This window comes from Triticum aestivum, chromosome 1D, assembly GCF_018294505.1.
Source record: "Triticum aestivum cultivar Chinese Spring chromosome 1D, IWGSC CS RefSeq v2.1, whole genome shotgun sequence".
In the NCBI taxonomy this organism is placed as follows: domain Eukaryota; kingdom Viridiplantae; phylum Streptophyta; class Magnoliopsida; order Poales; family Poaceae; genus Triticum; species Triticum aestivum.
Genome location: NC_057796.1, coordinates 205,507,496 through 205,579,584, shown reverse-complemented (window position 1 = coordinate 205,579,584; position 72,089 = coordinate 205,507,496).

Sequence of the window (72,089 nt, the reverse complement as noted above, 5' to 3'; positions counted from 1 at the left end):
TGTGATGGCAAAATAATAAAAGCGACAGACTGCATAATAAAGGTTACTATCATAAGGGGCAATATAACGTGACGTTCTTTTGCACTAAGAGATTGAGCATGCAAACCAAAAAGCGCATGACAACCTTTGCTTCCCTCCGCGAAGGGCCTATCATTTACTTTTATGTATTTACTTTTTATGCAAGAGTCAAAGTATTCTTCCCTATTCCCTTTTATTTTCTCTTTTTGTAAGCATCATGTGGTGAGGAAAGATCTAGGCACATATATCTAGTTGGATATGAGTGAGCATGAATTATTATTGTTGACATCATCCTTGAGGTGAATGCGTTGGGAGGCGAAACTATAAACCCCTATCTTTCTATGTGTCCGATTGAAATTTTTTGCTCATGTGTATGCGGTGAGTGTTAGAAATCATTGAATATTATATGATGGTTGAGTATGTGGACTTACCTAAAGGCTCCGATACGAGACCCTTCCTGAAAATATGATGAATTGTAGTTGCAAAGTTGACTGAGAACATAGTTTGTTGGTTTTCAATAGAGTTTATGCTTCTACTTCAATGTTGGGATGAATTGTTACTTGTTCATGAGAAGTTATATGATAAAGTTTGTTGCTTTTATAATAATATGCATGATGCTTCTATGTCCGTATTTTGTTTCTATCAACACCTCTCTCTCTCTCTAAGCATGTGGAAATGTTTTTCGATTTCGGTTTTTGCTTGAGGACAAGCGAGGTCTAAGCTTGGGGGAGTTGATATGTCCATTTTGCATCATGTTTTCCTACTGTTATTTATAATGTTTTTATGCATAATAATGCTTTATGGAGTAATTCTAATGCCTTTTCTCTCATAATATGCAAGGTTTACACAAAGAGGGAGAATGCCGGTAGCTGGAATTTTGGACCTGAAAAAGCTACGTCAGAGCTACCTATTTTGAACAACTACAAATGAGCTGAAAATTTATGTAGAATTGTCTTGGAATATATGAAAAATATTGGAGCAAATAACTACCGGAGGGGGCCACCCTGGTGAGCACAAGACACCCGGGCGCGCCTGTGCCCCCAGGCGCGCCCTTGTGGGTTGTGCCCACCTCTCGTGCCCATCTTCTGGTATATAAGTCATTTTGACCTAGGAAAAAATGAGAGGACTTTCGGGACAGAGCACCGCCGTCTCGAGGCGGAACTTGGGCAGGAGCACTTTTGCCCTCACGCGGAGCGACTCCGCTGGGGAAACTTCCTTCCCGGAGGGGGAAATCGAAGCCATCGTCATCACCAACAACCCTCTCATCTTTAGTAGGCCAATCTTCATCAACATCTTCAACAACACCATCTCCTCTCAAACCCTAGTTCATCTCTTGTGTTCAATCTTTATACCAGAACCTCAGATTGGTACCTGTGGGTGACTAGTAGTGTTGATTACATCTTGTAGTTGATTACTATATGGTTATTTGGTGGAAGATTATATGTTCAGATCCATTATGCTATTTAATACCCCTCTGATGTTGAGCATGATTATCATTTGTGAGTAGTTACTTTTGTTATGGAGGTCACGTGAGAAATCTTGTTGCAAGTAATCATGTGAACTTGATATGTGTTTGATATTTTGATGATATGTATGTCGTGTTCCCTTAGTGGTGTCATGTGAACGTCGACTACATGACACTTCACCATATTTGGCCTAAGGGAATGCATCGTGGAGTAGTTATCAGATGATGGGTTGCTAGAGTGACATAAGCTTAAACCCTAGTTTATGCGCTATTTCGTAAGGGACTGATTTGGATCCAAAAGTTTAATGATATGGTTAGATTTTATCTTAATACTTTTATCGTAGTTGCGGATGCTTGCGAGGGGGTTAATCATAAGTAGGAGGTTTGTTCAAGTAAGAACAACACCTAAGCACCGGTCCACCCACATATGAAATTATGAAAGTAGCGAACACAAATCGAATCAACATGATGCAAGTGACTAGATGAAATTCCCATGTACCCTCAAGAACGCTTTGCCTATTATAAGAAACCGTTTTGGCCTGTCCTTTGCCACAAAAGGATTGGGATACCTTGCTGCACTTTACTTACCGTTACCATTACTTGCTCGTTACCAATTATCTTGCTCTGAAACTACCTGTTACCGACAATTTCAGTGCTTGCAGAAATTACCTTGCTGAAAACCACTTGTCATTTCCTTCTGCTCCTCGTTGGGTTCGACACTCTTACTTATCGAAGGACTAGATGGACCCCCTATACTTGTGGGTCATCAATATGATCATATGCTACGTTTATAGTTTGGGTCGTGTCCATCACATCATTCTCCTAATGATGTGATCCTGTTATCAAACGACGACTCATGTCCATGACTAGGAAACCATAGCCATCTTTGATCAACGAGCTAGTCTGGTAGAGGCTTACTAGGGACATGTTGTTGTCTATGTATCCGCACATGTATTTGAGTTTCCAATCAATACAATTATAGCACGGATAATAAATGATTATAATGAATAAGGAAATATAATAATAACCACTTTATTATTGCCTCTAGGGCATATTTCTAACAGAGGAGCCCCGCAGGCCGTACAGTGGAGGCCAAAAACCTTTCCCTTATGAGGTCAAGACGGTGAACATGATCTACGCCACCCATATACCAAGGAAGGAGAGGAAGCGAGCGCTACAGGACGTGTATGCCGTCGAGCCCGTAGCACCAAAGTTCAACCCGTGGTCGGCTTGCCCGGTCACCTTTGATTGCAGGACCATCCGACCAGTATCCGTCATGGAGGATCGGCCGCCCTGGTACTTGACCCCATTGTCGATGGGTACCACCTCACGAGAGTCCTAATGGACGGAGGCAGTAGCCTCAATCTGATTTATGCGGACACGGTGAGGAAAAATGGGGATCGATCCGTCAAGGATCAAACCCAGTAACACCACCTTCAAGGGGGTTATTCCGGGCGTAGAGGCCCACTGTTCAGCCACGGTGACTCTGGAAGTGGTATTCGGCTCACCGAACAACTTCCAAAATGAAGACTTGATCTTCGATATCGCCCCATTCAGTAGTGGCTACCATGCCCTCCTCGGCCGAATGGCTTTCGCCAAATTCAACGCCGTCCCGCATTACGCATACCTCAAGTTGAATATGCCTGGTCCCTCAGGCGTCAAAACGATCAACGGCAACACGGAGCGCTCACTCCAGACCGAGGAACACACTGCGGTCCTAGCAGCCGAAGACCAAGCCGTCGCCAACGGGCCGAAGTATCAGCCCGCCGTAATGGCCAGAGATACAATTAAACGGGCTCGAGCCCGATCCCCGTCATGGGAGCCCGCCTGCATCCGCCGCTAATAGGGATACGCTCCCCACGGCATGCCCGCCTTCATCGCTCTCTACGTGCCTCGTCAGCACAACTTCGCGCTCAAGATACCATGGGCGGCCGTGGTGGCTCATATTAAACACATAACACCATGTGTTCAGCTCAACCAAACTATGGCATCACCACGTCCTCGCAAGACAATGGGTATGACTCCGGACCCGCTCAGCGTCAAGCTATGATGGCAAGCCCACATTTCAAGGCCCCTATTGAAGGCACCCCTTGCTAGCATGCGGTATTCTACACGGACATCCAATTCACCCCCTCGCAAAAGCAAAGGCGCAGACATGTAGCAGGGCACAGTTGAGGCTTCGACCCACGCATCAATACCCTGTATAAACCTTTCTGTGTAAAAAAATTCTCTGTAAAATTCTCTTTTTTTACTTACCATAAAATGCCTCAGCAATTTGAATTGTATGGATACGTCCAAAGCTTATGGAAAATAAAAACATCTTTTACGGTGTTCGGGTATCCGCATTGTGTGGCCCTCTCCTCTCTTTTTCTTTTTCCTACTCTTCGAACAGCTAGCATGCACACAATGTGTAGCAAATACAAATCGATTAACTGACCAAAGGCTTGATTTCCCATCAGCTTTGTGTACTAAGTGCGGCACCACTTTTCGCTGTGTTTTCGGTGTCTCGGATATTGCACTATATGAATCAGTTCCGAACTATGTCTTGGGTCAATAGTTGGTTGCCCGGCTCCTATGCTTGCCCTCTTATGTTCCGCAAGTTCGGCTAAGAAGGTAAAGGGAGAACCCCTACGATTGTACTTCTGGCTTGTCTAGCTAAGCACCTCAGGGGAGAAAGCCAAAAACTGGCCGTCATAGTCAGCGTGAACTGGTCAGCGATACAATGACAAGTGTTAAACTAAGAAATCATTGGCGATTTATACATGTCATACGCAGGGTTCATCCTAGCACAAACCAAGTGATTACAAAGGCATGCCTCGGCTCCCACGTATCTCACAAAACACTGGGGGCTAGTCATTAGCTCCCGCCGTCAAGCTCCTATGGCTAAGTGAAAGCAATAAAGCCGCATAGTTCGATTGCCTGGTCTCTCTCTTGCGCTACCACCTTCGGGCACCGAGACGTCGGCTAAGGGTAACAGTGCAGAGACAAAACACCCCTCGTACCACTCACTTGGGGGCTGAAGCCGATGACTGGTAACTTTCAGAATAATAAACGGCCGCACAGGAGTCAAAATAGAAACACCATAGAATCTACACGAGCCGCATTATGAAGCTAAAGGTTAAGTTGAAAACTTCATACAATCACTCAATGATTACATTTTTGGAACACTAGCCCTCTATCGCCCGAGCACCATCCATAACTTGTGTGAAATACAGCTCAGGACGGCGATGCTCCTTTCCAACTGGCGGGGGACCAGTGGCCATGTCCATCGGCTTGATCTTAGGCCAATGAACCATGGTTTCGCAAAGGCCAGCCTAGCCCCTTCAAGGCACGCAGAACGCTTCATGGTATCAGTCCGCGGCAACGCATCACGCAGCCTCTGCACCAGGCCGAAGTAGCTGTCTGGAATGGGCTTTGTGGGCCACAACCGGACACAAAGATCCTTCAGGGCTGACTCATCCATCCGATGCAGCTCCATTTGGTTGCTGAGGAGGGGAGGGTGCTCGGGCGCCTGGAACTGCGACCAGAAAAGCCGCCGTTCGGAGTCTCCTCCCGCGTAGCGTAGTGCTCCACCGCAGTCGCCGCACTCTTCGGAAGCTCAGCGAAAATGCCCGCGAAGCGCTAGACCCGCGTCAGCAAGGCGAACCTATTGCCGCCAAAAACACTTTGCAGTAAGTACTTCTTACCATCTGCGATTTGCCCTACTTGGTGGAGCTCCTCTCGGATACCCCGCACCTTCGTTCTAGCCTCCTAGAGCTCTTTGCCATCTTGGATAGCTTGGAGGACTGCTCTTTCTGCTTCTGCTCAAGGGCCTCACATTTCGTGATGGCTTCCTTGAGCTCCACCTGCACTTCGGCCACTCGAGCCTCCTTTTTCGTCCGCGGTCTTCGGCTTCTCAAGTTCGGCCACCGCCTTTTCGGCAGCCGCATTCTTTTCGGCCGCCTCGGCCTCGGCCTTTTCAACACCGCTTTGAGGCTCCCAACCTCTGCGGCGGCAGCTGCAGTCACCAAACATCACGTACTCATCATATAATCCGGAACATAAGTGTCCGGCGGTGTTAACTATGCACTTTGATAGAAGCTTACCTTGTGCCTCATGAAGCCGTTTGTTGACGAGGTCGAGCTCTTCATCGGAGCGTTTGAGCTTCCGATCCATCTCCTTTATGGCAGCAGCATTAGCAGCCGCGGCCAAGGATGATGCCTGCGATATCAAATGAATCTTTATACTCTAAAAACTGGCCTATGGATATTTGACCCTCTGTAAGGTTTTCACAATCTTTACAGAGTCTCGGGGGAAGTTACATATATACGACCTGCTCAAACTTTGGCTAAGAAGATAAAAACTGTTTTGCAGGGAAAGAATATTACTTGACTCACCTCAAAGCCTGTCAGAAGGCCCTGGACGACATCATTCAGTACGGTGTGGACGGACCGAACACCCTGCAGAACCGCACCCATAAGGGCCCGGTGCCCGTCGACGATGGAGAAGTTGTTCACCAACTCCTCCATCGCGTCCGGCCAGCTTGTCGCCGCCTGGTTGTTGGTGTTTGGTGCGGGCAGCGGGACCTCAACCCCTTCCCCATCTGAGGGCGGGACCGACACCTGTGAGGGCCTTGGGGGCTCAGGTACGGCCGGCTGGGAGGGTCCGGGCGGCGCGGACTCTCCTCCCGCATTGGCCAGGTGAGATGCACCCTCCTGGTCTTCGGTGACCGAGGCGTCAACCTCGGCCATGACTGTGTCGCCCCCCTCTCCCGTGTTCGGACAGGGAGGGGTCCTTCGGGACAACACCTCCCCGACCTCTTCGGGGACCAGGGGAGGCGCGGAGCCCGACGTGGACCCATTATCCGCCAACTCGGCAGGTGGAGAGGTCCCCTTCGAGGTCTGCTCAGAGCATCTCCAGCCGCGCCCCAACAAGGCCCCCCAGGAGACTTTTTGGCCGCCGGCGCCAAAAAATCGGCCCAGTCGCGCCCCAAGGGCCCAATTTTCGCTGGCTCGGGCCGAAATTGGCGCCGGCGGACCCAACCCGAACCCGGCGTGCTGGGGGGCGCTCGGGGGCGCCAGGCGAATCGTTTTTGGCGCGAAAGAGCCACGGGCCCTCCTTGCCAGCGACTCGTCTCGCTTCTCGCCGCTTCGTCGTCCTCATCGCCTCGTTTCCCGCGGCGAATCAATGCCAAAGCTGCCGCGCGCTGCCGCGCCGGTAAGGCTCCGCCATTGATGCCTCACGGGCGGCGCAGTGAAGGCGTGACGACGCGCGTCCCCGCGCATGCCACGCGTAGACACGGCGGCCACGCGTGCTCGCGGCGCCTCCGCCATTGATGCCTCACGGGCGGCGCAGTGAAGGCGTGACGACGCGCGTCCCCGCGCATGCCACGCGTAGACGCGGCGGCCACGCGTGCTCGCGGCGCCTCCGCCTATATAAGCCGACCCCAGCGCGCCGGTGGCACGCATAGAGTCTCCCCTCGCCGTCCTAGTTCAAAGAAATGGCCAAACGATTCCCAGGCGACGGCGGGGTCCCGGTGCCACCACCACCCACCGGGGCGGCACGGGTGCAGAGATCGCGCGTATCCGCGCTTCCCTGCCGCGGGCGGCGAGGGAGGGGCCGTGCTACGTCCCCGACAGCCCGCTCTGGGAGCCGTACTTCCGCCGCCGTCAAGCCGAGCAGCTCGAGGCCACCAACGGCGTCGTGCCCTTCGGCTGGCTCAACTCCGAAGGGCGGCGCCGATGGTGGGGCGTGCCCGGCCGCACGCTGGAGGCCGTCCTCGAGTACATCGAGGGCGGCAACACGCCAAGGCTGGAGTACCCCGAGCCCCCGTCCTTCTCTCGCCGCCGTGGGAGCTCGTGGACGCCGAGGCGCATGGACCCCGGGGCGTCCTCCTCCTCGTCCGGTCGGTCGACTGGCTCTCCCTGCCTCCGCCCCGTCAAGCTGGAGCCCCAGGACACGCCTGTCAGCTGGCGCACCCGAAGCTCCGGTGTCCGCATCGCCGACGCCACCCCCGCCTCTGGCCGCCTCGTCCTTGTCGCGCCCAAACCGGAGCCCAATCTGCCCCCGGAGTACGAGGAGCTAGCCCGGCGCGGCTTCTCCGACGAGGACGCCCTACGGTGGGCGCGCGGCGACTACCTCCGCGACGAGATGGTCCAGCAGCGCCGGGCCCTGGAGGAGATCGCCGGGCGCAAGCGTGGCGCGAGGACGAGCACGGCGTCGTGATCCCCGACAGCGACGACGACGAGGACGCCGCCAGATCGTCCAACCCGCCGCGCTAACCGGGGAAGGGTTGCAGCAGGGATGGCGGCCGCGGCAGAGGTGACGACGAAGACGGCGGCGGCGACTACACGCGGTTCTACAGCCTCCTCGGCATGTAGAACGGCAACGAGCGGCGAGGCGAGGGAGACGGCGGGCCTAGTAGTGTTTTTTTCTTTTTTGTAAAATATTTTAAATATGTATGAACTCTCGCCGTGTTTGGTTGAATTTGGTTTGAACTTGCCGAAATATGTATGAACTCGCCGAAAATGGTTGAATTTGCGCCATGTTTGTGCCGCACTTTAATTTTCACAAAAATCCGTGGGCGCCGCGACTGGGTGGCATCACGCCCCCAGCGCGCGTTTTGCGCCGGTGCGCCCCCAGGGGGCGATTTTTAGCGCCTCCTGGGGGGCCAACGGCTGGAGATGCTCTCAGCAGGATGGCCGCGTGGGGGGCTGTGATAACACACAATCGGTGCCCATCAGTATAGAGACTGGTAAAATAAAGTAAGCAAGAAGTTTCTAGGATCGCACCTCATGGCGGGGGGCTTGACCCTGGGTTCCCTCTCTGGAATCTTTCCAGATACCGCGGACTCCTCTTCGAAGTCCAAATTGTCGGGCAGGACCAGCTTGGGCATGCACGACCTTTTATGGGGCCGAGAAGGCTGCTCCTCCTCGACGTCCCCAGATGTCTCCCTCTTCTTTGAGTGAGAGGAGGCGCTCTCCTCCTCGTCCCCATCTTGGGCAGACGGGGCAGCAATGTCTCCGGACTTGGTGTTCGGGCGACCTCTTCGGCGGAGGCCTTCCCTGGCCTCCCGTAAATCGTTCTTCTTCTTCCCCTTCTTTTCTGGCACCTTGTAAGGCGCCACAACCAACAACTCCTCAAGTTGAGCCAATCGGGGCCCTTCGGGCAGTGGAGACGGACTGCTGATCTTCTTGGCCTTCTCGAGCCAACCCTGTAAAGGCCACAAGATGAGGCTTAGATCGAATTTTGAGTAGTATGACCACCCAAATACATACCGGGTAAGAGATCAATTACCTCCCTCGGGGGGTTTGTGGCTTCGAGGTCAATGTCTTCATTCTCGGCCGGCCAGTCCTCCTGGGGCTTGAACAACAGACCCCACACCTTGTCATGGGTTGTCCCAAAGAGGTATTGCACAATGGCTGGGTCGTCAGACTTGTAAGCCCACATCAGACTGGCCCTCAGCTGGCAAGGAAGGAGCCGGCATCTGAGCATTATCTGGACCACATCGGTCAGCTTGGCGCCGGTCTCCATCACGCTGATGACGCGCTTCTGCAGGATCTTCGCTTCACCGACGGACCCCCAGTTAGGTCCCTTTTTGGTCCACAAGGTCAATCTCGTTGGGGGCGGATCTGAATTCAGGAGTAGCCGTCCAGGCCACATCCCTTGGTTCTGTGATGTAGAACCACTCCTTCTGGCACACCTTGCCGGTGTCTATAAACCTGCCCTCCGGCCATTGGACTTGGGTCAGCTGGCTGACCATCGCTCCACCGCACTCCGCCTGGGCGCCGCTTACGACCTTCGGCTTGACATTGATCACTTTCAGCCATAGGCTGAAGTTTGGCTGAACTCGCAGAAAGGCCTCACAAACGATGATAATGGCCAAAATGTGGAGGAGGGAGTTGGGGGCTAGATCATGGAAATCTAGCTCGTAAAAGAACATCAACCCCCTCACAAAGGGGTGCAAAGGAAACCCTAGCCCCTGGATAAAGTGGGGGAGGAATACCACCCTCTCGCCCGGCTTGGGTGTGGGGATGATCTGGCCCTCCTCGGGGGCCCGATGGGCGATGTCTACCGATAAATAGCCGGCCCGGTTCAACTCCTTGATGTCCTTGTTGGTGACGATGGAGGCGTCCCACTTGCCAGTTGCGCCAGATCTGGCCATGGCTGAAGCTTGGAAACAGCTGGAAGGGATTTGCCTCGGAGGGACGAACTAGGGTGCTAGAGCTCTAGAGATTGGAAAGGCAATAGCGGGAGGTGGAAGAAGGCGTAAGATGGTAACTGTAGTTGTTCCCCTTTTATAGAGACCGCGGAGGGGCCAAGGTTTCCCCTTTTCATGCTGCAGGCTTCTCCACTTCCCGATACACTCGTGACGTTATGCGCGGGTGGGGGAATCAAAATCATTGATCATATCCCCTAAAAATGGGGCATGATCTCTGCCTTGATGAAACACGCCAATGGGGGGGCGGCCTCGAGCCGCGTATCGTGGACTTCTAGCCGTTCGGTGTTATGACCGGATGCGACCCTTCGCTAAAAGCTGTCAGACGTGGGCACTGTTTACACTCAAGCACTTTTGCCTTCGAGGCTAGGTAAGACAGATATTCCAGATTCCGAACACCACCCAAATCTGAGCACACAAAGGACAGGACGGAGAACTCGCCTCGCAAAGACGAAGACCGTGGAATATGCGGATGCCGAACACAAGCCCTGGCATTGGAGGCTAGTTTGGGGGCTACTGAGGGAGTCCTGGATTAAGGGGTCGTTGGGCCACCGGCCCATTGAATACGGGCTGGACTGATGGGCCACTATGGGGCCAAGCTAGAGTGTGGATCTGTGGCCAAATAGAAGATCTTCGGAGCCGTGGTGTGCCCTCCAAGTCAAGGGTTAGCGTGATCTTTACTTCATTTAACCGACCGTCTATAACTCTAACCCTACTGGTGTCTATATAAACCAGGGTTTTTTAATCTTTAGGTCTAGGGCAACATCCATCACCCCATCAACCTAGGGTTTAGCTCGCCTGATCTTGAGGTAGATCGACTCTGTAACCATATCATACACATCAAATACAATCAAGCAGGATGTAGGGTTTTACCACTTCGAGAGGGCCCGAACATGGGTAAACACCGTATTCTTCGTCCCTTGTTCCCCATCGATCCTAGATCCACACCTCGGGACACTACAAAAAAATACACTTCCATGATGATACATGTTTGTCACAGTAGGTCACGTTTTCTATCATGCATGTACATCCATGACGATTTTATGACAGAATCAAGAGTCATACCTATGCTGTCGTAGAAGTGTTCCATGACAATACCAAAATTATCATCACGGAAGTGTTCACTTCCATGACGATAAATGAGGCGTCATGGAAGTGCTTTTGTTAAGGGTAACCGACACGTGGCATCCATCATAACGGGTCGCCATTAAGTTATCGGGTCCAGTTTTGGATCCGATAACCCGTTAACAGCAACGACCAATGGGGATTTTCCACATGTAAAATTCTCATTTGCCGGCGGATCCACCTGTCGGCTCAGCGTTTGGACAGATGTCATCCAGCGATTGGACGGGATGCGCCTATGATACGTCGACACGTGGCTCGGTCCAACAGTGGCCCATTCAGGTCAAAAGGCCGGCCCGTTTGACCTGGTCGAAAGGTAACGGCCCAGCCCACTGAAAGCCTGTTAACGGCCTGTTCGCTTATAGCCCATTTACAGCCCGCTAACACACGACCCATTATGGCCTACCCGAATTAGGCCCAGTAGCATCATCTGGGCTATTCAATATGATTTCAGTCCGTTGTAACTTTCAACCCATGTATGGCCCATGACGTCTTTCGGCCCATATGTGGCCCTATGTAACTCTTGGCCCACTAATGACCCGTAGTGAAACTGGCCCATAATGAACAGTATATCACTTTATGCCCATTAAAGGCCCATTATCCGTTGGGCCGTTTCCAGCCCGTGTTATCTTTCGGCCTTCTAAGGGCCCATTTATTCTTGGGGCTGATTTACAGCAATCGATTACTTACGGCCCGTCACTGGCCTGTTCCGGTTGTGGGCCAAATTCAGCCCCTGGTTAAAGTCGGCTCGCTTGTGGCCCGTTAATCTTTTGGGACGTTTTCATAGCGTCATCAAATACTGCTCATTAACGCCCTGTTATGCCTGTCGATAGAATTAAGCCCGTTATACTCATCGGCCTATGAACGGTCCATTATGGTCGGCCCATGCACAGACGATTCTCTAGCCCTTTTCGGCCCACAATGTGGTCCGTTATTGGCCCACGTTTGGCCAATCGATCATACAGACCATGGAAGGCCCATTGATTCTACGGCCGGTAGAAGGCCCATAGGAGGCGCATGGTCACTACAGCAGATAGCAGGACCATGGAGGAAATGGTCCGTATGTTTCCCATGATTATTGTGGCCAAGTTTTAAAATATTGGTTATTGCGACCACTAGCAAAGCGCGGAAAAAGAATTGCACTGACTACAAATAAACAAGACAACAAGGAAATTAATAAGCAAGCAACTTACGCTAGGCTATTACGGCTATTACACATATTACATCCACTGGGCATCAAAGTTCGCCACCAGTGCAAATATGGGGAACAAAGCAGCATATTACATACGCTGGTTGCCAAAGTTGGAGACCAGTGCAAATAAACGCCGCAGCAAAACAAGTCCAGAACTGGAACCACTGCACAAGAGCTCAAGAAACAATATCCTGGGTACCCACCATGCTGGCAAGACGCTTAGCAAGCTTATTAGCTTTCTCTTGTTTGGCGCTTAAATCCTCCAACACTTGTTGTTGCACCAAAAAATATGCATCGGAATTCTGCAGGGACTTCCTTAGTCCTTCGGCTTCCTGTCGCAGCACATCTGATCAATGTCTTTCAACTTAAAGTTGACACTCAAGAAGCCGAAGTGATTCAGGCAGCGAGTTCGAAGAGCTTGTGCCAGCAGTAGTGGCCAGTAACTTGAACACTACATCAAGACAGGACTTTGCGGTGGTCTCACTGTCTTCAAGATAGTTTTTAGCAGCTTTCTTGGAGACCAAAAGGGATGTCTCAATATCTTGAACCTTATCTACATTACTTCCTTTAACATTGCATAATGGAGTACTCTTCTCCAATATTTTGTCCGCATTCTAGGAGAGAAACAAGCAGACGCATCACAGGTTTACCATGTTGTATATGAAACTCATTTTGGTAAACTAGTTCAGTAGAAAGGTGGACATGATAACAGCATGAAACAAACATATATCTATGCACTATGGTCACTGTATGGTCTATATCATTCTAGTGTATTTTGCCAAATCAAGATAGAGACAGTTCAAATCATATCTGTTTTAGACAAAGCAGCATAGACAGAATATAAGTGCGAGAAACCACACAACATGACATGAGAACATAACTGTTTATTCAATTGAAACTGAAATCAACATAGAGCAAGTTACAACAGCAAACCAGTTAAAGAAACAGGTTTAAAACGTACCAGTTGCGCCTTTGGAGTTTCAATTGCATCCTTCAAATTTGAAATTAGTTGGTACGAGTAAATACAGTAATGCAAGAGCAAAGGAGTATGAACCATAGCTACAGAACCTGACCTGAGAACAAATCTTCTTCTCCTGTAAGCGTTGAGTTGGGATTCGGAGTGGTGGTCCTCGTGCTTTGGGCACTGCAGTTCCCTTACTAACTGCTCGTGTTTGGGTGCTCTGTGGTGGAGACGGTGTTGTGTCAACTAGAACTGGGTTACTATCTGCCGGGGTTGGGGTTAGAAGGGGTGTAGCTGGTTCTCTGTCCAACTGGGTAGGGGTACAATCTGCGAGAGTCTGGGTTATGTGTGGTGGATCTGGTCCTTGGGCAAGTACAACCGTGGTTCTATCTGCATCAACTGGTAGCACTATCTTTTCTGAAGACCGTGTTGTTACTCCCTTAGATACTGCCATCACGCTCTCCAATTCAAATGGCTGATAAACAAGAAAAGTAATTGAAAGTATAGACATTGTATGATAGACAGGTGCAATGGATAGTGGGGAATAAAAGAGGGCATGAAATAATTCACATTTATGTTGTCTAATCAAACAGCATAGCACGACACAATTTCAAATATATAATATAGCTAACTAAATAGGATAGCATGACACAATTTCACATATATGATGGCTAACTAAACAGGATAGGATGACATAATTCAAAATATGATGACTAGGTAAACATGATGACATGATATAACTATATGATGTGTCTATTAAAGCGGTTGGCATGCTATAGTTCACATACATGCCGTCTATGGAAACCATATGGCATGATATAATTCACGGATAGAAAGACAAAATTCAAAATATGATGACTATGTAAACAGGATGAGATGATATAACTAATAAGATATCTTTATTAAATGGGATGTCATGGCATAATACAGATACATGTTGCCTATTAAACATGATAGCATGATATAATTGAAATATATGATTTATGTACTAAGCAAGTAAGCAGATAGCAATCGCATATATGATGTCTAAACTAAGCAAATGGCATTCAATATTTTGTATATGATGTAAAAACTAAGCCATGCAAAACAACATACGCATGGTATGAGTAATATAACCCTGCCAAGTTTGAGCATACACCTTAGGGGAAAATAGGACTGGTCATCTGTCTCTGAATCCTCCTCTGAGGAGCTATCTGTAACCGCAAGATATCTGCTTCAGCAGGTAGCATTGTCTGCTCTGAAGACCTTGTTTTCACTCCAGATTTTTCCATCACCAATTCAAATGGCTGATGCACAAGAAGAGTAGTTGAATATACAAACATTGTCGACAAATGGAATACATAATACAAAAAAAGGATGGCATGATATAATTCACATATATGATGCTTGGCTAAACAGCATGTCATTGCATAATTCACATATATAATGCCTTGCAACAAGATAGCATTGCATAATTCACATATATAATTTCTTGCAACAAGATGACATTGCATAATTCACATATATGGTAATTAGACACTACAGGTGGCATTCACACAAAGCATGTCTAAACTAAGCAAATGACATAGCAATTCAAGACACCATATGCACGATATGAGCAATATAACCCTGCCAAGTTAGAGCACGCACCTCGGGGGGGGGGGATAGGACTGGTCATTTGTCTCTGAATCCTCCTCTGAGGAGCTATCCGTAACCAGCAACACATGCGTTTCGTCAGATAGCATTGTCTGCTCTGAAGACCTTGTTTTCACTCTAGATTTTTCCATGACCATGTTGAATGGCTGATGCACAGGAAGAGTAATTGAATTTACTAACATTGTTGACAAATTTAATACGTTATAAAAAAGGATGACATGATATAATTCACATATAAGATGACTGGCTAACCAGGATGGCATTGCAAAATTCACATATATGATGCCTAGCTAAACAAGATGGCATTGCATGATTCACATATATGATATAGAAAGTAAATAGATGGCATTCACACAAAGCATGTCTAAACTAAGCAGATGACATGTTTTATGTGTAAAGTAAGCAATGCAAGGCAACATATGCATGGTATGATCAACATCAGCATGCCAAGTTAGAGCAAAAGACCTTAGGGGGTAAATAGGAGTGGTCTGCTCCCTCTGAATCCCCATGTGAACAGTTATCTTCCTCTTGATTAAGGTCTGGAATGGGGGGGAGGGGGATGCTTTTGCGCCCACCATGGAGCGATGTATGCATGAAATTTTATTGCCACACAAGGCTCGTCTAGCATTGTGTACAATAACTGACATGCATAGGAATAAAACATAATGAGATTATGTAAGGAGTGCATGCAGAAATCAAGAGTGATGCTAGAAACCTGTGGATAGATCAAAAAACCAATGATAGCAGGCAGATACTAGCTTCAGGTAAAAAATACAGAGAATGGATTCTTTAATGTTTGTTTCCCACCCAATATGAAATTCATAGTAGACACCCGAGATTAAGCAGATAGTAGAGATATACTATTGATTGCTGCCTCAATATGTACCCCACAACCATTTAAAAACTCAAGTTTGAGCATTAGTTTGGACCTGACTTGGAGTCTAATCGGTGAGCAGGACAATAAATTAGCATGCCATATTAAGCGATGCATAACGTAAGCAGACACGAAAGAGTGTGACCTCTCTTGTGGACACGTGTAGTCCTCAAGGTCATCTGCTCAGTTGATGATGGTAATGCACTTGTCGTGGCTGCCGGCGCTAGGGAAGAAGATCCGACGCGGCGAAAGATAGTCTGGAGGGCGGATCCCTGCTGTGGTGAACCCTTCTTTCGTTGGAGTAGCTGAGCTGGGGTGGAAGACATCGCAGCAGGAGTGGCACAAACCACACAAGGTTTTCTTTGACACATATCTGTAACAGAAGTAATTTTGTAAGGGCTTGTTTGAATTGGAGGATTCTAACAATGCAGGGATAGGAAATACACAGGAATAGGATAGGAATGCACGTGCAAAACAGAGAATTTAAAAACACAGGATTTCTGTCTATCTGGGTGTTTGGTTCTCAAGAATTGGAAGATCACAAGAATGCAAAGCATGGTGAAATTAAGTCAAACCACAAGAAAATGTACAGTTATAATGCTATTATGCTACTGATGTCGCTTGAAGCTACGTCGGTATTTCCCCAAAGAGGAAGGGATGATGCAGCACAGCGGCGGTAGGTATTTCCCTTAGATATGAAACCAAGGTTATCGAACCAGTAGGAGAAACAAACAACACAACGTAAACAGCCCCTGCACACAAATAACAACACCTCGCAACCCGACGTGTTAAAGGGGTTGTCAATCCCTTTCGGGGTACGGCGCCAGAAATTGCGTGTTGACTGGGTAAAATTGTAATAGATTGAAATAATAGATCGCAAATAAAATAAAGTGCAGCAAAGTATTTTTGTATTTTTGGTTTAGTAGATCTGAATAAAAAGTGCAAATAAAATAGATCGCAAAGCAAATATATGAGGAAGAAGACCCGGGGGCCGTAGGTTTCACTAGTGGCCTCTCTCGAGAAAGATAGCAAACGGTGGGTAAACAAATTACCGTTGGGCAATTGATAGAACTTCAAATAATTATGACGATATCCAGGCAATGATCATTACATAGGCATCATGTCCAAGATTAGTAGACCGACTCCTGCCTGCATGCATCTAGTGTATTAAGTTCATGGAAAAACGGACTAATGCAATAAGAACGATGACATGATGTAGACAAGATCCGTTTATCTATGGTGGTAGATATAGATCTCGTCTTTTTATCCTTAGTAGCAACAATACATACATGTCGGTTCCCTTTCTGTCACTGGGATCAAGCACCGTAAGATCGAACCCACTACCGGGCACCTCTTCCCATTGCAAGATAAATAGATCAAGTTGGCCAAACAAAATCCAAATATCGGAGAAGAAATACGAGGCTATAAGAGATCATGCATATAAGAGATCAAAGAAACTCAAATAACTTTCATGGATAAAAAGATATAATTGATCATAAATTCGAAGTTCATCAGATCCCAACAAACACACCGCAAAAGAGTTACATCATATGGATCTCAAAGAGACCATTGTATTGAGAATTCAGCGAGAGAGAGAAAGCCATCTAGCTACTAACTACGGAACCGAAGGTCTACAAAGAACTACTCACGCATCATCGGAGAGGCACCAATGGAAGTGGTGAACCCCTCCGTGATGGTATCTAGATTGGATCTGGTGGTTCTGGACTCTGCGGCGGCTGGATGAATATTTTGTCGATGCTTCTAGGGTTCTGGTATTTTTGGGCTACTTATAGAGCAAAGAGGCGGTCCGGGGGGGGGGGGCACCCGAGGTGGGCACAACCCACCAGGGCGCGCCTGGGCCTCCTGGCGTGCCCTGGTGGGTTGTGACCCCCTTGGGGCACCCCCCAGGTGCAACTAGGGCCCATTGCCTTCCTTCTGGCCCATAAAAATCATTGTGGAGTTTCATGGCATTTGGACTTCATCTGATATTGATTTCCTGCGATGTAAAAAACATGGAAAAAACAACAATTGGCACTTGGCACTATGTCAATAGGTTAGTACCAAAAAAATGACTATAAAATGATTATAAAACATCCAAGATGGATAATAAAACAGCATGGAACAATCAAAATTATAGATACGTTGGAGACGTATCAGCTACTATCTCTTAGTCTTGTGCTTCATGAATAGGAATTTGAAAAGGAGGCCAAGTGGATATTAAAATTCCTACGGTTTTTCTTTGAAGGAGACACTAAAGGAACAATTCAAACAGTTTTCCTTTGCTCCATTCCTTTGAACTAAATGCATGAATAGTAGTACCATAGGAAACTTTCTAAATCCTATGTTTTTCCTTCTCTTTTCCTTTCAAGCAGTGGTGATTCTATAGGCAGGCTTGAACAGGAAAATGCCTACACTCCATAAATGTTTTTGTGCTACTTCTACTACTTTGGACCCATGCCACTGCCCTACTAGCTGAACTCCCAGGCCCATCTACAAATGCACAGCTCAAATGTGAATAAATAAATAATGATGGCTTTCGAGAGAGTCCATCACGGATAGCTAAGTTTCCTGGTACCTCACTGCTTGTCATATAGTAGGAGAAACTAATCATATTTCATGTTACTACGCGAGCTCAGTGAACAATATATATAACATGTATAACATGTAGAGTAAAAAAGTGATGCAACAAGTGTACAACCTCTTTGGCAAAGCCATGTAGATCTCAGCATCATTGGGTTGGTCGCTGAGGATGATGCGGCTGTCGGAGGAGGGGAAGATCTTAGGCGTCTGTTGATGGAGCCGAGGGTACTGCTCCACTGTGATGGAGGGTTGCGTCGTTGGAGCAGCTCCGGTGAGTTGTACGACGACGAGGCTGAAGCGGGACAAGAGAGACCACGTAAACCTGAGTGGAATTCTAATACCATCTCCAATAGATGATGTAAAATACATAACCACAAAGTGCTAGATGTAAAATACATCAGCCGCTCATCTCTGAACTTAACTGTCAAAACTGAATTTAACTGTCCAAACTGAATTTTACTGTCGAAACTGAATTTTGCTATCGAAACTGAATTTGACTGTCGAAACTGAATGCACCAGTAGCAAAAAAGCAATGCACTAATAGTTTTCCCCCCTCGAGCACTAGTGCCAGAGTAGCAGTGATCTAAATCGGTAGCCGCTCCGGCAGGGAACGTAGTGCCATTGAGCAGCAGGGGCACCTGGTTGTGCAGCAGCAGCAGCGCCCAGAGCAGCAGCGCGTGCGGGAGCCGGGGCAGCTGGTCATGTAGCAGCATCTTTGGTAGCAGCAGCAGGAGCTCGACCGACAGCCGGAGCTGCTGCTCGTGCAGCAACAGCACGAGCAAGAGTAGAGCAGCAGTGCAAGTAAGAGCAAGAGCAACATCGCGAGCAAGAGCAAAATCAGAGCAGTAGCGCGAGCGAGAGCCGAAGTAGCAGCAGCAGTGCCAGCGAGAGCCGGAGCAGCAGTAGCAGCTCCTACTGATGTCGACATCGCCGCCGAGGGAGAGACGCCATGGAGGAAGTGGCCGGCGACGCCGCTGTAGATGGAGCCGCGCCATGGCGGCTCGGGACCGAGCGCCGGCAGCACCGTGAGATTGAATCAAGAAGAAAATGCAGCGACTAGTGTAGAACCTCTTTGGTGGCACCGATTAGGCCTCAGCTTCATCCGAGGAATTGGTGATGGTGCTGCTCTTCTAGTGTTGTGGGTGAATACGGTGGTGTGGGAATGGAGGTGGCGTGATAGACGAGGCGAACATCGGGGCAGCTCCTTGGAGGTGGAGGACGAGGAGGCTGAACCGGCGGGATGACGAGATCGACGATGGATCCTCATCCAGTGTGGTGGATGAGGGACGTCGAGCTGTTGCGCTGGACGATGTCGTCGGGGAAGAGGCTCCGGCAGGGTGGCCGACGGAGGAGGGTGTGGGGCTTCGCGGGTTTCCGCGGCCTCGGTGTACGAATGGGGGCGGAGGGGATGGGAGGGGGACCATGGCTTAGGGATGCGCTTGTCTGAAATGTGGGGTAAGTTACAAAAGTAGCCCGTCGATTTGAACTAATGGTTCTTTCGGTTCAGGGGTATCACGGGAATTTTGCTTGTCGAGATTTCGCAGGAGGTGGGAGTTTTCGCGCGCGTTGTAATTTTGGGATAGCAAGGCATGGGTTGAGATGGAGGGAATTTTAGGAGCACAACGAGATAGAGAGATATCTTAAAATTTCGGGATAACAAGGCGCGGGTTGAAATTTTTGGACAAGCCTAACGTGTATACTATATCAAATCAATTCGCACTTCCCTCGACGAAAAAACCAAAAAGAAATCAATTCACACCACACAAGAGAGTCTAGTCCCGTGTACTGTACCAAATCAATTCACACTACAAATGCCATTCAAAACTTTGAATCCATGTTATGTTCAATTAAAATATTTTGCTACGTGTATAATGCATGCAACCTGCTACTCAAATGAACATTTTAGTGCATTCCAAACATATATACTATGCTTCAATATGAACTAAATTTGAATTTGTTTCTCTATTTGAGTAACATCTACAATCATGAGTGTTGTCAAGTTAAACCATTTGAATTTGTTTCCCTATTTTAGTAAGATCTACAATCATCATTATTATCAAGTTAAACCATTGGTTGTATATTATCTTCACAACACACCACATGATTATTGTCGAGTTAGATATGAACTATGTGTACTATATGAACTCGAACTCGATTTTTTTGAATCCACTTTATGTTGATTTCAAATCATAATACATTTCAAGCTCTAGCTAGATCTTCATAATCTAAACCATGTCTCATATGTATAATGTGTTTATCACATAATGTATGGTGCCCCGCCCCCTACGCCTACAAGTATTTAGTTGTGAGTTGCAAACGCCACACATTATCAAAAATTCAAATAAAATATGAGATTGTTCGATATATAGTATGGTTTAGATTGTTCGATATTTAGTTGTGAGCTGCAAACGCCACATATTATCACAAATTCAAATAAAATGTGAGATTGATCGATATATAGTATGGTTTAGATTGTTCGATATTTAGTTGTGAGCTGCAAACGCCACGCATTATCACATCATAGTATAACATGTCCAAAACCACACCACGCGTATCACCGCTATATTCATGCATGCATAGGTTTATAACACTATGATATCTTATTCAAATATATGAATCCACTTTCATATCGAATTATGATCTTTCTTAGTCTCTTACACCCTCACAATCCTCTAACCTTTGTAGCTAACACTAACTTTCTCTTGTGCATGCACACGCCCTCCCCCTCCCTCAGCATTCTATCCATCGCGCACATTCTTTTTTTTTTCTTTAGGTCGTTCTCCCACGGTCTCCACAACTCCTTTCCGACACACACCGATCGATAAACCTCTCTAGTGATGTCTACCTACCACATGCACACACACTTTCCATCTCCTCCTTTCTCTGTCCATGCCTCGTGTCTCTCATATGGTCCCACACACGTGTAAACTCTTGCCCTTCTTCTCATCGATCTCACAATCGCACACTCCTCCTCCTATCTAGCTAGTAGGCCTCTCGCACCACCTCCTAGCTCCATCTCTCTCTATCTCTCTCTCTCTATCCGTCTCTCTGGGCCTTATTTGGCTCTAACAAATGGATGTACACCGACCGGTCTCCCACTATACATATAGCTAGCTAGGTCGTTTATAACTCGTTTTCCCCACGCGTCCGTCGGTCTACCTCATTAGTTATGTCTCTCCCTTCCTCCGACACACAACAATTGATCTACCGATCTAGTTAGGTCATCTTACCAAATACATGGTCCCCCTTCATCATCCATTCATGCCTCCCGACACATCTATCATGCAGACGCACACACAGAAACACATCCCCACTCTTCTTGATATTGCAGTTGTACCCTCAGTTTGTCTAGTTGCTCCAGAACACTTAGGCTGGCCGGCATTTGTCCTTCTTCGTTCCTGTGTCTGTCCCTTCGGGGAAATGTCACACGTTGTTCCTTTAAGTTCTTGTAGCTTGCTACTACTTGGGTTCATATGTTGTTGATCGACACGTTCGGTGCTGGGTCATGTATGCTTGTCCCTGTAAGTTAGCACTGAGGGAGTCCTGGACTAAGGGGTCCTCGGGCGTCCGGCCTGTTAGACATGGGCCGGACTGATGGGTTGTGAAGATACAAGACCGAAGACTCTCACCCGTGTCCGGATGGGACTCTCCTTGGCATGGAAGGCAAGCTTGGCGTCCAGATATGAAGATTCCTTTCTCTGTAACCAACTTTGTACAACCCTAGTCCCCTCCGGTGTCTATATAAACCAGAGGGCTTAGTCAGTAGGGATAATCATATAGGCTAGACTTCTAGGGTTTTAGCCATTACGATCTTGTGGTAGATCAACTCTTGTAATACTCATATTCATCAAGATCAATCAAGCAGGAAGTAGGGTATTACCTCCATAGAGAGGGCCCGAACCTGGGTAAACATCGTGTCCCCTGTCTCCTGTTACCATCGACCTTAGACGCATTGTTTGCGCCCCCCTACCCGAGATCCGCCGGTTTTGACACCGACATTGGTGCTTTCATTGAGAGTTCCACTGCGTCGTCTCCAAAAGGTTCGATGGCCCCGTGAATCATCCACAACAATGCTGTCCAGGGGGAAGTCTTCCTCCCTGGACAGATATTCGTATTCGGTGGCTTCGCACTGCGGGCCAACTCGCTTGGCCATCTAGAGTAGATCGACAGCTACGTCCCTGGCCATCAGGTCAGATTTGGAAGCTTGAACTACGTTGCTGATATCCGCGGAGACTTGATCTTTGATGGATTCATGCCCACGGCAGCCGCTCCCTGCCATCGCGATGAACATGACTTAAATCTATCATCAGACCACACCCAGGAGATAGTGCCTGTAACCGCTCTGGCCCTAGATCTGGAGCAGATCGCGCCATCCGAGGACGGGAAGCTATATCCCGCCACGGAAGCCGCAGACTCAGCGGCGTTGGAGCCGCACACAGACCCAACCTCGAGTGGAATCTGCGCCATCAGAACCTCGGACTCGTTTCCGGCTATAGGTTCTGAACCACGTGCGACCGCATACGTCGAGCTTGATCAGACATCGATCGTCGAATTCAGCTCCGCGGACATCTTTCGGCACTCACCTTTAGGTGATGTGCTAAACTCATTAAAAACCCTCTCCTTAGCTGGGGACTCACAGCCGAATTATATCCGGTTTGAGCTGGGGGCTGACGACGGGGAATTTTGCTTCCCACCCACCTCCCACTTAATAGCCACTGTCGAAGATTTAACCGACATGCTTGATTACGGCTCAGAAGACATCGACGGTATGGACGACAATGTTGGAGAGGAGCAGGCTGAAAACCCGCCGTTTACCGGACGTTGGACGGCCACCTCCTCATACGACGTATACATGGTGGATGCACCCAAAGAGAATAGCGGCGATGACAAGGAAGATCCAGTTGAGGATGAACCTCCTGAGATACAACCAAAGCGCCGACGTCAACGGCGCCGCTCTAAATCACGCCACAGAAAAGACAGCAACACCGGCACAGGAAACGGTAACACTCCGGACGGTGCTGAAGACAAAGAAGACCCTGACGAGCAAACTGCCGAACATGACGATCGGGAAGATGGGCAAGTTAGCCCTGATGAACATGCCATACACGAAGACTCAGAGGATAGTAACTATCTTCCGCTCTCCGAGGATGAGGTGAGCCTTGGCAACGAGGATTTTATCGTGCCTGAGGAACCTCTCGAGCAGGAGCGCTTTAAGCGCCGGCTAATAGCCGTTGCAAGGAGCCTGAAAAAGAAGCAGCAGCAGCTTCAAGCTGATCAAGATCTGCTCAACGATAGATGGACTGATGTCTTGGCAGCCGAGGAATATGGCCTCAAGCGCCCAGCTAAAAGTTACCCGAAGCGCAAATTGCTACCTCAGTTCGATGACGAGGCGTTGGAGTCCGTACCATCATCGCGCAATGCGGCTGACCGACCACGACGTGGTTGGGACAAAGTGGCAACTCAAGTCGAACACCAGCCCACCCTACCTCACCGTAAGGGCAGATATAAAACAGCTCGGGGACATACATATGACCTACGGTAGGACTTGGACAGTAGCGCAGGTCAGAACAGATCGATCTATGGATCACGGGGACGTGCCCTGACATGCGACAATGGCTACCTAGCCGGACGCAGCAATCATACTCATGCCCGGGCCGAGAACCGCAGACGGACTCCATCCGAGCTACGTCGCGACGTGGCCCGATATAGAGGCGTCGCACACCCCCTTTGCTTCACTGACGAGGTAATGGAGCATGAATTTATGATGGGACAACAGACCCCGCGGTATGGATCGAGGATTTTCTTCTTCACATTCATATGGCCTGCGGCGACGATCTCCATGCCATCAAATACCTCCCGCTAAAACTCAAAGAACCAGCCCGGCACTGGTTGAACAGTCTGCCCAAAAAGTCCATTGGCAGCTGGGAGGACTTGGAAGGTACATATGTTCAACCTCCGGATGCCGACGACTTAAGTCACATAATTCAACAGCCCGGAGAGTCAGCCAGGAAATTCTGGACCAGGTTCCTAACCAAAAAGAACCAGATCATCGACTATCCGGATGCCGAAGCCCTGGCGGCCTTTAAACACAGCATCCGGGACGAATGGCTCACCCGACCCCTCGGCCAAGAAAAGCCAAAGTCCATGGCAGCCCTTACGACACTTATGACCCGCTTTTGCGCGGGCGAAGATAGCTGGCTAGCCCGTAGCAATAACAATGCAAGCGAACCTGGCACTGCGGAAGCCAGAAATAGCAACGGCAAGCCCTGACGCAATAGACACAAGTGTCGAAAGAACGGTGATAATACCGACGACACGGCGGTCAACGCCGGATTCAGTGGCTCCAAGTCCGACCAGCGGAAGAAGCCGTTCAAAAGGAACAATTCGGGCTCATCCAGCTTGGATCGCATACTCGATTGCCCGTGCCAGATACACGGCACCCCCGACAAACCAGCCAATCATACCAACAGAGACAGTTGGGTTTTTAAACAGGCCGACAAGTTAAATGCCGAGAACAAGGAGAAGGGGTCACAAAGCGAGGACGATGACGAGGAGCCCCATCCACCGAACATAGGGGGACAGAAGAAGTTTCCCCTCAGGTTAGAATGGTGAACATGATATACGCTACCCACATCCCCAAGAGGGAGTGCAAGCGCGCGCTCAGGGACATCTATGCGATAGAGCCAGTCGCCCCAAAATTTAATCCATGGTCGTCATGCCCGATCACCTTCGATCGTAGGGATCATCCGACTAGTATCCGTCATGGCGGTTCAGCCACACTGGTCCTCGACCCAATAATTGATGGATTCCACCTGACGCGAGTCCTCATGGACGGGGGCAGCAGCCTCAACCTGCTCTATCAGGATACAATGTGCAAAATGGGCATTAATCCATCACGGATCAAGCCCACAAAGACTACCTTTAAAGGAGTCATACCAGGTGTGGAGGCCCGCTGCACGGGCTCAATCACAATAGAGGTTGTCTTTGGATCTCCGGACAACTTCCGAAGCGAAGAGTTTATCTTCGATATCGTCCCCTTTCGCAATGGCTATCACGCACTGCTTGGACGAACCGCATTTGCTCGATTCAACGCGGTGCCACAATACGCCTATCTCAAGCTCAAGATGCCCGGACCATGCGGCGTCATAACAGTCAATAGAAACACGAAACGCTCCCTCCATACCGAGGAGCACACTGCGGCTTTAGCAGCAGAAGTACAAAGCGGCCTTTTCAAGCAGAACCTTAATTCGGCGGCCGAGCTCCTGGACACTGTCAAACGAGTCTGGACTACTCTGCAGCAGGACAGCCCATCTCGTCAAGAGCTCAACTAGCAATTTGGCCTCCGTCCCAGTCCTGACCAAGTGGCAGCGTTCGTACCGCGCGTACATAACTACGCACTCAAAATACCATGGGCATAGACGGAGGCATGACTAGATGGTGGTCCATAATATGGCTCGACCTCTCCTGGACACACATACTTTCACTTTTTCCTTTTTCTCCTTTTTTAGGTTTCTTTTCCACAGGCCTTCTCTCACGGCCTGATCACCGGTCCTTTCGAAGGATAGATACGCCAAGATGACAAGAAGCACGAACGTATAGGGGAATTTCTAGGTGGTCTCTTTAAACGATCACTCTACCTGTTTTCAGGACCCGCACCCAGCTCTCCCTTGGTCGTGGCATATTAAATAGCCATGCTTCTTATTGCACTACTTGTACAAATACGCTTTGACGTATCAATCAAACTATAATGGAAACAGTTTGCGGCCCAACTTCTGTGGCACTAGCTTTCTAGCCTTCTTTTTGATAATCTTATTGCACCCGTACACTTTGGTACGCTCTAATCCGCTAGGGGCTTCATTGCGCCCCACAATGCGGCAACAAAGTCCGAACACTTTTTTACAGTATAGTTTGGCACCCCGAATTTAGTATTATATGCATTGGCTCCGAATCATGTCTTTGGTCAATAATTGGGTTGCCCGGCTCCTGTGTTTACTACCTTATGTTCCGCTATATCAGCTAGGGTAGTAAAGGGAGAACTACTACGATTGTGTCCTGGTTTATCCGGATGAGCACCTCAGTAGAGAAAGCCGAAAACTGACTGTCATGATGCGGCGAGATACGGTCAGCTCTTCGGAGGTTTCAAATCTTTAGCGATTTTTTTCGCATTATGTGATGGATCGGTTCTTACCTAATCAGGTGTTTTACAGCACCCCAGTTCGGATACTAGGGGTTGCGCCTAAATTTTTATTGTCAAACTCCCATGGCTAAGTGAGAGTGATAAAGCCACATAGTCTGATTGCATGGTTCGTTGCGCTAAACACCTCCTTCAAGGACCAAACAATTGGATCAAGAGTGTTTAGATTACATCATGAGCACCCCGTACTAACTATGTGGGGGCTGAAGCCGACGACTGGCCAACTCTCAGATTTCATAAAAACGACCGCACAGGAGGTAAAATTCTAACAAGCATTATACTACATAATCGACTTTGTTTCATAATACAGGGCGAGATAACATGAATGTATTCATTCAAATATTACATCTTTCGCACATTGCTCCTCTACAATGCGGGATCCCTCAATACAGACCGACCGCTTGAGGGCGTCAAGCCGGGGGCAGGCATTGACCAGCCGCTTCACGAGACCGAAGTAGCTGTTGGGTATGGCTTCGGCAGGCCACAGCCGGATTATTAAGTCCTTCATGGCCAGTTCGGCCACCCTATGCAGTTCGACCAACTGTTTCAGCTGATCGCTAAAGGGCACCGGATGTTCTGGCGCAAGATATTGCGACTAGAGCAACTGCTCCGTTGAGCTCCCCTCTTCGGCTCAAAAGAACTACGCGGCGTCAGAAACACTGCGTGGCAGATCTGCAAACGCCCTGGAGAACTCCAAATCCGGGTTAGTAAGAGATACCTCTTCTTCACATACTTGCTTTGCATAATAAAAGCCTTACCCACCGCGATTTTCTTGGCCTCCTGGATTTCCTAGAGGGCGCCCTGGGCTTTAACCCGCGCCTCTTGTGCGCTCTGGCAAGCCTTTGCGAGCTCGATCTCTTGATCTGCAATGTCACGCTCCAAGGACTCGCATTTCTTGACGGTGTCCTGGAGCTCCTGCTGGACCTCACAAAACCTGGCCTCGTGCTTTTCACGGGCGGTTTGCTCCTTTGCCGCTTTCTTTTTGGCCTCGGCCAGCGCTTTCTTGAGGGTTTCCACCTCAACAGCCGCTCCTACACATATCATGGCGCCATGATCAGCACAAGTCATTCATTCTTTCCGGATATAGATAAGTTTATCGCATACCTTGCTTGTCCTCCAGCTGCTTTTTCACATGGCCGAGCTCTTCCTCGGCCCGCTCCAGTCTCTGCTTTAGTCCGGAGACCTCAGCAGCATGAGAGGTTGCGGCCAGAAACGATGCCTGTTTATTCACATAAGACATATTTAGTTAGTTTCCTGCGAAAATTACTTGATCCTCTGTCCGGCTTTTCTTTTCGAACAACGGACAGTGTCTCAGGGGCTACTGTCCATACTGTGACGTTCTTTTTGCGTTGCTTACCTCAAAGCCTGTATGCTGGCTGGTGCAGGCTTCGGTCAGTCCGCTCTTAACAGACCGAACCCTCTCAACCATCGTACCCATAAGGATATGGTGTTCCTCCACAATGGAAGCGTCTCGTAGCGCTTCCAGCAGATTATCCGGTGCCTCTGGGTGGACAGAGGTCACTGGCGGAATAGGCACACCTCCTTCTTTTGAAGGAGGTTGCTCGCCGGATTCCGGAGCCGCATAGGTCTCTGGGACCGTATTCGGCTGGGGGCCAAACTGAATATGGCCCCCATCGCCAGTCTCCATGGGGATTTACTCCCCCATGTGTCCGGCGACCGAGGTTTTACCCTTCGGCGCCACCCTGACGGCCTCCTGAACCTCTCCCTGGCCTAGGAAGGTCCTTCGGGACAGCACCTCGGCGTCACCCTTGGCCTTGGGAGAGTAAGCGGCTGGCGGTGACTCGCTGGCCATCGCCTTTGAATCCAGCGAACCTCCTGATGAGGATCGCAGGGAGCTGTCGTGGGCCGGACTGCAATTGCATAATTTAACATGTTAAGACTATGAAGTGGAGAGGCCGGATATATGGAAGCATCCGGGTTTTTTAGTACTCACGATTCGTCCAGGGGCTTGTCTCGGGGGCGCGGTTCCGGGGTGCTGTCGACGTCCCATGCGGAGTTATCTGCGAGGGAGCCCTTCCCCCTCTTGGACGCCTCCGCCTCCAGATTTGTGGAGGCCGCCCTCTTCTTCCTTCCCCCCTCAGGGGGGAGTTGCTTTCTTCCTCCTCCTCGTCGTTGTCTTCGGCGGCGGAGGAGTGAGTCTTGTTGTCTTCGGACATCATGTCCGAAGCGCCCTTGCGGTGGAGGCCACCTCTGGCCCCCTTGGCTTTCTTCTTGGCCTTCTTCTATGGCACCTTGTAGGGCGCCGGAACCAGCATCTTCGTCAAAAGCAGGATGGCTGGTTCCTCGGGCAGCGGAGCCGGACACTTAATCCGCTCCGCCTTCTTTGTCCATCCCTGAAAAAATAAGTAGTGAAGTTTAGGTATCTTCCCTGAGTAAGCAAGTAAAGGATACACCTTGAAACACGAAAAACTTACCGCGCTGGCGGGATGGGCCAGGGCGTGCCCATGGTCCTCGGTTGTCTCCGGCGGCGTCTCGTTGCCCTTGAAGAGCATCTTCCAGATATCTTCGTGCGTAGTTCCAAAGAACTGTAGCAAGGTCTGGTGCTCGGCCGGATTGAACTCCCATAAATGGCAGGTCCGGCTCTAGCATGGAAGGGTCCGGCGAACTAGCATCACCTGGATCACGTTGACGAGCTTGATGTTCTTGTCCACCATGCTCTGGATGCGCGTTTGCAGCGCTGTCAGCTCGTCCGACGAAGACCAATTCAGGCCCTTCTCTAGCCAGGAGGTGAGCCGCATTGGGGCTTCAGATTTGAATTCGGGAGTCGCGGTCCAGGTGGCGTCGCGGGGCTCTGTGATGTAGAACCACAGTTTCTGCCCCTCTTTGACGGTCTCCACAAAGGTACCTTTGGGCCATGTGACATTGGGCATCTTGCTCACCATGGCACCTCCGCACTCTGCGTGTTGGCCGTCCACCACCTTCGGCTTCACATTGAAGATCTTGAGCCATAGTCTGAAGTGGGGTGGAATGCGGAGGAAGGCCTCACAGACGACAATGAATGCCGAGATGTTGAGGAAAGAGTTTGGGGCTAGATCATGGAAGTCTAGCCCGTAATAGAACATGAGTCCGCAGACGAAAGGGTGGAGAGGAAACCCTAACCTGCGGACGAAGTGGGCGATGAACACCACCCTCTCATTGGGCTTCGGGGTGGGGACGATCTGCCCCTCGGCCGGAAGGCGGTGGGCGATTTCTTTCACCAGGCACCCGGCCTCCCGAAGCTTGGTGATGTCCTTCTCCTTGACGGAGGAGGTCATCCACTTGCCTTGCGCTCCAGATCTGGACATGGCCGAGTGCTTTCTTGAGGCAGAAAAGATGAGGACTTGGGCGCTGGAGCTCGAGAACGGGAAGGCAGAGAAAGAGATGGCGTGGGTGAGAGAAATGAATCCTTATCTCCTTATAAGGGCAGTGAATATCCAGCGCCTCCCCACTCGCCTTAAAACTCGCTAGTTCCCAAGGGCTGTGCAGACGGCACGGTTGGATTACCCACGCTCGTATTGATGAGAATCCCGCAATAAGGGGACACGATCTCTGCTTTGACAAGATGTGCCAATAGAAACCGCGTCTTGAAATGTGAAGCGGCAAGCAGAAAAACGGTTCGAAATAATAACCGGGAAGAGAAGTGATGTCACACTACCAAAAGTTCTCAGCAGATTGGACTCGTGAAATATTATATGCTCTACGGTTGTGTGTGGTACTTGTTTTGCAGAGGCAGACACGTTCGTTGCGTTTCAAGACCGTGTTGGAGTATTCGGAGAAGGAACCCGCCTTGCAATGCCGAAGACAATTTGCACGCCGGACTCATCGTCATTGAAGCCTGGTTCAGGGGCTACTGAGGGAGTCCTGGACTAAGGGGTCCTCGGGCGTCCGACCTGTTAGACATGGGCCGGACTGATGGGCTGTGAAGATACAAGACTGAAGACTCTCACCCGTGTCCGGATGGGACTCTCCTTGGCATGGAAGGCAAGCTTGGTGTCCAGATATGAAGATTCCTTTCTCTGTAACCGACTTTGTACAACCTTAGTCCCCTCCGGTGTCCATATAAACCGGAGGGCTTAGTCCGTAGGGATAATCATAATCATATAGGCTAGACTTCTAGGGTTTTAGCCATTACGATCTCGTGGTAGATCAACTCTTGTAATACTCATATTCATCAAGATCAATCGAGCAGGAAGTAGGGTATTACCTCCATAGAGAGGGCCCGAACCTGGGTAAACATCGTGTCCCCTGTCTCCTGTTACCATCGACCTTAGACGCATAGTTCGGGATCCCCTACCCTAGATCCACCGGTTTTGACACCGACAAGCGCCACCTTGGGTTTACCACTAGTCATGTCGGCCCGGGTTCTTTGTCATATGGATGCTAGCGGCACTATCATATACGTGAGCCAAAAGGCGCAAACGGTCCCGGGCCAGGTAAGGTGGCACCCGTGAGAATACCGTGCGTGAGGCTGCAAAGTGATATGATGTGTTACATGCTAGATCAGTGTGGCCTAGGATCGGGGTCCCGGCAGCTTTGGCATCAGAGCCTGACTGCCTGTAGGATTACCAAGCCAAACTAGTTGAAGTTGAGTCTATAAATTCTTTAGTTATGTGAGGGAATTGATTGTGGAAGGGAACGTAAGGCTCTTTTTACTCCTTTACCTTATGCCCTTCTGATGCGAGTCATCTTATCTTTCCTATGGGGTTAAGGAACTAGGCTTTCTATTCTTTCTATCAGGATCACGTGTTACTAATCCATAGACTTATAGGATTGATGGATTCAAGTCTCAGTCCAGTTCCTACTACTTCCGTGTATCGTCAATTGGTCTCGGAACCTTGATATTTGATGTTGAGTGGTTATGCCACCATTTTTCAGGATGTCTCAAATCTTTTTGAGCATTTACAGCCGTTATGCTGTTCGAGTCATCCCAGGTTTCTAAACAATCTGATCCATTTGCAAATCCTTTCCCTCTGTTTTCGATGTCCTTTTGGGCCAGATTAACCACACCAATTGCTGAGTTGAGGTACTTCATTGCCTCGACATATGTGTTGAAGCTATGATTATGACCCTAGGTGTCTTAGAGAACCACCCAGTAATCTAGCTCTGATTTGTATTCCAGTGTGATGGTTTTGGCCATCATTCTCGAAAGCATCCCATGATGCCATTTAGTTAGGAGGCATTCTATCCCTGGGTTTTTGGACCCGAGATTCACTCTACTCATTCATGTTGAATGTGTTTGCTAGTTCCTTTAGGATATTAGTAACCTTTGCGATGGTCCTCGAGGTCCGTGGTATATCGTTCTTTCAATACCATGAACCAATATGGCAGAAGTTCTTTTGAACCAAAAGATCACAACCAGAGTGCTCTTGATGAGTTCTCCGTTCTATATTGTGACTCTGCCAATTCTATCTCTTCGCATGGATTATCTGGAAGAAACCTGTTGAACTTGGTTCGACATACTAATCTATGCATCCACAACTCAAAAAGTTATATGCTCCTTGAGTTGTCCATTTTCAGTTGTATTCCAACCATCATCTATCAATTGATAGTCAAGAGTATGTGTGCAATCGTGTTCATCGATGCCTATTATTCTTGTGGTCCGTCAAGCCATTCTATTTCAGAATGACTAGGAGAAAAGAACTCCAGTACCTCATCCATATCCAGGATTGGGTCAAAGCAGTTGTATTTCGCAGATCAAATGCCAATCCAGCTTTTGTTCTGTTCTACCGTGGAGTGTTGCCCTCTTCATGTCAGGATTGTCATGAGAATTGCACCATCTCTTATGAATTCTTGACGTAGTGATACTTCCCACCATCATTGTTCATTCCTTGGTCTTCATGTTATTATAACCGGAATACCGACATGTGAACTATCATGTGTGGAATCAATACTCCTAGCAACTCCGTTGCTTGGTAGTTAATGGACAATAATCTCATTCTTAGTGTGTTGGTTATTGAATCATCATCCTAAGATTGATCGTGCGACCTAGTCCATTTTCCCTAGTGCACTCTTTGATCAAAGAGTTAGGATTGTGTCAATCCCTTGCTCTTGTGATCATATCGTCTTGCCCTAAAAAGCAAGATTGTTCTCAAGTTTAATAAGATATCGGGGTTTGTGATTTTCCGAATATCTTCTCAGAAGTATCGCCAGGTTGTCCCCTGACTGTTATGTTGAGCTCGTGATCAAGTTGGTTTCTTATAACCACCCCTTCTCCAAGAATCTATGTTGGATACCCCTGAGCTAGTTGGCTAAGCTAAACAACAACTTGGAGAGTTGGAAGATAAAAGTTTGTCCGACTTAGTTCATCTCTAAGGGATATCTTCTATGTGTGTGTGTTGAAGAAAGATGATATCTTCATCAATTGGTCCTCGTGACAGTTATTGGATCTATTGTCTTGTCTAAACTTTGATTTGAGTGTGGGCTATCCTCAAATCAAATCAGAACCAACGATGTTCGTAATGTTGTCTTACTCGTGGTTGTTTCCTCAAGCATACACCATTATATCTTATGGGTCTGACCAATGTTATCACTTTGTTCACATATTGTGGAATTCCATCTTCATGGAAATCTTGATGAATTGTTGTTGAGCCCATTGACAACTTCCTTATCTTCTCCATGATTTTATTGAACATTAAGCTAGTGTTGGGAACTTTTGAAAGAATTTCTTCATGCTATCTCATGAAGCATATGTTTGGATGAAAGAAGTGAGTTCCTCTAATTCATGTGCATTTGATGCAAGTTGCCGCCGTGACTTCAAGAAAGCTAGTTTTTGCTTCCTCTAGAATCGACCCAAGTTAGTCACGCATGTGTGAAGTACTCTATGGTTTGATAGGTTGGCCGCCTCCATTCTATATGTGTTTCCTAGCACACAAAGCCACTGATTGATTTGTTCAAGGTGAAGAAGCTCCTTCTTAAGAGCTAACTCGTGCTTATAAAAGGACTTCGATATCCTCAATGATGGTTCCCTACCAGAACTCGGTAGTGTTTTGTTGTAAGACTACCGTGTGGTCATGCTTGTCTGGCACAGCGTGTTCACATGTGTGTAGCAGAACCAGTTCATGTTTTGGAGCTTACTACCATAGTCCATTTCCGGAGAATCTCGCAATGTTATGTCGTCGATTTGTGTTGCAACTCTTCTTTTCAGACATGTGGAGTCTCAAGTATCCTGTTACTAACCAGATCTGAATCTCAGGCAGATATGATGGTTGGAACATTCCCAACATTTGCATTTTGTTCCCAGCTTGCACCGCCATTGTGCCAATTTCCATGGGCTGCCCTTCTCAGTAATTGCTGTTCGGGATCATCTTCAAAAGTGGTCCTACCATGGGTCCCATCCATTTCCGATGATAAGCAAAAATCATCCATTGCGTTGTCTTCAACAAGGTAGTCCACATCTTCCATCCTAGTCCAAGTATGTCATTCTTTCGAACTCCTTCAAATGATCCATTGTGAATTGCCTCAGGCTGGTATGAAGAGTTTCAATGATCTATGGATCAAAAGTAATTCTTTTTGCCACTTTAGGAAATAATTCTACGAGTCACCTCCTCGAAGGTGCCCCGTTATGGAATGAAGGACAATTAACTCCTCGCTACTTTGAAACCATGCACCATCTTACTCAAGTGTGGAGTTATTGACTACCAACTTGAACCTTCATCATCTGCTTTTCCATCACCCCTGATGTGTGTTTTATGTTTCATCTCAAGAGATGTTATTATGCCTCATTCCGTGAGTTGATCGTGAGTTGCTCGATCTCCAAGAAGATCGATTCCTGTAGAGTTTCCTTTTGTCGCCATAGTGTTGGCATGAATGTTTCGAAAGAAAAGATGTCAAGATCAAGATGATGTAATGAATCAACATCTTCGAGAAGAGCAATTGGATCATGAAGATTGTGTTAGTTTGTGTCCCCTTTGTCTTCTTACCCTACGTCTTGAATCTCGGGACGAGATTCTTGTTTAGTGGGGGTGAGTTGTCACAGCCCTAGCTCAGCCCCTGTTGCCTTTGCTTGATTATCATGTCATCATGTTTAAATTTTCTAGAAACTTGAAATGGGGATGTTCAAACCCTAGCACAAAATGGAATTCAACTAGGTTCAATCCAAAATCTTTTTCAATGACACAAAATGCCCTTAAAAATGTTCATAATTTAGGGAAAGGGGTGAAAACCTTATCCAGAGATTATGCACATTTTTCCATGGCATTTGTGGCCTTTGATTTAATTCATTACTTATTTGAATTGGAGCTATTAAATGCTATAAAATAAATTGTGGCTCCAATAATTCGGAAGCTATTTGTGGAGCTCTGTAATAATTCAGTTAACCTGCAAAATAATTTTCAGAATTTATTTAAATGATTTAGTGCCTAAACCAAATCAGAATAGAGTAAATAAAATAGAAAACATAAACAGAAAGAATTAGAAAGAGAGAGAGAGAGAGAGAGAGAGAGAGAGAATACCTGGCCACTTACCCAGCCCAGCGGTGCGGCCCACTGGACCAACTGCCAGTCGTCGTCTCCACCGCGCCAGTCGGACGCCGAGCGTGTGCCCGATGCACGTGCACGGCCGTGCTACCACACCAGCTGCCTGCCTGCGTCCCCGACGCCCTGAATGCCTCCGCGCATGCCATGAACCTCCCAGACCGCCTCGCACTCTCCCCGTGCTCCTCCCCCCTCCCCTGGTCTCTCCACCGAGTGCAGTCGTCGCCGTCGCTCGCCGTAGCCACGGCCACCATCCACCTATCGCCTCGCTGACGCGCCCAGAAGCTCTGCCACTTCGTCCTCGAGCCCCTCACCGAGCTACGCCCCGTCGGAAGCCCCCGAACGTCCTCACCGAGCTCGTCTTCAACCTCCCGATGACAAGATCGCCTCCTCCGCCCCAACCGCTTCGGCTCTCCACCGAGCTTGCCGTTCGCTCCCTTGCACTCGCCGTGAGCCACTAACCCGTCTCCCCCTCTCCATTCTCACTCTCGTGCGCCATAGCCACCGCACCTTGCTCGCCCGCACGCGCCGCCGCCGTGTCTCCAGCGACCTAACGGTCCGGCCGTCGTGCTCAGCTTCCGCCCCGCGCCGCGTAGAGCACGTAGGTGCCCCGCACGAGCTGCCCCGCCCGCCGTAGCATCGACCCCGAGCTCACCCGAGCTCCGGCGACCACCAAGGTCGACGTCGGCAACGACTCCGGCCACCCCAGGCCCAACCACCACCACCACTCGACGCAGACGAGTGTCCGCGTCACGTAGATGCCCTCCGCCGGCCATTTGGTCACCGGAGGAGGAATCCCGCATCTCGCCGCCGCGTCTGGCTTCGCCGGCGTCGAGCCACCAACGTGTTAGTCTCGGTTGACCAGGGGTTTGACCTCCCCTGGGTCAATGACATGCGGGCCCCGCCCGGCTAATTAACCTAGTGTAGGTTAACTTTAATTAGTTTTAACCTAGGTTAGTGCTAATTAAACTAGGTTAGCTTAGTTAGCCACTGACACACGGGTCCCACCGGTTAGGTTTGACCTGGACCGCCCTGTTGACTTGCTCACGTCATGTCGATGTCATGCTGATGTAGTTAACAATTTTCTGGATTAAAAATAATCCAGGAAATTTTTGAAAATGTTTAAAACTTTGAAAATTCATATATAGTCAACCGTAACTCCAAAACAAAATAATTTATATATGAAAAATTATCAGAAAAATCCAATCTATCCATCTGTACCATTTCCATGCATGTTAGAACAACTTATGGCTTATTTTTAGGACAAATCAAATAAATGGCATTTGTATATCCACATATGGAGTTTGAATTTGAATCTTGGATTCAAACCAACTTCATTTAAATTGTTGCTAGTTGCATTAGCTCAAACCACAGCATATTGCCATGTCATAATCATGCATCATATTGTTGCATTGCATTGACTGTGTTCCTTCTCTACTGCCGGTATTTGTCCCCTCTCAGTAGACGTGGTTCCGACGATGAGATCGATGACACCGATGAAGAACTATACTATCTTCAGAAGTGCGAGGCAAGCAAAACCCCCCTTGTTCATTTCGATACAATCCCACTCTCTTGCTCCTGGTCTCTTTTACTACATTAGGACAACAATGATTCATCTGTTACATGTTACGGTAGTTGAACCCCTTTCCTCTGCATGACCTATCATTGCCACAGTAAATAGATGAAACCCACTAGCATGAGTAGGAGTTCTTTGAGCCCCGATGTGCCTACTCATTCATGCTTGTTTGTCATGGCTGCTACTGCTTAGAGTTGAGTCAGGTCTGATTCATCGGGGATGAATTGGAGGTGTGTGAAAATGTCCTACTGTTGAGAGCTAAGTGTGTGAACACGATTTGGTAAAGGTATCGATGAGAGGCCATGTAGGAGTACATGGTGGGTTGTTTCATTGGAACCGTCCTTAGAACTGAGATCTGTATGTGTGATTTAAGATCAGCTACTACCACACATTGGGATCCTTAATTGACTCTCTCGACTTATTAACCGCCCCTGTCGTCTGTCCAGGAGTTGTAAGTAGTTTTTGGTGTTTGTAGTATGTTGGAGGCTGTGCGCAGCGCTGAACCGAGGGGTGGGCTGTGATGCGGTAGGCACGTGGCACGGTGTATCGGGATGCCCGTTTGGTGCCTCGGGAACCCTGCACACATCGTTCGGGGCCGTAGTGGAAACCTCGGCCGGACTCCCTGCGGATGGAACCTGAATAGGCGATAAACTTGGACTAGGGACTTGTGTGGTTAGTCAGGTCATGGCCGACACCCTCGCTAGGCTTCCGCTTGAAGGTTGCCAAGATACATGACGTGCACATGGCGGTAAGTGGCGAGAGCGTGTGTGAAGAAGTACACCCCTGCAGGGTTAACATCATCTATTCGAATAGTCGCATCCGTGGTAAAGGACTACTTGGTTGCTTATACAGTTCATAGACAACTGAAAGTGGATACTCTAAAATGCGCAAGATAAGCTTGAGTGCTATGGATGGCGTTCTCGTAGGGAGGCGGGAGCGGATCCATAGTGGTGTATTGATTTGGTGAATATTTGGACTCGTGTGCGCCACCCCAAAAGAGTTACTTGCAGACGTAGTTTAGGATAGCCACTGAGTCAAAGCTGGCTTGCTACAGTTAAACTCCACCACCCCCTTTGTTGATACTGATGCATATGTAGCTAGTTCTGATGTAAGTCTTGCTGGGTACATTTGTACTCATGTTTTCTTAATTTATGTTTTTGCAGGGAGACTTTAGTCTCACTAGTAGTTCCGCGTGGACTTCGATGTTTAGCTTGTTACCTCAGCTACGATCTTGTGCCCTCGGCAGGGACTTGTAGATAGTCAGGCTTCTCAACCTTTTTCATTTGTAGTTGTCTGTACTCAGACAATTTAAGCTTCCGCATGTGCTTATTGCTTGTATGACTTGAATGCTGGGTCATCGGACCCATGTGTGTAATATCTGGCTCCTCGGAGCCTAATGAATAAATACTTTGAGTCGTAGAGTTTTGTTGTGATGCCATGTTGTATTTGCAAATATTGAGCGTATTGTGTGTATGTTAATGAAATGCTTGGTATGTGTGGGATCCGACAACCTAGTTGTTTATTCTTGGTAGCCTCTCTTACCGGGAAATGTCTCCTAGTGCTTCCACTGAGCCATGGTATCCCACCATCTCCGAGAAGCTACTCCACCACCCCTCCGGCACTCTACCTCTCTCTCTCTCTCTCTCTCTCTCTGTCCCAACCAATTCCCATCCTTCACTTATGTATGGATGTCGACTGATCTCCCTCAAGACATGGCTAGGTCTCTCCTTCTCAACACATATACGAGTCGATTTACTTCTCTAGTTAGGTCTCTGCCTCCCCCCCCACACACCGATACATCGAGCGCTCTAGTCATGTATCCCCTCCACACAAGAACTTGCCCTCTCCCCTCTGACATTCGAGTAGGTTAGTCGCCCTATATCTTTGACGTGCACACACACAATTTCAATGGCTCTCTTCATCGATCTCGCACCCACACACTTGATCCTCTCTTCGACTCTATCGATATCTATGACCCCTCCCTCTCTTCTCGTGGATCGCCCCCTCTATATATGATATAGATAGGCCTCTATTTAACACACATTGCATGTGTCACATTTTTGTTTGAGATATCATCGACACATATTCCCACAAACACATTCACGAAATCACCCCCATAACAGAAAACACCCACGAATGCACACGCCATCTCTCTAGGTTTGTATCTCTCTCACACACACCCACGGAGGTGGGGGATGTGCACGAAGAGAAGAGGTGCACGCACAGCACACGTACTCCCGTCTCTTTCCCAACCACACCCGTGCGGGTACACAATGGAGCTCATTTCGGTATGAAAAGGCAGCCCACGTGGTAATTTGACACGTGTACTTGTTGTCCACTTAATGGAGGATCGTGTACCATGGGTGAACAAACAAATTGTGACTTGACGCGTTATTTAAAAAAAGAGGCAAACCATGTGGGGCCTACCTTAGAGGCAAGGATCTATACACTGGAGCTTCAAAAGTAGTACAGAGCATCTCCAGTGTATAGATCCTTGCCTCTAAGGTAGCCCCACATGGTTTGCCTCTTTTTTTAAATAACGCATCAAGTCGTAATTTGTTTGTTCACCCATGGTACATGATCCTCCATTAAGTGGACAACAAGTACACGTGTCAAAGTACCACGTGGGCTGCCTTTTTGTACCGAAATGAGCTCCACCGTGTACCCGCGCGGGTGTGGTTGGGAAAGAGACGGGAGTACGTGCGCCGTCCGTGCACCACTTCTCTTCGTGCACATCCCCCACCTATGTGTGTGTGTGTGTGAGAGAGATACAAACCTAGAGAGATGGCGTGTGCATTCGTGAGTGTTTTATGTTATGGGGGGGTGATTTCGTGAATGTATTTGTGGGAATATGTGTTGATGATATCTTAAACAAAAATGCGACACATGCAATGTGTGTGAAAAAGAGGCCTATCTATATCATGTATAGAGGGGGCGATCCACGAGAAGAGAGGGTGGGGTCATATATATCGATAGAGTTGAAGAGAGGATCAAGTGTGTGGGTGCCAGATCGATGAAGAGAGCCATCGAAATTGTGTGTGTGCACGTCAAAGATATAGGGCGACTAACCTACCGGAGCGTCAGAGGGGAGAGGGCAAGTTCTAGTGTGGCGGGGATACATGACTAGAGCGCTCGATGTATCGGTGTGTGTGTGGGGGGGGGGGTGGGAGGCAGAGACCTAACTAGAGAAGTAAATCGACTCGTATATGTGTTGAAAAGGAGAGGCCTAGCCGTGTCTCGATGGAGGTCGGTCGACATCCATACATAAGTGAATGATGGGAAATTGGTTGGGACAAAGAGAGAGAGAGGTAGAGTGCCAGAGGGGTGGCGGATTTGCTTCTCGGAGATGGTGTGATACCATGGCTCAGTGGAAGCACTAGGAGACATTTCCCGGTAAGAGAGGCTACCAAGAATAAACAACTAGGTTGTTGGATCCCACACATACCAAGCATTTCATTAACATACACATGATATGCTCGATATGTGCAAATACAACATGGCATCACAACAAAACTCTATGACTCAAAGTATTTATTCATTAGGCTCCGAGGAGCCAGATATTACAAACATGGGTCTGGTGACCCAGCATTCAAGTCATACAAGCAATAAGCACATGCGGAAGCTTAACTTGTCTGAGTACACACAACTACAAATGAAAAAGGCTGAGAAGCCTGACTATCTACAAGACCCTGCCGAGGGCACAAGATCGTAGCTGAGGTAACAAGCTAAATGTCGAAGTCCACGCGGAACTACTAGTGAGACTGAAGTCTCTCTGCAAAAACATAAATTAAGCAAACGTGAGTACAAATGTACCCAGCAAGACTTACATCAGAATTAGCTACATATGCATCAGTATCAACTAAGGGGGTGGTGGAGTTTAACTGCAGCAAGCCAGCTTTGACTCAGTGGCTATCCTAAACTACGTCTGCAAGTAACTCTTTCGGGGTGGCGCACACGAGTCCACATATTCACCAAATCAATACACCACTATGGATCCGCTCCCGTCTCCCTACGAGAATGCCATCCATAGCACTCACGGTTATCTTGCGCATTTTAGATTATCCACTTTTAGTTGTCTATGAACTGTATAAGCAACCAAGTAGTCCTTTACCATGGACGTGGCTATTCAAATAGATGATGTTAACCCTGCCGGGGTGTACTTCTTCACACATGCTCTCGCCACTTACTGCCATGTACATGTCATGTTTCTCGGCAACCTTCAAGCAGAAGCCTGGCGAGGGTGTCGGCCATGACCTGACTAACCACACAAGTCCCTAGTCCAAGTTTATCGCCTATTCAGGTTCCATCCGCAGGGAGTCCTGCCGAGGTTTCCACTATGGCCCCGAACGATGTGTGCAGGGTTCACGAGGCACCAAACGGGCGCCCCGGGACACCGTGCCACGTGCTACCACATCATAGCCCACCCCTCGTGTTAGCACTGTGCACGGCCTCCAGCATACTACAAACACCATAAACTACTTGCAACTCCTGGACAGAGGACAGGGGCGGTTAATAAGTCGAGATAGTCAATTAAGGATCCCAATGTGTGGTAGTAGCTGATCTTAAATCACACATACAGATCTCAGTTCCTAAGGAAGGTTCCAATGAAACAACCCACCATGTACTCCTACATGGCCTCTCATCGATACCTTTACCAAATCGTGTTCACACACTTAGCTCTCAACAGTAGGACATGTTCACACACCTCCAATTCATCCCCGATGAATCAGACCTGACTCAACTCTAAGGAGTAGCAGGCATGACAAACAAGCATGAATGCGTAGGCACATCAGAGCTGAAACAACTCCTACTCATGCTAGTGGGTTTCATCTATTTACTGTGGCAATGACAGGTCATGCGGAGGAAAGGGGTTCAACTATCGCAGCATGTAACAGATGAATCATTGTTGTCCTAATGCAGTAAAAGAGAGCAGGAGCGGGAAAGTGGGATTGTATCAAAATGAACAAGGGTTTTTTTGCTTGCCTGGCACTTCTGAAGATAGTATAGTTCTTCATCGGTGTCGTCGATCTCATCGTCGGAACCACGTCTACTGAGAGGGGACAAATACCGGCAGCAGAGAAGGAACACAATCAATGCAATGCAACAATATGATGCATGATCATGACATGGCAATATGCTGTGGTTTGAGCTAATGCAACTAGCAACAATTTAAATGAAGTTGGTTTGAATCCAAGATTCAAATTCAAACTCCATATGTGGATATACAAATGCCATTTATTTTATTTGTCCTAAATAGAAGCCATAAGTTGTTCTAACATGCATGGAAATGGTACAGATGGATAGATTGGATTTTTCTGATACTTTTTCATATATAAATTATTTTATTTGGAGTTACGGTTGACTTTATATGAATTTTCAAAGTATTGAACATTTTCTGAAATTTCATGGATTATTTTTAATCCAGAAAATTGTTAACTGCGTCAGCATGACGTCAGAAATTCAATAGGGCGGTCCAGGTCAAACCTGATTGGCGGGACCCGCGTGTCACTGGCTAACTAAGCTAACCTAGTTTAATTAGCACTAACCTAGGTTAAAACTAATTAAAGTTAACCTAAGCTAGGTTAATTAGCCGGGCGGGGCCCGCATGTCATTGACCCAGGGGAGGTCAAACCCCTGGTCAACCAAGGCTAACTTGCCGGCGGCTCGACAACGGCGAAGCCTGACGCGGCGGCGAGGTGCGGGATTCCTCCTCCGGCGACCAAATAGCCGGCGGAGGGCATCTACGTGACGCGGGCACTCGTCCGCGTCGAGTGGTGGCGGTGGTTGGGCCTGGGGTGACCGGAGTCGTCGCCGGGTCGACCTTGGCGGTTGCCGGAGCTCGGGGTCGAAGCTACGGCGGGCGGGGTAGCTCGTGCGGGGCACCTACGTGATCTATGCGGCGCGGGGAGGAAGCTGAGCACGACGGCCAGACCGTTAGGTGGCCGGAGACACGTCAGCGGCAAGCACAAGTGGCGGCACATTCAGGCGAGCAAGGTGTGGTGGCTACGGCGCACGAGAGCGAGAACGGAGAAGGGGAGAAGGGTTAGTGGCTCACGACGAGTGCAAGGGAGCGAACGGCGAGCTCGTGGGAGAGCCGGAGCGGTCGGGGCGGCGGAGGCGATCTCGTCGTCGGGAGGTTGAAGACGAGCTCGGTGAGGACGTTCGGGGGCTTCCAACGGGGCGTGGCTCGGTGAGGGGGTTGAGGACGAAGTGGCAGAGCTTCTGGGCGCGTCGGCGAGGCGATAGGTGGACGGTGGCCATGGCTACGGCGAGCGGCGACGACGGTTGCACTCGGTGGAGAGAGCAGGGGAGGGGGAGGAGCACGGGGAGAGTGCGAGGCAGTTGGGGAGGTTGTGTGGCATGCACAGAGGCATCCAGGGCGTCGAGGATGCAGTCAGGCAGGTGACATAGCAGCACGACCGTGCGTGCGCGTCGGGCACGCGCTCGGCATTCGACTGGCGCGGTGGAGACGACGACTGGCATTTGGGCCAGTGGGCCACACCACTGGGCTGGGTAAGTGGCCAGGTATTCTCTCTCTCTTTCTAAATCTTATTGTTTCCGTTTTCTATTTTATTTACTTTGTTCTGATTTAGTTTAGGCACTAAATCATTTGAAAAACTTCTAAAAATTATTTTGGAGGTTAACTGAATTATTACAGAGCTCCACAAATAGCTTCGGAATTATTGGAGCCACCATTTATTTTATAGCATTTAATAGCTCCAATTCAAATAAGTAATGAATTAAATCAAAGGCCAAAAATGCCATGGAAAAATGTGCATAATCTCTGGATAAGGTTTTCACCCCTTTCCCTAAATTATGAACATTTTGTGTCATTGAAAAAGATTTTGGATTGAACCTAGTTTAATTCCATTTGGTGCTAGGGTTTGAACATCCCCATTTCAAGTTTCTAGAAAATTTAAACATGATGACATGTTGATCAAGCAAAGACAACAGGGGCTGAGCTAGGGCTATGACAGATCAGCCTCGTGAGGACCGTCCTCAGGGCAACGCTGGCCTTCCTCTGCTGCCACCACCACCAAGAAGGAATGATGACCATCACCAAGATGACGGGGCTGGGGGCTTTCAAGAGCCTCGTGCCATTGCTTGCATCCTAGGCGGTTAGGCCCCTGCCTCCCATCGCATATTCTAGCAGTTCGCTCGCGAGGTGAACGCGGCCCTCCCCAAGCTCGAGGCGACGCGTCCGCTCAGGTGGTCCAAGTACGCCATCACCTTCGACTCTAGTGACCAGCTCAAGTGCGCAACCACTGTCGGCGCGCTCCCGATGCTCTGCTCCCCTACCATCAGCAACGTTCTCGTCACCAAGACACTCATCAATGGCGGCGGCGGACTCAATGTCCTCTCCGTCGAGACATTTGACAGGCTCTAGGTGCCGTACGACCAGCTCGTGCCCACCAAGCCTTTCTCAGGAGTGACCGACGGCTCCAGCACCCCGATAGGGCAGATCTGCCTCCCTGTCACCTTCGGCAAGCGCGACACCTACCGCACTGAGCTCATCGACTATGACGTAGCCCACATGCACCTCCCGTACAACGCCATCCTTGGGTATCCGGCCCTGGCCAAGTTCATGGCTGCGACTCATCACCGTTACAATGTCGTCAAGATGCCAGGGAGCGGAGGCATCATCATGGTCGCCTACGACTAAAAGGACGCGGTGTGCTCCCTCGAGCGTGCCTACCAGGCTGCGGCGGTCAAGAACCCAGATGACGAGGGTGTTGTCTACCCTCCTGAGGCCGTCCCCAAGAAGAAGAAGCAGCTGCTCCGCCTAGGACCTCAAGAGGATGGTGCGTTCGACGACCCTGCTTCAAGACCCGCGCCCACTGACGGGGCGCCTTCCCCTCTCGCATAGGAAGGCGTGCCCGGTGCCCCTCTCAGGCTGGGCTCGGGGGCTCTCCTCTGGAGGGCCTCTGACCTGGCCGGCATCACGAAGGAGGCGCTCAGGCACCATGTGGAGGCGTGCTTCAACGCGCGCTTCCACGAGAAGAGCGCAGGGTGCGAGGCTCCAGCCGCTAGGGAGTTCATCACCAAGGCAATCAAGGAGCTTTAGGAGGCAAGAGCCATGCGAGGAGAGCGTTGCCCCGCACCCCCTAGCGCAGCTCCCGCTCCTGACAAGGGCAGTGAGCTGCGCGTCTACGTCAACATCCTAGGGCTCAACAGAGCCGCGTCTCAGGAGCTCTTCTAGCCGTCCCATGTTGGCCGATGCGAGGGCCCCCCTCACAGCTACGTTCACATGCCTTTCGGTTTGCTGAACAGGTCTGCCATGCACCAGTGCCACATGCGGGGCGTCTTGTCAGCTCACGAGGCCAGACACCAGGCAATCCTATCAAAGGCGGCGTTGGATCCTCGCGAGCCTCTCGAGCCGCCAGAGCCTCACGAGGCTCGGGACCTGGACGACTCTTGAGGAGCGACTTCTGTAGCACGCATCTTCAACTACTCCAACACCTCTTCAGCAACGGTGTTAGGTGACACTTTTTGTTTTTTTCAGTTGGGGGCGCCCCTCGGGCTGCATTATCCCCAAGCCGTGTGGGTCCATCCCTACGGCATGTATCATTTTTTCGCATCTATCAGAACTGGCCTTACTCTTTCACGAGTTGCTTTATGATTATCACATGTCTGTCCGGTGCTTCGTCGCCATGAACGTCGTATGCCTTTGCAAACCCGCCCACGACCGCCTCATGATTAAGGACTGGCATGGCGCCTGTGCTCGGGTCTGTCCCTACAGCGTCGCTAAACCCAAGTGGTTGAGCTCTGGCTCACGGGCTAGCTCCCGTGGACGTCGCCTCCCATGGTCCTTGGTGCCTTGTTCTCACATGAGCTAATCGGGAGCGGATAAGTTAGGGCGCACGACCCGGTGCCTCACCGCCGCGGGAGCCGCGTGCCGGTTGTCTTTCTTCAGGACCTTCGCATGAGAAGACTGGGCACAACATCTATGCTCGGGCCTGTCACTGTAGCGTCGACAAACCCAACGGCTGAGCTCTATCTGGTGGGCCGGTCTCGTTCACGTCACCTCTTGGGGTTGTTGGCGTTTGGCCTTCTCATGCGATAACCTCATGAGATTCACTCGGCGCAGGCTGCCTAACCATCTCGCAGGACCCCTACAAGTGTTCGGAACCAAATTCAGGCACAACCCGCCTTGAGGTAGGGCCTCATGAGTCCCGCGCTGGCTCACGAGTGCCCATATACACCTCCTCTAGTCTTGCCGTGCAAGCCACGTGCGAAGACGGGGCTGTACACGCCCCGGAGTCTCCCCTCAGTGGGAGCTCCCACCCACGCACCAGTGGAAGCCCCATGCTCCGCGCTGGCGGACGACACGGTCGAGGAGAGGCTATGCCCGTGCAAGAGCGGAAGCACCATGCTCCGCGCTGGTGAATAAACAACTGAGGGCAACCTAGGGGCTGCAGTAACCTCAGGAGAGCCACCAGGCTCGCAACTCAGCCTCACCGCGCTGCTTTCCCACGGGAAGGTCATGCGAGGGGGCTTTGCACGGGGGCTACACTCAGTTCACGCCTAGCATACGCCACCTCACTAGGTCCCTTGGACCTGGTCTTCTCTCGCCCCTCCCCAGCGAAAGCCCGACGAGGAAAGGTATGGAGAGCTATTCGTACGTCAAGGCGGACCCCTGAGCATCGTGACCCAGGGGCCTCACTGGTCACGTAGCCCCTCACCCCTTGGTCTCTTCCTGGTGATCCGGATGACCCAATAGTAGCAGAGGTATGCGCGGGGCCGGGCCCTGCCTACGCAAAACGCTAAAACCTACACTCGCATCTCCTTCCTGAGGGTTGTTCGTACGTCAAGGGGGACCCCTGAGCATCACGACTCAGGGGCCTCACTGGTCACTTAGCCCCTCACCCCTTGGTCTCGTCCTGGTGATCCAGACGACCCAACGGCGGCTGAGGTATGCGCGGGGCCGGGCCCCGCCGAGGCAGAACACTAAAGCAAACAGAAAGGAGATCGCGAAATCCGAGCAAATTATTACAAAACATATCGTCTCTTAAAAACTTAAAGTAGAAGTTCTCACGCCTCCAGGAGGCATGGTAAATGTTGTAGGGATAAAATAGGAGGAAGCGCCTCCTCCGAACCCCCTCTTCCGCCTTGGACGCCACCATCGCTCGCCCGAGGAGACCCGTCGTCGCCGTCGTCTTCACCATTGGCTCCGGCTGCCACAGTCGCGGGGTTGACGTAGAGGAACTTCTGTAACAGGGCCTCCACCTGCTTCCCCACGGCCTCAGTGGCAGCATCTTGGAGTTCGGGGGCCACGGGTTCAAGCAGCATGCCAAGATCGAAGCTTGGGTCTCGAAGGTGGAGGTGGCTGAAGATGCGCGTCACGGCCGAGGTGAAAAGCGCGCGAGCTTCCGCTTCCACCAGGGGGGCCACCCCGGTGACGATGCCCTCGAGCGCCATGGCGAGCTTGGGGAGCAGTCTGGTAGGGCCCTCCTCCGGTGTCGCCAGCGGTTCTTCGTACCCTTCCCTGTAAAGGGACTGTAGGGCTCCGCGGGATCGCTGCTCGAGGAAGACGAAGGCATCGCGCCCCGCGGCGGCAACCTTCTCAGCCGCGGGAAGGAGTTTCTCCCTAGCCTCCAGCCAAGCATGCTCCTCGGAGACGAGCCTGGCGTGGGACGCCTAGGCCGCCTCCGCCTCCTCCTTCGGCTTCCCCAGGCGGCTGCGCTCCATGGCCTGTTCCTGGGCTGCCTACTCCAGCTCGGCATCGCGGTCGGTGAGCGCAGTCTCCCGGGCCTTCAGCTCCTCCTCCTACTGCTCGAGACGACGGACGCGGGTGGCGTGCTCATCGCGGAGGGCCTTCAGCTCGGCCTCCACCGTGCAGCAGCGTTCCTTGGCAGCCGCTGCGTCGGTCAGCGCTGCGTCGCGAGAAGTTGTGGCCTTGCCGGCCACCTTCCTGCTCTCCACGGCGGCGGCCTCAACCTGGCCCCAGGCTGTCCTGACGGACGAGTCGGCCTGGAGCCACCCCGAGACTAGCCCCAAACGCTCCGTCACCATGCGCCGGTCGACGCCCTGAAGATCAGTCTCGAGCCGGTCAAGGACGGTGAAGGCCTCCTCCAGAGCACCGAGCATGGCAGAGGAGCCATGGTCCGCCAACGGGGCGGTTTGGGGAGGAGGTGACACCGGCGCCTGGGCTGGAGAAGCAACAGCAGCAGGGACGGCAGGGGGCTCCAGAGCCCTCGGACCTCCAGTGGGTGCGCTGGAGACAGGCGCCTCCGAAGTCGGCTTGGCCATGGAGGCGGTCTTCTCCTAAGGCTGGGCTGCTGAGCCTCGGGAGGCACGCCCCGTTGTTGGCGGACGCGAGGCGGCCTCTTCCTCCCGCGCCGGGGTCACCAAGGCCATAGCAGGATGCACGACTTCGGAGGCCCTGGCCTCCTCCTTCTTCCTCTTCATTGCTGGCTGCAGCCTGGCCACTAGGAGGAGGGTATCTTGAGCACGACATCCAGGATCGAAAGCAGAAACAAGGTGAAATACTTACTCGTCATCAGCAACGTACGCCCTCCTCTTGGCCAGGAGCGCGGCGCCCCCGAGCTTCTTCGGCACGAGCTTCGCCGCGCTCTCGGGAGCGGACGAGCGCGCGACGCCCGGCTCCGCGATGGCGGCGGTCGGCGACAAGGCGAGGGTGTCGCCCCGAGGAAGCGACATCGTCCCACCCTTCTTTGGGGTCCCCTGCTTCAGCCTCCTTAGAGGGGTGCCCCCAGACCTTGTGGCAACCCTGGTGGAACGCGGCGATCCCTCAGCCAGGTACTCACCGGCGTCGTCATCATCAGAGAGGCCACATAGGAGCTCGCTCTTCCGCGGAGGAGAGGTCTCCCCCACCCCCTCCAAGGTCGCCTCCGTGTCCTCCTTCCCCTCCTTCCTGGAGCACCCGCCGGAGGACACCGGCACCGGGGAGTTCAGGAGCTAGGGGAGCTTCGGCGGCACGATCCCCGCTCGTTGAAAACAGGCATGACGACGGCTACCTCCGCTCCGTCGTCGCGGTGGTACAGCGGGAGATAGGCCTCTGGGAGGCCGCTTGGGTCCTTATCAGAGAAGGTGCGCATGGCCTTGCTCAGCTCCTCCTCGGTCAAGTCTTCCAGGCGCAGCCGGAGCTCGTCTTCCACGCCCTTAAGGCTCCACAAAGGGCGCGAGTGCGCCTGGAGCGGAGCCAGGTGCTGCGTCAGGAACTCCCCGAAGAGCATGGCCCCTGTCATCTTCTCCGCCTCTAGGTCCGCCGTCATCTTCTCCAGCAGTAGCTCCGCCCGGGGGTCGGTGAGCTTCTCGTGAGCCCACCGGTCCAGCTTCGCCGGCAACGCGGTCAACAGCTCCAGCCGAGCGTGACAGCGCTTGGCATCCATGAAGATCCACTTGCGCCAGAAGTCCTCCACCTTCTTCCCGTCCATCGAGATTGCATTGCTTCTATGAGACACGACGAAGCAGACGCACCTGGAACACTGGGTGCTGCGCATCCGGGGGTAGAAGAAGTGGCGGAGCAGCGCAACAGAGGGTGCCACCCCCACAAATGCCTTGCAGTAGAAGGCGAAGATCGACATGAGGAGGATGGAGTTGGGATTAAGATGAAGGGCGCGGATCTGGTAATGGTTGAGGATGGCGAAGAAGAAATTGGAGAAGGGGGGACGAGCCCAGCAAAGACGTTGTGGAGGAAGAAGGGGTAGAAGGTTTCCCTCAAGATTTTCAGCTTGGCGGATCCAACCCGGAGCGCTGTCTCCCGTCCCTCATTGTCGTTGCTCGCTGTCAGCGGGAGCACGATGGAAAGATGCTTCTCCTCAGTAATGATGGACGCACTGAGGGCCGGCTCAAGCGAGGAGGCCGAGCACGCGGAAGGAGCGGCGGGCTTCCCTTTCTCGGTCGCCATTGGTGGCAAGTTTGGGAAGAGGTCGGCAGATCTGGAGGCGCTCTGAGCAGGGAGAGAAGGGGATCTGGAGCAAGACGAAGGGAAGGCAATAAAGGATCAGTGGCAGGCACCGGCCTATTTGTCAGCCCAGGACAATTGCCGAGGCAGCGTGGGGAAGCGGAGACGCCCACGTGTCATCAAGCGCCACGCATCGACCGGGCCCGCAGGCGGTTGGGGCCCGTGGCGCTTCGCCCTTGCCCTTTGGCTTCGCCTCGAAGCCAAGTCCGAGTGTTCCTTGTGCCCGGGGGCTACTTTCAGCATTCTGGGAACTGGGGAACCCAGATGTTCCTGCCTGCGGCCCACGGCATGGCTCCATCGACGGCCTGGTATGGCCCATCTTCAGCACCAACTACACAAGACCCTCGCGAGGGGCAAGGCCTCGCGAAGCAGACGACGCCAAGACCTCCAGAAGGAGTGGCCTCCTTAGGCTGGTTCCTGAGGAGCAGAGATTTCTATGCGAGCCCTCACCTCGTGAGGTTCGGTTGACGTGAGCCATGACGACCAAGGCCAGGCAGGCGCCAGCGGGCGCAGTACAGCGGGTTTCCTCTTTGGTGCTAAAGAGGCAAGCACGGGCGCGGAGTCCCGAGGAATCAACCAAAGGTTTCCATTTCCATGCTACAAGACCAAGACCACCAGGACGGCAGGACAGAGGTCATCGCTGAGCCCACCACGACGTCATGACCAGAAGCTTTGCAGGCGCAGACCACCTTTCGTCAGGATAAGATGTACTAGTTGTCTCCCTACGAATTTGGCGTTGTGGGCTCCCTTCGCGCCTTCATTTTGGGGGAAGAGGACCAAGGCCCCTATAAGTATGGCCTGGCCACCACCATAGAGGAGGGCATTCAGACCATCCACACCCTCACCAGCTCACACAAACACAAGAACACACCTCCTGAGGTTGTTCTCCCTTTGTACCCGTTCATCCTCAGCCCACCTCGAGGCAAATTCACCACAAAGCAGGAGTAGGGTATTACACCACAAGGTGGCCCAAACCTGGGTAAATTGCCTTGTCCCGTTCTTCTTTAGTTCATCGAGCTAGGCCGTGAGATCGACGAGTTGGCGGTCTAGGGAGGTTGAGTTCCTCGCATGCACCCCAGAGTTCGAATCTATCTTGGGTCTGTGGAGCCCCGAATCCGACATACTTATACTCTTCCTTATGTGATGTCATTACTTACCATAAGATTAGCATATGATCTTTTTCATTTATTTCCTTTCTTCTTATTGAACATGAAAATAAAGAAAACTAAACTTCAAGCTAAACTTTATTATATATCTTGCACACGATTACAAGGATAGATCACTAACCAAACACTTGAAAAGAAAGGATCGAACTTAACTTTTATTCATCTAAAGCAAAAGATAACTATCATGGTTTTGTCACGGCAGATGTCCTAAGGAAAGGACTTAGTCGTGGAGCCATCGCTACGAGTTAGCTTAAAGGGGTTAAAGCGGACAAGGGACGCAAAGAGTTTTATACTAGTTCGGCCCCTTACGATGAAGGTAAAAGCCTACGTCTAGTTGTGATGGAATGGCTGGGGTTTCGAAGACCAGGGAGCGAATATGCTTTGCCTGAGTCTCGAGTTGTTGTCTATTGTCCTTGAACCGCCGCCGGGTCGTCCCCTTATATACATGGGTTGACGCCCGTCGGTTTACAGAATCCCGAGGCCGGCTCATAAACGTGTCCGACTCGGTCTCTGCTCTTTCTATCTTACAACACAAGTTTACATATCAATACCGGTTCATGTCTACAGGCCTTTAAACCGGCTTTGGGCCCTCGACCTTCATAAAGCGTCATCGTCTGTCTTCATGGGCTTCAGATATAATGAACTACTTATGGGGTTAACCCGGCCTCTCCCGGCCGGTTTACACCTAGTGGTAATATCCCCAACATTAGGCCCCAGATTGATTTGAATTGATTCATGTCAATCCTCAATACTTAAGAAAATTTCTTCTTCAACATCTTCACATATCTTGTAAACCGCCGTGACGTCACCTTCCAGGACCATGGTAAACCGCCATGACGTCATCTGTTATTTAAAACTATGTATAACCCATCTTCATTAATGGGCCTCCGAGGATCGAGGCAATAGAGCTGTCACACACCTCATTTTTCGGGCTCCTCGATTCTCACGCCTGCCTTTTATCCATTCATCTTATAAATGGGGCCGAGGGGTCACTTTCACTTTTCCCCCTCGTGCCTCTTCGCGTCGTCGTCTTCCTCGCGCCGACCGACCCTCGAGCTCTGCCGCCGCCGTCGTCCTTCGCCTCTGCTTCGACAAAGGCCGTTGCATCAACCTGACCGTATCAGAGAAACGCGGTGATCCTCCGCTGCTTCCTCCTGCACCAGCAAGTTCCTCTTCTCCTCACCCTAGATCCGCCATTAGGGTTCGGTGTTCTTCATAGCTTGAAGTTGTTGCTCCTTCAGTAATACCAATGGCCAGTTAGATCTGACTGTTTTCAGCGCCTTTTGTAGTTTAAACTCCTTTCTTCTTGTTATGGCATCTGCTTGATATCAAACTCATCTGAATTTACTGAACTTTTTGAGCGCTTGAGATTAGACCAGAATATATTTTGATTATCCATCGCACGGCAGATCTGAAATTCCCATGCCAAACTGTGAAACTTGTTTTTTCCTTCACTTATACATCTTTAGACTTATACTTTTAATACCAGATTAGGCGGTTTAACTTCATAGGAAAAATGATGACCCAGTAGATACCATTAGTCCCCTGTTGAACCGCCAATGCATTTATCATTGTACTGTTTCCATTGTCAGACTCCGGTTTACGAATAACCAACCCCGGTTTAACAATATGCTTACATCCTTATACCGCCTTATAGTTGTCCACTGTAAACCTTAAACCGGCAATAATCATATTTCAGATGTTCATTGCCATGGCCAAGCAAGTCTATGAATGCAATTGGGCTCCTTCTCGAGTAACCGAAGAGCAGTTAAACAACTGTGTTAAAACAGGCACTTTAGCGAAGAAAGACATCATCCAGTGGAGGGTCCCTGGCCCGGAGAGTCCTCCTACCCCCAAGGATGGAGAGGTAGTCATGTTTGCTGATCACCTAGGTCGAGGTTTTAGCCCTCCCGGTTCAAAAAATTTCTGAGATGCACTGGCCAGCTTTCAACTACACCCTCAAGACATCGGTCCAAATTCTGTGACCAACATCTGCCACTTCCAAGTCTTCTGTGAGGCTTATCTACAAGAGGAACCTACAGTCGAATTGTTTAGGGACTTCTTTCACTTAAACCGTCGCACAGAATTCACAGATGGACCCAATACAGAATTGGGTGGAATGGCGGTTCAGAAAAGGAAGGAAGTTACTTTCCCTCACCCCAAGCTCCACAGTCACCCCAAAGAGTGGAACCAGACTTGGTTTTATTGCAAAGATACATCTCCAACCGATGAGAACCCCTTGCCGGGTTACCGCCCTCACCGCCTTAGTAACACACATCCTTTTCCCCAGAGGTTGACTACCAAAGAGAGGGCCAATTATGCCCCTCAACTATCAAAGCTTAGAGCCTTCATGGCGAACGGTTTGACAGGAGTTGACTTTGCCCGTAGTTGGATAAGCTGGAGTATTCTGCCCTTAAGCCGGCGCTCCAGTTTGATGTGTGAGTACACAGGGAGTTTGAAGGATCCGCAACGACACATTGATATTCAGCTTACAGATGCAGAAGTTACTGAAGCTGTAAAGAAGATGCTGAATGAACTGGAGGCTGTCTGTGGCCAGACCGGACTACTCCCTTTCTGCACCTTCAACAAACCGCCCGCTGTAAGAATTATATACCTTTGTCGTAAATTGCTTTTTTCAAAAAAAAAATCTGAAAGTTTGTCTATTTTTGTCAGGGCGATGATCCGTTATGGAATAAGAAACCGCCACAGGATAAACCAACAAAACCACAAGATAAACAGTCCAAGCCAACTCGCCCGAAGATCAGGTTGTTAAAAAACCTGCCAAGAAAAAGACCACTGCATCCTCCGAGCTACCTGCTGATGATGATGTGAGGAACCCGGAATCAGAGGTAGAACTTGACTCTCTTGGTTCATTTTTCATGCACCTCATTGACAATGATTATTGTCAGGACGACGCTGAAGGCAGTCACGCAGATGATGTAGAGGTAACCATTCTTTCCCCCGATTCAGATCCTCTGCCAACATCAAAAATCCGTCGAGCAAACCGGAAAGTAAAATTTTCTCACCCCCTTGCTTACTTGGACCCAAACTTTCTTTTGAAGACGCAGCAGCATGAAGCTCGCCGCACAACCTGTTACAGCGGCCAGGTAGTTACCTCCGCCGGTCTACCGAATACTCCGGTTCGGAAACACCGATCAGAGGTCTCTTATACCCTTGCGCTTCATGCCCCAAAGCGGGTTGTTTCCGCCAGCCTCTTAACTCGTCTGATTCAAATTATCAGGGTACTTCTCACTCATCTTCTGGCGAGTCGTCGGCCACAAAACTTCCACCCCTCAAAACGGTTCTTGGGTGAGCTATATACTTGTTTTTATCCTTGATGTGTTATTTTTGTATATTGTACTGATCCTCATGTTTATTTTTCTCAGCGCCAAGCCCAGACCCAGCAAGAAGGCTCGGTTGAACAAACCGGCTGATGATAACGTGGCTGGTGAACTGGAACCAACTCCAGATCCTGAAGAGACCGATGTTGACGCCATGCTTAATGACCCACCGCCTCAAGATCATGACTTTGTTGCTGAGCAAGTAGAAGTTGATACCACAAGCCATGCTGACCAGCCAACCAGCCCTGTCCGAACTGATGACAAACCGGTCAGTCCAATTAAAGATACTAACAAACCACCAACCCCAATAACGGCTGCTGATAACAAAGATGATGACATTACTCCTGGCAATCCTGTCGCTTTGTCAAAGCATACTGCCAAGGACAAGCTCTCTGCTATCAGCAAAGGCAAATGGAACGCCGATTTGTCAACCTATGCTCATCTCAGTGCTCAAGACCTTCACTCTGGCTTCTTAAACCGTCTGTACACCAGCCGTGACTATGAAGCCGGTTTGGTAAATATGATGAAAGAGCGATATGAGGTAATTAATACTCAATTCTGCTTAACTGTCTCTCTTGTGAATTCCAAATATCAACTCCAGTAGCCCCCAAGTGACGGTTTATGATATCAATGTAAACTGGGACTTTTAGTAACAACCTTTATATTTGCAACACTGCATCTTTTTTCACTGGTGTAGTCCCCAAGGGCCGGTTTAACTTGATAAAGATGAACTGGGACTGTAAAAAAGTTCCCATATCAGCAATTATGAGCAAACACACATTAGCCCCCAAGTGCCAAGATTAATACTTGTATTGTGCTTGGGACTTGTAGAAATTTCTGATAAAGAGCAAATATGCATTAGCCCCCAAGTACCAAGGGCATAATTTGTTATGTGCTTGGTACTTCAAATATGTACTGTCAACTCATTATATATCTGTCTCTTTATAGACTGAGCTGAGTAAGAAGGAAAGCCAAACCGCTGACCTGCAAGAGAACCTCAAATCTCAGCAAGCCGAAACCTCCAAAGCCAAGGAAGAGTTGACCAGTGCTTTAGGCGCTATGGATAAGCTGAAAGAGGGCTTCAACAAGGAGCGGGAGGATTGGGAGACAGAAAAATCCGCTTTGCGAAAAAGGGTCGAAGACGCAGAAGCAGCTCTTAAACTGGTGGTTGATGAACTGACCGGCGTAAAGCGGCAGATCCATGCCATGACTATTGCTGTGTTCGGTAAACATATTTTCCTTATACTTTCAACATGCCTTCCCATGTGTTGTCGGTTTACTGATGTGTACAATGGTGCAGGAACTCGCATTAGCCATCTGGGCTCTGATGTACAGAAGAAGTTGAAGGCTGCCTACACTCTAATAGAGCAGTTGTACACCGGCGCGCAACGGATCATCTATACCGCTTCACACAATAATCCTCCTCCCACCTTGATCAAGGAAACCTTAGAAAGGTTATCTATGCTTCCTGCCCGGGTAGAAGAGCTAAAGAAGTCTGCCGCAAGAACGGGCGCTCTGACCGCACTAATCCGGGCAAAAGCATGGGTACCTGACTTTGATCCAGTGGAAGCGGCCCAAGTCTATCCCAGCTTGAAAGAAGACGGAACAGAATTTGGCAATGATGATCTCCGAACCATAAACCGGGAGGTACGTCCATTGGCTTGTCAACTGGCTGAAGAAGCGGATCTCTCGTACTACCAGGCGAGTTATGATGATAAGAACAGACGGGTTGTGCACCAATTCCGGAAGCGCAAAATCTTATCCCCCCAATCCGTAAGCACACTTATGCCCCTGACATTGAACCGTCCACGCTTATAAGCGATGAAGCTGTATTCCAAGCCCTAACTGGGATCGACTGGGCAACTGTTGACTTCCAGCCACTGGGTAGAGAGGAGGGAGTTGAACCGGTGCGAGATGACCCGCAGCCATCAGGCCAAGCTGGTGATGAATCATGATCCGGAGGCCGGTTTAGTCTTCTACATGTCGCAACATGCATTGGAGAAAACAATTATCCTTTTGGGCACTGAAACGCCTTGTAATAGGCTAGTTAAAACACTTGGTCTGTTATGCCTTCGTCCATATTTATTTGCGACTGATGCTTGCTAATCCACCATGCTTAAGATATGATGTTCATAACCCATAGCCATGTATTCAAGCTATCCCTGCAGATAAGAAGCTTAAAACGCCCTGGCGGTTTACCACCGGGCGGGTCACAATACCCAAATATATATGACCAAGGTTTATAACCAAGGTTGTAAAAGATAACCAATTATGGAAATATATGATACCTGTGACCTTTGGGCATAATGTTGGCTGACCAACTTTGTAGTGAGTCATAACCCTACTCCAGAGTATAAGTAACTCCTGTTATATGACACCGGTTTACAATAAAACCGTTCCGGGTTGTGATAAACACTAGTTTATTTCATACTGGTGACTTTGAGTCAAAACCAGACCGGGCTGATAGTCTCTGGATTATAACTTGATCATGTACTGACAACTTGTAGTTGACAGCCTAACCGGATTGATGAACACCGGTTTGAAAACATCACAAATCTTGTCAAAAGAAAGAAAAACTTAGCAAAAGGCAATTAAAACCGTTGTAGTCGAGGCTTTTCATGGGCTGTCAGGCCCCAAATTCGAGGCTTTTCATGGGCTGCCAGGCCACTGAGTTAAACCATTTCACAAAGCCTTTTAAGATGGTCCTCAATCCTTAACCAAGCATCGTTTTAACTTGACAAGTTCAGGGTCTTTATTTTTAGAGTAACTTGTCAAAGTTCGAAGGGTCATACTAGGTTTACCTGGGCGGAGTGACTTACTTAAATAGGCAGGTTAACCTGGGGTTTTAGGTGTATACACCAGGCTTCCAAGCCATGGCTTGATAGCCTATTACAAGTGTAGATTCTTTGTTCATTTCGACAGCAAAGAATCCCCAAGTAATATTTTGAGCTGTGCTCAGTGGGTGTCCATGTTGAAGTTGTTGTTTTATGACACTCTCTTTGGCCCCAGATTGATTTGGCTTTGAGCCGATCAAGAGGTGTGACTATAGTTCAGATATGACCAAGCCCCCAAGTGATGCCGTGGCATTGCGCCGATCAAGAGGTGTAGCTATGGTTCGGATACGACCAAGCCCCCAAGTGATGTAATATAAAGCTTTGAGAAGCTGAATCAAGAGGTAAACCGGACGCCGCTTTAAGAACAGAAGCCCCCACATGATATAAGAAAAACAACAGATACCCCGCTTTAATCGGGGTTCCGATTTATTATATTTATCATAATATATACATTGTCATAATATGTACATAAGCAGAGCCTATAGCTCAAGTATAGTAGGGCCGAAGATGAGCAATATTCCACGACCGGTTGGTCTCCTCCTCCGATTACGTGAGTCTTTGCGCTCTCGAACATTGATTAGGTAGTATGACCCGTTATGCAGATTCTAGCTGACCACAAAGGGTCCTTCCCAAGGGGGGGATAGCTTGTTTTTTCTGATCCTGGATGAGTCGAAGCACCAAATCGCCTTCTTGAAAGGTTCTGGTTCTAACCCGACGGCTATGATAACGACGCAGATCTTGCTGATAAATCGCCGACCGGGCTGCTGCCATGTCACGCTCCTCATCTAATAGATCAAGAGCTTCCTGCCGTGCCTTCTCATTGTCAGCTTCAACATATGCCGCTACACGGGGTGAGTCATGACGGACGTCACTAGGAAGAACTGCCTCCGCTCCATAAACCATGAAGAACGGTGTGTATCCTGTCGATCTGTTGGGTGTGGTATTGATGCTCCATAACACAGAAGGTAACTCCTCAACCCAACAACCCGGCGTCCGTTGCAAAGGAACCATAAGCCGGGGCTTGATGCCTCTCAAGATCTCTTGATTGGCCCTCTCCGCTTGACCACTGGACTGGGGGTGAGCCACTGATGATACGTCAAGTAGGATGTGCTCACGTTGACAGAACTCCTCCATGGCACCTTTTGATAGGTTGGTACCATTGTCTGTTATAATGCTGTGTGGAAAGCCAAACCGGAAGATCACCTTTTTGATGAATTGAACCGTCGTAGCTGCATCACACTTACTAACTGGCTCTGCCTCCACCCACTTCGTGAACTTATCAACCGCCACCAAAAGGTGGGTCTTCTTGTCTTGGATCTCTTGAAAGGCCCAACCATATCCAGCCCCCAAGTTGCAAACGGACAGGTGATTGGAATCATCCTCAATTCTTGAGCCGGTACATGAGCGCACCTTGAGAATTTTTGACAGCCATCACATCTTTTGACCAAGTCCTCAGCATCAGCATGAGCTGTCAGCCAATAGAAACTGTGACGAAACGCCTTGGCCACCAAAGACTTTGAACCGGCGTGGTGACCACAATCTCCTTCGTGGATCTCACGCAAAATTTCACGGCCTTCTTCACGAGACACACAGCGTTGAAACGCCCCTGTCACACTGCAATGATGTAACTCTCCATTGATAATAGTCATGGACTTGGACCGCCGGATTATCTGCCTGGCCAAAGTTTCATCCTCTGGTAACTCGCCCCGGTTCATATACGCCAAATATGGAACCGTCCAATCCGGAATAACATGAAGAGACGCCACCAACTGAGCTTCCGGATCAGGAATAGCCAAATCCTCTTCACCAGGGAGCTTGACGGACGGGTTATGCAACACGTCCAGGAAGACATTAGGTGGAACCGGTTTACGTTGGGAACCCAAACGGCTTAAAGCGTCCGCCGCTTCGTTCTTCCGCCAGTCCACATGATCCACCTGATAACCTTTGAAGTGACCTGCAACAATATCCACCTCACGAGGATATGCCGCCATGAGTGGGTCCTTGGAATCTGTAACACCCCGCATGTAACTTGCCTTAATTGTAACTCCGACTCTTGCCATTTCCGGCTATGTGATATGTTTTCCCTCCGTTGTTGGGTTTTGTCTTTCATTTTGTATTTTGTCATGTCATCATGTGCATTGCATTCGCATACGTGTTCGTCTTGTGCATCCGAGCATTTTCCCCGTTGTCCGTTTTCCAATCCGGCGCTCCTATCTCCTCCGGTGCACCCCTCTAGTTTTCTTTCGTGTGCGTGTGTCAAACTTTCTCGGAATGGACCGAGGCTTGTCAAGTGGTCTTATTATACCACCCGGAGACTACCGGTCAAATTTCGTTCCATTCGGAGGTCGTTTGGTACTCCAACGGTTAACCGGGCCTCCGCAATGTCCATTTGAGTATCCAGCAAAAAACCCCTCCAAAACCAGCCCAAAGCCCACCAAACTCTCTTCCATGCTCTAGGTCGTTCGATCACGATCGTGTGGGCGAAAACCGCACCTCATTTGGAGTCTCCTAGCTCCCTCTACCTATAAATGAGTGGGCATCCCGAAAACGAAATCTCAGTCGAAACCCTAACCCTCTCCCTCCGCTCCGCGCCGGACGCGTCCGCCCGCGCCGGACACGTCCGCCGCGCCGCCCGGCCAACCCGTGAGCGCCACGTGGCCGCCTCCGGCCTCGCCCCGCCGCCGGCCCGCGGGGCCCGACTCCGGCCCCCGCGGCCCACGCCCGCCGCCGCCGCCGCCAGCCCCGCCGCCGGCCGTCCCCAGCCGCCTCCGCCGCCGCCCGACGCGGGCTCGCCGCCGCCGCCGCGCCTTGGGCCGCCGCCGCCGCCCGCAGGCCCGCCGGCGTCGCCCCCGCCGGCGACCGCCGCCCCCGGCCCCGCCGCTCCTCCGGCGGCCGGCCGCCGCCCGCCTCCTTCCCTCCTCCCGCCGGCGACGAGCTCGGGCTCGAGGAGCCAGCCCCGATCCAGATCCAATCGTGCGTTGACTTCTTCCCCTTCCTTTTTTTTCTCTAAGTCTGGAGATTCCTTCAGCATGTGCCTATGTTCGAGATGCGATAACTTTGTGCATGTAGCTCCGATTCGTGCGTATAATATGTCATTTTGTTCGTCTCGTGATGCTCTTCATTTTATTCAATTGCACCATGTTCATTAGAGGTCATCTTGATGCCCAAATCTTCGTTGGAAGAGGGCTAGTTGCTGTTAATCTCTGGTTCTTATCAGAACTTGGAGATTTGTCATTTTTGTATCTTTTATTCTGTGCATCTTTTGAGCATGAGCTCTACATGTGTTTTGAAGTATGTCATGCCATCTTTCCAGTGGTATAGTCCATGTATTTTTGTGATCTTTGTGGTGACTAGCACAAGCATGCAAAGTAGGCCCCGTAATATTTCTGATTTCAGGGACTTTGTGATTTCTCTAAGTCCTTGTCTGCTGTAATTTTGTTGCCATGTAAACTTGATGCTACAGAGAGATCCATGCATATTTTGGAGATGTTCAGTAAGGATGTTTTGTAGCTATAGTTGTAATTGATCCATTCCTGCAATTGTTTGCAATTTTAGAGCACCATAGCATGACTCAATCTTGATCTACTTTTGCTATAAAATATTTCTGGCAGATTCTTAACATGAAATGCATTTTTGCCAAGCTTATTGTAGTTGATCCATACATGCTATGCAATTGTTCTTGCCATGGATAGCTTCATAAACATGCCATCTTGCTGTAGGTATGCTTGGTTTTTCATGCATTGCTCTGTAGTGAGTGCATCAAGCTCACAAAGAGGCCTACATATTAATATTTATGCCATGCTCTGTTTTCTGCTAAGTCTGAAACCTGATAACGAAACTTGCTATGTTTACATGCTTGCCATCATTTCTTCTGGTCCTTTTTGGCTTATGGTCAGTAAGGGACTTTTGTCATGTGCATTTAGTAGAACACTACCATGCCTTGTTTTGCTATGTTAAGTTCCTGTAGCATGTTGATTTCATGCTCTGAACATTGCTACCTGATGCTGATTTCTGCCATGTCCAGTTTTTCACTAAGTCTGTGAACCTGTAATCTTTTGCACTTTTGCCATGCTTGTTTGAGCTTGATATGTTATGCAACTAGCAGTAGCTCAGTGTTCATCTTTTGTCAAGCATCTCCTGTAGATTACTTCCATGTGCTTTGTTGCTATGTTGGGGTGCTGTAGCATTGTTACTTGTTGTATTTTAAGTGCTATCTTGCTGTTAATCGCAGATTAGTGTCATTCTTGTTTTGCTCGCCATTTGCAAACCGTGCATCCGATTCCGGTGATCTTTATATCGATTTCGACCGAAATCATCTCATCTTTCCAGTGGCATGCTTGGTTTGTCAAGTTACTGCCATGTTCATCTTTTTCCTTCCGGAGCACGCATATGCATCGCATATCATAACTTGCATATCATACATGTCTTGCATCATGTTGCTTGCGCATTTCTCGTTGTTGATTGTCGTTCCATTTGTTTGTGTTCTTGTCTTGGGTAGAGCCGGGAGACGAGTTCGTGAACGAGGAACCTGTCGAGTACGCTTACGAGGATCAAGCTTTCGACAACTCTGAGAATCTTGCAGGCAAGATGACCACCCCTCGAAATCACTTCTATCTTTGCTATGCTAGTTGTTTCGCTCTATTGCCATGCTCCGCTACCTATCTCTTGCTATATCATGTCTCCTATTTCAGCCATGTCAGCCCCTAACCATCCTTTCCTAGCAAACCGTTGTTTGGCTATGTTACCGCTTTTGCTCAGCCCCTCTTATAGCGTTGCTAGTTGCAGGTGAAGTTGAAGTTTGTTCCATGTCGGAACATGGATTTGTTGGGATATCACTATATCTCTTATTTAATTAATGCATCTATATATTTTGGTAAAGGGTGGAAGGCTCGGCCTTATGCCTGGTGTTTTGTTCCACTCTTGCCGCCCTAGTTACTGTTATACCGGGATTATGTTCCTTGAGTTTGCGTTCCTTACACGGTCGGGTGATTTATGGGACCCCCTTGACAGTTCGCCTTGAATAAAACTCCTCCAGCATGGCCCAACTTTGGTTTTACTATTTGCCGCCTAAGCCTTTTTCCCCCGGGTTTTCGCGAGCCCGAGGGTCATCTTATTTTAACCCCCCCGGGCCAGTGCTCCCTCGAGTGTTGGTCCGAACCGAGCAGCCTGCGGGGCCACCTCGGGGAAACTCGAGGTCTGGTTTTACTCGTAGCTTGACTTATCCGGTGTGCCCTGAGAACGAGATATGTGCAGCTCCTATCGGGATTTGTCGGCACATTCGGGCGGCTTTGCTGGTCTTGTTTTACCATTGTCGAGATGTCTTGTAAACCGGGATTCCGAGACTGATCGGGTCGTTCCGGGAGAAGGTTTATCCTTCGTTGACCGTGAGAGCTTATGATGGGCTAAGTTGGGACACCCCTGCAGGGTAATATCTTTCGAAAGCCGTGCCCGCGGTTATGAGGCAGATGGGAATTTGTTAATGTCCGGTTTTAGATAACTTGTCACTTGACCCAATTAAAATACACCAAGTGCGTGTGTAGCCGTGATGGTCTCTTCTCGGCGGAATCCGGGAAGTGAACACGGTCTGTGTTATGTTTGACGTAAGTAAGTGTTCAGGACCTCTTCTTGGTCATTGCTAGATGACGTCCGTTCCTTTGCTTCTCTTCTCGCTCTCATTTGCGCAAGTTAGCCACCATATATGTTTTGCCGCTGTAGCTCCACCTCTTTGCACCTCTTGTCCTACAAGCTTAAATAGTCTTGATCTCGCGGGTGTGAGATTGCTGAGTCCCTGTGACTCACAGATACTTCCAACACCAGTTGCAGGTGCCGACGATGCCAGTGCAGACGATGGCGTCGATCTCAAGTGGGAGTTCGACGAGGAACGTGGTCGTTACTATGTGTCTTTTCCTGATGATCAGTAGTGGAGCCCAGTTGGGACGATCGGGGATCTAGCATTTGGGGTTGTCTTATTTTCATCTGGATTTTGACCGTAGTCGGTCTATATGTTTGTATTTTGGATGCTGTATGATGATATTTATGTATTGTGTGAAGTGGCGATTGTAAGCCAACTCTTTATCCCATTCTTGTTCATTACATGGGATTGTGTGAAGATGACCCTTCTTGCGACAAAACCACTATGCGGTTATGCCTCTAAGTCGTGCCTCGACACGTGGGAGATATAGCCGCATCGTGGGCGTTACAGAATCCCAAGTGTCGGACACTTGTTGAGCCACCAGGTCCGAGTCACCGAAGCACTTAACTCGGCTTAGGTTCATCTCCTTAGCCATCCGAAGACCATGGAGTAACGCCTCATACTCAGCTGCATTGTTAGTGCAAGGGAACATTAAACGGAGAACATAACAAAACTTATCACCTCGTGGGGAAGTTAAAACGACTCCAGCCCCCGAGCCTTCCAATTTCCTGGACCCATCAAAATGAGTAGTCCAATAAGTATGATCCGGCTTCTCCTCTGGCGCTTGTAGTTCTGTCCAATCATTGATGAAATCCACAAGTGCCTGAGACTTGATCGCCGTCCGGGGCATATATTTCAATCCATGAGGCCCAAGCTCAATAGCCCACTTAGCAATCCGGCCAGTTGCTTCCCTGTTCTGGATTATATCCCCCAAAGGAGCAGAGCTGACCACCGTGATAGGATGACCTTGGAAATATTGCTTAAGCTTCTGGCTTGCCATGAAAACTCCATACACCAGCTTCTGCCAATGCGGGTACCTCTGCTTGGACTTAATAAGTACCTCACTGATAAAATAAACCGGCCGCTGAACCGGATACTCCTTCCCGGCCTCCTTGCGCTCCACCATAATAGCCACACTAACAGCCCGGGCATTAGCTGCCACATATAGCAACAACGGCTCTTTATCAACCGGAGCAGCGAGAACCGGCGGATAAGCCAGCTGCCGCTTTAAATCCTCAAATGCTTCATTAGCGGCGTTACTCCAGGCGAAGTTATCCGTTTTCTTCAGCATCTGATACAAAGGGATGGCCTTCTCGCCAAGGCGGCTGATAAACCGGCTCAATGCGGCAATCCGGCCTGCCAGGTGTTGAACATCATTGATACACTTCGGTTTGGCCAAAGAAGTAATGGCTTTGATCTTTTACGGATTAGCTTCAATGCCCCTGTTAGACACCAGGAAACCCAAGGGCTTGCCTGTCGGTACACCAAAGACACACTTAGCCGGGTTAAGCATCATTTTATAAACCCGGAGGTTATCAAAAGTCTCCTTCAAGTCATCAATCAGTGTCTCCTCCTTCCTGGATTTCACCACAATATCATCCACATAGGCGTGAACATTGCGGCCAATCTGCTTATGAAGACAATTCTGTACACACTACTGGAATCAGCTAATTTGCCATCTGCCAGCTCTTTGCCGTCTGCTAGCTGACGGCAAAGAAGCTCTTTGCCATCAGCTACCCAAAAGCAGACGGCAAAGAAGCTCTTTGCCGTCCGCGAGCTCTTTGCCGTCTGCCAGCAGACGGCAAAGAATCTTTGCCGTCCGCTGGCAGACGGCAAAGAGAGAGGTGGCCCCCACCCCCCGCCCATTTGGAAAAAACTTAACGGCCCACCTCTTTGCCGTCTGCCAGCAGACGGCAAAGAGGCAAAAGGGCGGACGGCAAAGAGAGGCAAACGGCAAAGAAGACACTACCTAACGGCCCGTACCCCCCCGCCCGTTACTCTGTTCTCTCCTCGCCGACGCGCCCCGCCACCACTTCCCACCCCACCGCCGCCGCCGCCGTCCGCCGCCCCCACCACTCGCCGCCGCCCGGTCACCCCACCACCCCGCCGCCCTACCAGCCCCCCGCCCCGTCGCCACTGCCGCCCGGCGCCATCGCCCCACCACCCGTCGCCCCCGCCGCCCCGTCGCCCCACCGCCCCGGCCCCCGCCGCCCCCCCGCCCCCCCCCCCGCCCCGGCCCCCCGGCGCCCCGGCCCCCCACCGCCCCGGGCCCGGCCCCCCCGCCGCCCCAGGCCGCCACCGCGCCCCGGCCACCTCCTCCACCGGCCACCTCCTCCACCGCCCCGCCCCCTCCTCCACCGGCGACGGCCTCAACCAGCCCTGCCCCAGGTGAGCCCCCTCCTTTTTTTTCTTTTTTTCTTCTGTTTTTTCCTTTTTAGTTTTAGTTTAGTTTTAGTTTTAGTTTTAGTTTTAGTTTTAGTTTTAGTTTAGTTTTAGGTTTAGATTTAGTTTTTCCTTTTTTTCTGTTTTATTAGTTTTAGGTTTATGTTTAGTTTAGATTTAGTTTTAGTTTTAGATTTAGGTTTAGTTTTAGGTTTACTTTTAGGTTTAGTTTAGTTTGAGGAAAGAAGAAGAAGAAGAGAAAAAGAGGAGAGGAGGAGAAGAAGAAGAGGAAAAAGGAAAGGAAGAAGAAGAAGAGGAGGAGGAGAAGAAAAAAGAAGAAGAGGAAGAAGAAGAAGAAAAAAGAGGAGAGGAGGAGAAGAAGAAGAGGAAAAAGGAAAGGAGGAAGAAGAAGAAGAAGAAGAAGAAGAAGGAAAAAAAGGAAGAAAAGGAAGAAGAAGAAAAGGAAAAAAGAGGAAAAAAAACCCGACCCGACACGGCACCCCGACCCGACACGGCACCCCGACCCCGATCCGGCACCCCGACATGACACCCCGACCCCTAGACCCCGACCCCGACACCCCGACCCCGAGCCTGACCCGACACCCCGACCCCGACACCGAGACGGCACCCCGACCCCGACCCGGCACCCCGACCCGACACCCCGACCCCGACCCCGAGACCGACACGACACCCCGACACCGACACCCTGACACCACACCCACCCTTACCCCGACACCGACACGGCACCCCGACCCCGACCTGGCACCCCGACCCGACACCCCGACCCCGAGACCCCGACCCCGAGCCTGACCCGACACCCCGACCCTGACACCGACACGGCACCCCGACCCGACACCCCGACCCCGACCCCGACACCCCGACCCCGAGCCTGACCCGACACCCCGACCCCGACACCGACACGGCACCCCGACCCCGACCCCGACACGGCACCCCGACACCGACACGACACCCCGACCCCCGACACCTCCCGAAAAGGTGTTCTTTGGCCTTCCAGAAGCCGACGGGGTCATATATTTGTGAATTATTAGTTAGGTCATATATTTTTCGATTTTGTTATGAAAAACATCATATATAATTGTGTTGATCGGGTAGTTTTAAATGTGCAGTTGTTTCATCGCTGCGAGGTTTGGTGTTCGACGACCTTGCCGTGCGTTTGACGAGCTCTGCCCCTTCGTTCGTGGGTGAGCACAAATGACATGTCCTCCTCCCCCATTAATTATTTGATATATTCCGATGAAACTTGATAGCTAGCTATATATGTGTCTTGAATCATCAGTATGCGTAACCAATATGTGTCTCCCGTTCGAAAGCGTCATAGTTATAAATATGCATGCATTTGCATATTTATAACCTTGATTCTTTCGAATTGTCCAACGCTATCCATGGACAGCCCGAGTATGTTTAGATTGGGTTCGTTTTCCCATATGCTTTGCTCCGGATCCGACGCATAAATTTCGTCAGTGCCTCCCCTGTTGTTCTCCGGGTACACATCCTCTCTGTTTATTGCAGAGATGTGTATCGGGAGAACAGCGGGGAGGTGCTGCCGAAATTTTGTGTAGGATCCGGAGCATAGCATGGGAAAATGAACCCAATCTAAACATACTCGGGTGGGATTAGGACCTATCATTACCTATTAGAGTGTAGGTTGCATGGACGTAATAAAATTGACAAAGTAGATCAACTGATGAATATATACATGGTGAATTATATATATATATATATTTGTTGTTTGTCTAGTAGCTCTGAAAGTCAAGATGAGTGATCGTGCGTGGATGTACACCGGTCACACTGGTCAGAACAAATGGAGCACTGAATGGTTCACAAAAACCAAGGGGTTTGTGCGAGCCGCATTTGCAAATGGCCAGAGGAAAACCTGGTGCCCCTGTTTACGGTGCGGCAATTGGGAAAAGAGGACAGAGGCTGAAATGGGCAAACACCTGCAGAAGAGTGGTTTTACGCCCGATTATACGGTGTGGACATTTCATGGTGAGTCTGCCCAACGTGACCGAGCTAAGGTGGATCGTCGTCGCACCGACGAGCATGGTACCGGGATGGAAAACATGGTGCAAGACTTCGATGATGCTCGGGATTCGGACGAGGAGATGGAGGAATCTGCAAAGGCCTTCAATGAAATGTTGGAGTCTTCAAAACGTCCGCTCCATGAGCACACTGAGCTTTGTCAGTTGGATGCCATCTCACAAGTAATGGCTCTGAAGGCCCAGTTCAACTTGGGCAGAGAATGCTACGATGCAATGATGACAGTATTTGGACGCTTTCTACCCAAAGGCCATGTAATGCCTGCAAACCTGTACCAGTCGGACAAAATCCTCCGTGCACTGAAGATGCCCTATGATAAGATACATGCCTGTGAGAAAGGATGTGTCTTGTTTAGGCTTGACTATGCGTACTTGAACTATTGTCCCATTTGCAAGTCTTCCAGGTATGTTGTGGTAGACAACGGTATGGGTGAGAAGACACAGACCAAAATCCCCGTTAGTGTTCTTCGGTATATGCCAATCGTACCAAGACTTCAACGTCTTTTCATGGTCGAAGAGACGGCCAGACAGATGACATGGCACAAAACGGGCAAAAGAACCGAACTAGATGCAGATGGGAATCTGATGATTGTACACACATCGGATGGTGTTGCGTGGAAAAAGTTTGATGAATTACATGGTGATAAAGCGGCTGATCCGAGGCATCCTCGAGTCGGCATCAGCACGGATGGGTTCAGTGTGTTTGGTATGATGGCAGCCCAATACAGTTGTTGGCCCGTATTTGTCTTTCCACTCAATCTCCCCCCCGGACAGATTATGCAAAGAAAGAACATTTTCCTGACGTTGATAATTCCAGGGCCCAACTATCCGGGGAAAAATATGAATGTGTACATGCAACCGCTTAAGGACGAATTGCAAGAAGCCTGGGATAATGGGTTCAAGACATACGACGCCTATAGCAAACGGAACTTCATAATGCATGTCTGGTACATGTACTCGACGCATGACTTGCCGGCGTATGCGCTATTCGTTGGCTGGTGTGTGCATGGAAGGTTCCCGTGCCCCACATGCAAGGGAGCTCTTGAGTTTCGTTGGCTTCAGGCCGGTCGCAAGTTTTCTTGCTTCGACATGCATAGATAGTTCCTGAATCCTCGCCATAAGTTCAGGAAAGACAAGAAGAACTTCATCAGAGGTAGAGTTGTCAAAAACTCTGCACCACCTGCATTGACAGGCCAACAGACCCTGGATCAGTTAAACGCTCTCGAGCCAGATCCAGAGCGTCCAGGGTACTTCAAGGGGTATAATTCTAAGCACGCCTGGACTCACAAAACATGCTTATGGGATCTGCCTTACTTCAAAGACCTCCGTTGCCCACACAACATCAACGTGATGCACACTGAGAAGAATATTGCCGAGGCACTTTTTTGTACATTGTTCGGCATTGATGGGAAGTCAAAGGATAATACTAAGGCTAGAGTCGATCTGGAGGCGCTATGTGATAGGCCGTTACAAAACATGAAAGAACCGAAAGGAAAGCAGGACTGGACGAAGCCAAAGGCATGGTTCAATCTTGGAAGGCCAGCTATGAGGGAAATTATCTTGTGGGTGAAAATGCAGTTGATGTTCCCCGATGGGTATGCAGCGAATCTACACAGGGGAGCCAGTCTTGATAAATTGAAGATATTTGGTCTCAAGAGTCATGATTGGCACATATGGATTGAGCGGGTAATGCCGGTGATGTTGCGTGGCTTCATCCCTGAGGATGAATGGCTAGTACTGGTAGAACTCAGCTATTTCTTCCGTGTTCTTTGTGCGAAAGAACTATCGCCTGGCGTGCTAGAAGAAATGGAAGAGTTGGCGCCAGAGTTGATCTGCAAGTTAGAGAAGATCTTTCCACCGGGCTTCTTTAATCCAATGCAACATTTGATTTTGCATCTCCCGACCGAGGCAAGATTGGGGGGCCGTGCAAAATCGTTGGTGCTACCCAACTGAGAGGATGCAGAAGACGTTTCGACAAAAATGTAAAAATAAACGTAGAATTGAAGCACCGATGGCTGAGGCATTCATCATTGAGGAGGCGGCAAACTTCGTGACAGCACACTACGAAGCCAAAAATCATCATTTGCATAATCCGAAGCCTCGGTACAATGCTGACGACCCTAAAAAGGGTGGATCCAACCTCAGCCTATTCAAAGGGAATCTCGCACCAGCCAGTGTTTCAAATCCAGTATCTTTGGATAACGAACAATGGCGGACCATTTCGTTGTATATCTTCAACAACCTGATAGAAGTGCGGCCGTACATCGAGTAAGTTCTCGGTACATAGTTTAGCAACTTCTATTTCCTTTGAACTGCTCTTATTCCTGGATATTTCATACAGTCGATACGTCGCCTTATTCTCGTATGGAGCGGTGATCCAAAAGGATTCTGTCGAAGAGTATGAGCTTCTCGCAAAGCAAGGAGGCGGCTATCCCGGTTTCATCTCTTGGTTCAAATAAACGGTAATTTCTATTAGACTTGTAGGCTAATTTGTAGGCGGCTATCCCGGTTTCATTCGCTAATTTGTGCGTAATGCAACAATCCTTTCATATTAAACTTGTAGGCTAATTCAGAGTCTATGGACGCCGAATTGAGACAAGTCGCTAATGGTTTTGACTATAAGGTCCGTTCATTTGACAAATACGACATCAACGGGTATCGCTTTCGTACCTATGGCAAAGAGCTATCTATGGCCGACCGAAAGTCTACAAATTGTTGTGTATCTGCTATCGGCGAAGGAGGTACCGAGTATTATGGGAGAGTTGAAGCAATTTATGAACTTCTATTCTATGGTGAAAACCCACCGAATGTCGTAGTCTTCAAATGTTATTGGTTTCAGCCGAAGGAGACTAGAAGGACTCATGAACATATAGGGCTAGTTGGAATCAACCAAAGCACCCATTTAGATGTTCCTGATGTCTATATTACGGCTCAACAGGCGACCCAAGTATTCTATCTACCGTGGGCCTGCCAAACTAATCCAAATCTGAAAGGTTGGGATGTCGTTTATGAAGTGCCGCCACGTGCTAGACTATCTCCCCCAGAGGAAGAAGATTATGAACCTCACATTAACCCAGACACATATGAAGGAGAATTCTTCCAAGAGACACGTCTTTCCAAAAGGCATTTCAAGAACCGCTATACTTCAACCCAAAACATTGAAGTAGACAGCGACAGTGAATCCGACATCACCCCAGAGGAGGAACAAGAAGAGCCGGAACAAGAAGAGGTTACTGCTGCGGATGACCTGTCATTGCTTGACCGATTACGTCAAGGTGGCCTTCCACATGTTGATGCCACTGAACCCTATGAGCCCGTCATTGATTATAGTGATGATGATGATTATGCATTTATTGATGATACTGATCGAGATTATTAGTAGTGTCAGGTATTAAATTTTTTTATGTTGTACTTGATGATGATACACTTAAGTGATACACATATTATTATTCATGTCGGTCTTTTTTTATGTTGTACTAATTTCGTTTACTGTTTGTCATGGCAGGTGTTGAAAGATGGTGGGCGCTGGTCGGGAGCGCGCCAAGGCCCCTTCTTCGTCGGCACGTGGTCTGAGGTCTTCCATTCCAGACGCACCTCTCCGCCGAGCGTTGCTGGACAGTATGGCCACACCGCCGGGCCCTTCTTCGTCGACCGCGGTGCCCAGCAGGGGACGAGGTAGGAAGAGAGGAGGTGGGGCACGTGGTCGTGGGAGAGGAGGTAGGGTGACTGCTACGGCGCCTTCCTTGCCGCCACCCCCAGCTGTTTCACCCGAGCACGTGACTGCTAGGGTGGACTCGTCCGAGGAGGAGGCGACACGGACTCCGGTCCACGAGCCTCCGGTCCACGGGTCTTGGGCCCACGAGCCTCGGGTCGACTGGCCTTCGGCCCACGAGAGTTCAGCCCACGAGTCCCCGGAGGAGCACACGTCCGGATGGGGTACCTGGCCGGATCAGCCCGAGGAGCCGAGTGGCCATGCTGATGATGGCGGGGAGCCGACTGATCTTGAGGAGGAGGGGGGCACCGTCCACCAGCGTGGTGCTACACGGCTCCCGTCCGTGCCGGCGACCCGCGAGCAGAGGTGGTTGATTTTCCCTGATGGGGAGAGGTACGTAAGTGCATTTAATATTTTTGTACCTTCTGCATTCACGTTTCTTCAAATAACTAATGCGTTGGCCTTGTCATGCTGCAGGGGTTGGGACCACCATCATAGTGTCCGCCGGCCCAACTCCGTCCTTGGAGTTCTTTGCCGGCAAAACTTCCCGGGGTTTGTCACGTTGCTTGGTGAGGGTCGGCTTCCAGAGCTTGGATTGAGCTGGGAGCACTACGTGGCTGCCCCGGCCCCGCCGGAGCAGATTATCGACGGTGTCGTGTGCGACACGAGGGCAGACATGGTCATCAGAGAGTTCTGGGTAATTTCTCCTTTACACATTTAAAAATCTTCAACTAGCTAGTTATTAATTTTACTAATCAATATTGTCTCATTTGATTGCAGACATTCTACAGGTGTGAGGAGGGATACGAGGAGGACGCGGCACATGTTATCGAGAACGTCTGCAAGCGCCTACTCCAGAACTTACGGCATGAGGCTCGGGTGCAGGCTGTTCGAGACTACTACGCCTTGCGTGGTATCAAGAAGACCAAGCCGGCATGCCGCGATAAGTTCCTGAGTAAGGAGCAGTACATGAAGGTAATTCTTAAGGCCTTCTACTTAAGTTCCTTCATTTAGTAATTCTTAGTCGTAGCGCTCAAGTTTCTATTTGCTAACTTAGGCGCCTCCGAGATGGTGTGCGGATCGGATGGATTGTTGGGAGGTGTTGGTCGATGAGTGGTGCTCAAAAGAATGGCTAGCCCTCCACAACGAGGCCAAGGACAAACGTGCCCAAATGGAAGGTGTGCCACACCATCAAGGCAGCTCCAACTTATATCAGTTCGGGCGCAACTGGGTATGTGGTTTGCTTCATGATTCATGCAATTCATTCATCATGCTAGCTTGAGCCCTTTAATTACTAATTTTCATTGTTTCTCTCTTTCAGGCACGCTACAATAAGGCGGATAAGGTGCCAGAGGTGTACGACCTGTATGCCATGGCCCACACTGCCTCTTTCAAGAAAGTCAAGGCTTTCTCTCAGTCTGACCTCGATGATGCAAACAACTTCACCAACATCTCCTCCCACAACAAGCTCGTGAGATATAGAGATGAGGGGAAGGCGAGGAAAGGGGAGGACTTTAACCCGAGCCAGGGTCCCATTGATCCAGAGCTGGTGATGATATCTGGTGGCGGGAGGTCCCATGGCTCCATAGCCATTGGAGATGGACTTATCCGTTGTCCTAGCACTCTCCCGGAGATCAAGGCGCGCCAGTCGAGCTCCGCTCCTGAGATAAGGCCTCGTGAACGGCCAGTGCA